The following is a 71391-nucleotide window of genomic DNA, read 5'->3' as shown; positions in this document are numbered from 1 at the left end:
AGTTAAATTATATAATTAAGTTGGTCAAACACACGATGTAGTTAAGATTCAAACCGGTTACCTTCCCCAACCTTAAATCCTTCCATTAAGCTAAGCCTCGTAACATCACTCTTCCTTCAATTCTTTTACAAGTGAATGACTTCCTCATAAATCCTGTAGCTCTAGCTAGCTTCCAATTAATAAATCAACGTTTCATCCTACGCAGCAACTGCTTCTTCTGCATTTCTCATGCGTTATGACATTTCAGCTAAACTATATATATTCTTATTCCCTTTAAATGATAATTCCTCCATTATTTCTCCGATGAAGCGGCCGTGGTATTTGAGCGTTTTCTTTTGGCTGATTCTATTATCAGAGATGGGGTTTGCGAAGAAGAGGAGTTACATATCGTGGGACGATTTGGAAGTTGAAAGCGAGAAACTTCACGGCCGAAATGCAGGCAAGAAGGGCGTCATCATCGTCGATAAAAATGGAAAAGGAGACTGTTTGACAGTTCAAGCTGCAGTTGATATGGTGCCTCATCACAATCTGGAGAGAATCAAAATACATATTCTTCCTGGACTCTATAGGTTTTAATTTCAATTTCAATACACACTCACTTATTTTTCTTATTTAATTTCCATACATGCATGGATGTGTCCGACGTGGGGAGTTGTTTGTGTAGTGGGTGGTTTTTTTCATAAGTTAGTTTTCATTCCCTCCATCTTAATTGTATACCAAAAATAGTCTTATTCTAGATTGTGTTTACCATAAACAGTGAAAAGGTTCATGTTCCTGCAACGAAGCCATATATTTCCTTCATCGGAGACCCCGAAAAGGCAGACGCAACCGTCATCGCATGGCACGACAAAGCTTCGAGCGTGGATGAGAATGGCGCTGAGATTGGAACGTTTGGATCAGCCTCTGTCACAGTAGAATCAGACTACTTTTGCGCTGCAGGGATCACTTTTCAGGTAATAACACCATTTTAACCATCCAGTTCTCAAATACTCAGCTCAGCTCAAACTCGAGGTTTTTTCTTGGCAGAACACGGTGCAGTTTCATGCCGGAGCTCGAGGAAATCAAGCTGTCGCTTTCAGAATATCCGGTGACCACTCTGTGTTGTACAAATCCAGATTTATAGGCTCACAGGATACCCTCTTGGATGAAACTGGAACACACTTTTTCTTCAAGTGTATGGTTCAAGGATCAATCGATTTCATATTCGGCAATGCAAGATCACTCTATAAGGTAAGATAAAAATGCACTTTGAGATTTCTGAATCCAGATTGTTGAAAAATGATTCCAACAGGAATGCAGCCTCTCTGTGGTGGGGCAATCATTTGCCATAGCTGCCCAGCGTAGACAATCCGGCAACGACGATGGAGTTTTTTCCTTTGTGAACTGCACAGTACATGGAGCTGGAGCTGTCTTCTTGGGCAGAGCCTGGGGAGAATATTCAAGAATAATATATGCATATAGTGAGCTCGACATAGACGTAAAACCACAGGGATGGGACGACTGGGGAAAGCCATCGAGACAAAAGTATACGTCGTTTCTCATCTACCTATTCATATTTATCAAAGCAAAACAAGAATTAAGGATGTAACATGTACATATATACCTGGTCTTACAGGACTGTGTTGTTCGGAGAATACATGTGTCGAGGCAAGGGAGCTGATAGAAGTGGAAGAGTAGCATGGTCCAAAGCCCTTACTCGCCAAGAAGCACAGCCTTATCTTGATTCAACATTCATCGCTGCCAAACAGTGGCTAAGATTGTAGCATAACTAGGCACAATTTAGAATATCAGATGTACTAAAACTTTCAACCCTCAGCTATGGCAGGAATTTGACATTGGTATAACGAGATAATGAAGTTTTCTTTTTCTCCAAACAATTTGCTATCAATACTTCATTCAGCAACTTCCATCACCGGCGGTTTGGTCAAAAACACACAAGAAACAGTCCAAGTTGGAATCGACAATTGAGCCAAAATTTTCATAATGTAGTAAAATTACATGTAAAAGTAATCAGGGAACATCTATACCTGCAAAATGATCAGACTCCTACACTATCAGACAAATACACTCAGTATACTACTTCACCAAATAAACGCAAATCTTGAGAGCAAAATTATGGTCTTTATATTTTTCTCAATAACTCGAACCTTACGCGAAACCAATCAATCATCAACCTCGGCCCTGATTTCTTTGACAAGCTCATCCTTGTAATCTTCAAATGTATCAGGGAAAGCCTCAACAGTTCCGTTTTCCACCACCCATATCTGGCTCCTTTCTTCGTCCTGACACACACGTGATATAAGCCTTGAGTCGTGGCTGACGAGAACAACACCTCCAGTGAACTCATCAAGCGCATCTGCCAATGCATCAATACTTTGCATATCTAAATGATTAGTCGGCTCATCCAGCAGTAGAATGTGCGGCTTAGACATGGATATGGAAGTGAAAACCACGCGCGCCTTCTGCCCTCCGGATAGTTTTGCAATAGGAGTTAGGTGGTTGTGGCTGGGAAGTCCAAACTTGCCCAACTTTGCCCGAACAGCTTCCTGCTTGCTCAGTCCTTCTTGTTCTGGATGTAAGCGAAGCAGATACTGAACCGGTGTTTCATCCATGGTCAGGAGATCCACGAAATGCTGCGAGTATCTACCTATCCTCAATTTCTGACTTCTCCTCACCTCACCCTCAGTTGGAACCAAATCTCCAGCAAGAAGGTTGAGCAAGGTTGATTTTCCAGCTCCATTGGGCCCGACAATTGCTACACGAGTCCCCATATCAATCCCCACATCCACATTAGAGAGTCTGAAATCCTCGCGATTTGGGTAGCTGAAGCTAACTTCGAGTAGTTGTAAAAGTGGTGGTGTTAGCTCAGTAGGCTCAGGGAAATGGAACTCCACTGTGTAATCTTTCCATTTCCGTGGTGCATCTGGTACAGGCTCATCCTCATCAACCTTTACCCTTGTTCTTTGAGGCTTCCTTGGCAGCATTAAATTTGGCTCGATCCTTAACCTTTTCCTGCTGAGTTCGACTGCCAGATCTCTTGGCATTTCTCAGCTGCTTTTCATAAGCATCGCTCTTCTTATTCGCCTCTTTGCGACGCTGCTCATATCCACCTTCAAAATCATCAAAATTTCCCCGATAAAGGTGGAGTTTCAAATCATGGAGATGGATAATCTCATTGCAGACAGTATTTAGAAAATCCCGGTCGTGTGATACAACAATAAGAGTTTTCTTCCACCTGCACAACTATTCTTCCAACCAGAGAACAGCCCTGAGGTCCAGATGATTTGTAGGCTCATCCAACAGCAACAAAGTAGGCTGGACAAAAAGTGCTCTGGCTAATGAAATTCTCATCCTCCAACCGCCACTAAAGGACCGTGTTGCACGACCCTGCATATCTTTAGTGAAACCCAACCCGGCAAGAATTTTAGAAGCCTGCGCCTCAGCAGCATCTGATCCCATCAACTGCAACTTCTCATACAATTCAGAGAGCTTCTCTCCAAGATCATTCCCTTCATCATCTTCCTCACCATCACCAGTGGCCATAGTAGATGCATCCTGCAAAGAAGCAACTTCTTGTCGAAGTTTGACGAGCTCTTCATTGGCTGAAACAACTGCTTCAAGAGCCGTTCTATCATCACCAACAACCTCTTGTTCAACCAAAAGTACATCAATATTTTTGGGCACAGGTATCTTTCTCCAAGCAAGAAGCTTTAACAGGGTAGATTTACCCATTCCGTTGGGCCCTACCAATCCATATCTCTTCCCATGAGAGATTTTCACTGAAGTATTCTTCAATAGTTCTTTCCCCCGAGCAGCAACAGAGAAGTTTTCAACTGTTATATCTTTGACATTGGCATCAGCATCATTCTCGCCATCAAGTACAGAAGCCCGGCTACCAATTACCACAGTAAAAGCATCACGATCATCCTTGAGCACCTCCTGTTTGGCTACCTCCGCAGCCTGAGCTAAAAGCACATCCTTCTTTCCACGCTTCTTTAACTCTTTGTCAGTTAGACCGGTGTCAATAGGCCTTGCAATATTTCTGCGGCTGTTTACCTCATTCAGTTGGGCCTCTTCCTCAGAGCCCAAAGCATCATCTTCTTCATCAGATGAAGGAAGATCTATACCATCAATATAAGATGAGGCTTTCGGAGCAGCTTTTGGCTTGGGTTTATTAGTGGAAGCACTTGTCTTCTTCGGTTTATCAGGTTTTGCATCCATGCTAGCCAGTAATTCAGTCACTGAGAACTTCTCCTTACCACCCTGCTTGGACTTTGAACCAGCAGCAACTTCATCTGATTTCTTCTTACCCATTTCGGTAATGGCTAATCATCCACAATTAGAAACAAAACCAATGAAGTTCAATTAGTTAAGAAGTAACCATACCAAAAAATAAGCATGAGAACCAAATACTAATTGACAGCTTATATATTTTTAATGGATTAACTTGATTTCCAACCCAATATTTTAGATAATCATTGATTTGCCCAGAAAACATACAGAAATAGAAATTGATGATGGAGAGGAAGATATGGGGAACAAAATTTGAAAGCAGAATTACAAATAAAATTAATTGGTAACTGAACTAACACCGTTCACAGCCAACGGAACAAGGCATACCATTTGCAATAGAATTCTGCGAAAACAGGAAACCTCTGGCGGTGAGTTCTTAGCTTACCTAATTGCCAATGGTGGCGCCGGCAGAGAGCTGCGACTGTAGTGACGACGGCTGCGCGAGGGTAGCAACTACGATTGCGGTGCGACTAGTGAGGGTGGCGACTGTGCGAACGAGGGATGTGAATGTGAGAGGACGCAGGATGGCAGTGCTTGATTTCCTCGTCTTCTTTGGGATGTAAGAACGAAAAGATTAGTGTAAAATGTAGGGTAGAAAATACAATTAAGTACTACTCCCTCCGTCCCACTCCAATAGGCTCGCTTTCCTTTTTGGGACGTCCCACTCCAATAGGCCCAGTCTTAATTTAGAAATATTTAGGGGTTCATTAGTTAAACTTTCACACTTAATTAAGAGGGATATACCCTCAAAATAAACCCTAATCTAAGTCACTTTATTTCACATTGCACATTCCTCTTCTTCTAATCTAAGCCCGGAACTCTTCATCTCCACCCTGGAGAACGCCATCTTCGCCATCCAAAAGGCGGACGGCGCTGCTACTGCCTTGAGCGGGGAGACGAAGCGGTGGTTCTGAAGTCTGGAAATTAAAGCCGCGCCTTGTGCGGCCGGCGGTGTGGTACATAGCGGTGCCTGGAGAAGGCGACGACGCTGTGGTGGTGCGATTTGTCAAGCGGAGAAGTTGTGAAGAGTCGCGACTTGCGCGTTCTGGAGGCAAGAGTGGCTCTGCGAACAGATGGCGAACGGAGGTGTCGGCGGTGTTGCTCAGCATCTGGAGAAGGCGGCGGTGCTATGGTGTTCTACTGTTGTCAATTTTCTTGGTTTTAATTTTCAGATTTGCTTTAAATTTCAGCCGCTCTTTTCAATATATTGGCTTCAAATTTCAGATTTGCTATGGTGTTTTACTGTTGCCAATTTTCTTGACTTTAAATTTTCAGATTTGCTTTAAATTTTCAGCCGCCCTTTTCAATTTATTGGCTTTAAATTTCAGATTTGCTATGGTGTTCTACTGCTGCCAGAGAACACCTGCTGATTTTCTTGGCTTTAATTTTCAGATTTGCTTTAAATTTCAGTTGCCCTTTAATTTGTTGCTTAATTCGTGCAATAAGATCTTGATAATGAAGCAAATATGATTAAGGAAAAATAAGGAAACACTTAAAACCTTAATTATTGGTGGACCACATCATTTACCTACAAAAAAATGAGTTTCTTAATCTCCGTGCCGAAAGGAACTGGGCCTATTGGCCTGGGACGGAGGGAGTAATATATATAGTGTTAATTAGTTTAAATATCCACTTTTATATAAAGTATTTATAAAAAATATTCACTTTTATAAGAGCACCCGCAACGCGGGTACTCGAGTGGCTCCTCGAGGAGCCACTGGGCGTCGAGGAGGGCGTTGCGGCGTGGAGCTCCTCGAGGACTCCTCGAGTTATCGAGTATGCTCGAAGGGCGGAGGAGATGGCGCGTGCAATGCACGCGCCCAATTTAAAAAAAAAAAAAAAGGAAAAATTCGAAAATTCGAATTTTGACTGCAGCTCCTCGGTTTCCGCACCTTTGACCGACCGTTTTCATTTTTTTTTTTTTTTTTCCTTCTTCTCTTCTTTAAAACACCCCACCTTCTCCCCACAATCTTCACACCTCTTCTTCTCCAATTTTCTTCTCTTCACACCTCTTCTTCTCCTACAATTTTCTCCGTCATGGATCCACACAACCCTTTCTACGATCCAAATTGGTGCCCCGATCTCTCCTCCGATTATCATCCTGATATGGGAGGAATCAACTTGGAGGAGAGCCCGCCCGAGGAGGAACCGGTCAGTGCTCAGCAGAGTGTCTCCCCACCAAAGAAAGGCGGCCGGAGGAAGGAAATGGCCACCAAAATCAAGCACGACAAGGCCGTTAGGTACCGTCATACGTATGCTCCCGAGCATACGGATCTCATAGTCCAAATTTGGGCGGAGGAGACCAACGACTCGATCCGTGGGACGGATCAGAAGGAGAGGCATATTGGGGCCGGATCTGCGAACGTGTGAACCCCATCCTCGGCGTTGACCTTAAGATCAAGCAACTTCAAGGCCACTGGTCCCGGGTGAGCGCGGATGTGCGTCTCTGGGAAGCTGTTTGGGTGGAGACGCGCAACAATTGGCCGTCCGGTCATTCGGATGATATGATTCGTGAAAAGGCCCAAACCCTCTTCAAGGCTCGAAGCCCACACAGGCCCTCCTTCAATTTCTGGAACGCGTGGAGAGTTCTCCGGAACAATCCCAAGTTCAAGTCGATGTACCTCCTTGGAGACGTGCATGCCTCCAAGAGGACAAAGACTACGGAAGAGGGCGGCTTCACCACCTCGGCGTCGGGCGAGGAGATCTCTTCTGCCCGGCCCATTGGCAACAAGGCGGCGAAGGCGGCGGCCAAGGCGGCGGCGAAAGGGAAAGGGAAGGCAGCAGCGTCACATACGAGCTCGGATCCTCCACCAGAAATAGTGGAGAGGTTGGAGAGGACCGACGAGCAGATGAGGGCATTCACCGCCCAGTACCAGCGGAGGAACGATATCCGGGAGAGGGAGCTCGATATGCAGCTCCTGAACACGGATACGACGCACATGACGGAAGCACAACGTGCATTGCACGCGTCCATGGTCGCCGACGTGCTCAGGCGTCGTGGTCTATCCTAGGCTATCAAGGAATGTGATTTTAATGATGTTTTAGGTTTTTTAAATTTTTATGTATTTTTTTTAGGTGTTTTTAAATTTTTATGTATTTTTTTTAATGTTTTAAGTAATTTTAAATTTATGTTTAATCCAGTATTTAACTATTACAAAAATATGCTATTTAAATTATGCAATAAAATTTAAATGAAAAACATAAAATCAAAACTAATATTATCAAGTAGGCTATCAAGGAACCTCAATGCAGCACTACCTACTCAATAACACAAACACTATCAAGTAGGCTATCAAGGAACCCCCAATGCGGATGCTCTAAGAAACATGCTCAATCTATTCAAATTCACGTAAACTTTCAAGAATATTCTTGGATGTTGATAGGTTTATATTAACTTTTGTAAAGTTATTACACTTTTTTATACAAAAATATTTGTGTGAGAAAAATGTATAATTATTAATTAAAAAATGTACAAAATTTAAAAATGAGATAATTATTAATAACTTACGTCACTTTCAGCTATTAATTGTGAAATAAATTTAAACAAGTAATCTACTATAGGTGTCGAATTTTAAAAAAGTAAGAATATATTTATTAAATTAAAACATCAAGGTGAAAAATTAAAACATTATATATTTTGAAATCAAATAAAAATATATAATTAACGACATGATTTGCCGTCGGTTAATGTTGTAAAACAATAGCCCACAGTCTGCCGCCCCGCCTTCCATCAGTCTGATGCGCCTCCGGCAGTTACCCCCCTCCCCCCGATCTCCGGCTGCCCCGCTACGGTCTAACTCGAAGCCTCCGTGGCAAACCAAAAGTAGGTTATGCCCCGCCACGCCTCAGTGTGCGACTGCCCGACCCATCATTCCCCATCGTCCCGCCTCGCCTCATCCGGCCTTGGCGGATCTGTTGGTCTGTCCATCCAAATCCTTTTTTTAGGGTCTGGATCTCAATTTTTTGGACCCACGGATCTGGATTTCAATTTTTAAAACGGATCTGGATATGGATCTTGAAATTTGAGATCCGGAACCGGCCCAGATCCGGCCCGTGGATCCGTTTTATTTAATATATATTATTTATTTTTATATTTATTTTATTAATAATATTAAATATATTAAAAATTAAAAATAATACACAAATTAGAATTACAAATTAAAATACTTTGTATTGTGCAATATTTTTTTATGAAGAAAATTAAATGTTGTTGATTTTGTGACTTTTTTTTAATTTAATTTAAAAACAGTAGATCCATGGATCTAGACCCGCGGATCTGGATCTGGATCCTAATTTTTAGATCCGCGGATCTGGATCTGGTAAAATGATACGGATCTGGATCTGGTATTGATGAGATCCGGTCCAGATCCGGCCCGTTGCCATCCCTAGTCCAACAACTCCAAAACACCAACAGTTGCCCACACCGCGAGGTAATGTAGCAACTCCTTTCCCTGATTTTTTTTTCTTCTTCTTCTTTTTCAAATTTTAGATCCCTAAATTCTTAGGTTTTGGGGTGACTCTTCCCCATGGATTTTGTGTATGTGATTGAGTTTTTTTTGTAGATTAAATCGAGATTGAGTTCTATATACCTTGTAGGAACTTGGGGTTGAATATAACTCTAATTAAGATGCACATGACCGGATGTTTTGATGGTTTTGGAAGGTAACTTAATAAAATTGCAAAACCTACCTATTATTATATTTTTCATTTGGCCTTCTGTAATTTCCTGATGCAGTATTTTTTTCTATATTGGTTCATAGAATCGGCATTCTGGCCCCTAGACTTCTACCTGTAATCTGCTGCCCAAAGGTACAAATGGGGTTCGTTCTTGTTCAAGTTGAGATTGGAAGGTATTCATTTCCTCTGGTAATCTGGCTCATTTAAGCTATTTTCTATGCTTCGATGATTGGTGACCAAATGTCTTACTGAATGTTTGGCTCCACTTTTTAGAGCCTAAAATTCGAATTTAAATTTTGGAGCCCAAATTTGTGTCTGGTATTCTTAAGGTAGAATTTCTATAAACAGAGCCTCATTATCTGGTAATTCCTCACCATTAACATCTGTTATTTCAAAACTGTAATATTCCACTCTCATTTTTATTCCAAAACTTTATCTGATTTTTGTTGGGATTATAGCCAAAAAATATACGAACTTTGATAAAAGTTGCAATTTTCACCTGAACTTTCAAATTAGCCAAAATATACCTGAACTTATATTTTTTGTTGTAAATTTCACCTGAACTTGCAATGATTGAACTCCGTCGAGGTGAAATTTACAACAAAAAATATAAGTTCAGGTATATTTTGGCTAATTTGAAAGTTCAGGTGAAAATTGCAACTTTTATCAAAGTTCGTGTATTTTTTTGGCTATAATCCCGATTTTTGTTTTAAAAGTTTCTTTTGTTTTCTTGCATAAGAACTGTTATTTTGTATTTCAATGCTTCTTTTGTTTCCTTCAAAATTTCTTTTTGTTTTCTTCAAAAAGTTTTACTTTATGTTGTTTTCTCTTAAATCATTGTTGGAAAAAACCTTTTCATGAAAAGAGCTATGATATTCACATGTAACAATGATGAATATTTGACTATTTGTTTCAGAGAACAATTTCTTATTGTTTTCTTCCAAAAGTCGAACTTTATGTTGTTTTCAAGTAAATCATTATTCTACATTGTTGCAGAAAGCCTTTTCATGAAAAGAGCTATTTTATTCACATGTGACAATGAGGAATATATGACTATTTGTTTCAGAATAGATTACAAATATAGCTTGAAATCAAACACTCGATTTTTTGTCTTTTGAAGTTACAACAATATGTAAATGTGATAAGAGCTATATATGCTATTGACCTGTAACAGTGACATATATCTGTCCATTTATTTTAGAGAAGAATTTCTTTTTGTTTCCTTCAAAAAGATTAACTTCATGTTATTTTTAAGTGAATTATTATTCTACATTGTTGCAGAAAGTCTTTTCATAAAAAAAGCTACACTATTCACGTGTGACAATGATGGATATATGACTATTTGTTTCACAGAAGATTGCAAATATAGCTTCAAAAGAAACTATGAAATTTTTCTCTTTTTAAGTTACAACAATATGTAAATGTGAATATTTTATATGCTAAAAGAAAGTTCATATGCTAAGAAACAATGTAAAAATGCTAAAAGAATATTTATATGCTAAAAGAAAGTTCATATATGTTAAAAGAGTACTTTCTGGTTTATTTAAATGCTAACAAATGGTTTATGTTGTTTCCTGACTTCTCTGTAGCAATTAAATGGAACAGAATTATGTACCACAGATATGATCTAAATAGCACATATAGTTTGAAAATATATGTTTCAGATTTTTTTTCCAATATATCAATCATTGTTTCTTATTTTCATGTTTTTGCATGATTTAAGGTTGCATAACGAAAGATGGCTCCGCTTTACACAAGTATTGATTTATTAGTACCAAGTAAAATAACCCAAGTTGTCAAACTGCGCTGTGTGCAAGTGTACAACAAATATGCAACAGGATTTAAAGACAGAAATTATACGCATAGAATGTGTGGTGCATGATGCTGAGGTGCTTTACCAAATTCATATATACGCATCTGTGTACATATATATATATATCCCTGATTTATATACATGTATGCATTGTTTTTGCTTATTAATTTGAACTTATATATTGAATCTGTATTTATCTTGTCGCAGCCCGATATAGCCAGTGATAGCGTATACCAAGTATCGTACGACTAATAAAAATAATCGTGAAAGAAATAGAATTTATGTCTTGCTTTAGCGGAAGCATTTGCAACTATACTCTTTTTCAAGAAAGACTTTAAGACTTAATTAAATTACTTGCTTGGTAAAACATAATTCGAGACTTCGCAAAGTTTGAGAGTATTTTCCCTTATGGGATATTACAGGCAACTGCAAATTAAATAAAGAGATTCATCAGAGTTGTGCAGCGATGCGTTACTATATGTATGAAGACATATAGCAGGGAGTTTAATAACTTATAGAGTCATAGCAATAAGATAAGCATGAGACATAGAAGGACACGGTCAACTGACAATTCCAACAGCCTTCACCCATCCTCGCGCCAAGCCAGACCTGCACATTTAGAAATACATGCAGGGCTGAGTACCAAAAAGCACTCAGTGGACTCATGCCGGAAATAATTGAAATCTTGCTCTTAGAGCTATATGTCAATCTTGCCCTTTTCAATGCATCAACAGGATTTAACTGAGATTAAAAATACCTGTTAATGTTTTTCTGTCATAAACTCATTTGCATCATCATAATAATATCATTAGTCTGCAGACATTATATACTGGGTATGTGCCAACTATGATAACTCATATAATATATATATATATATACTAGGTGAAGAGAAGGAGGCCTCCTTCAAATCACCGTGACCGGCCGACTAGAGACGGCTCACGATCACCTCTTGTGCACATAACCTTTACTGTCATCTGGATCAGTTAAAGGCCGATATCTTGCTTCATGAACTTAGTCATGTCTTTCATAAGGCAACATACCATACTTCTTTCTCATCAATAATAAATATGGCAAGATGACAATTTTCATAATATGCATCAGTAATGCTTCAACATGCTTCATTTTCATAGTACTCATCAATAATGCTTCATCATGCTTTATTTTCATAAGAATTTGCATTTGAACTCATTATCATGGTAGCTAGCCATAATAGAGTTAGAATAAAGCCCACCTGTCTCAGGAGTCGATGACACAACGCTCGGGGTCGTACTAACGCCGGCCGTCACTCGAACCTTTAGTGGCGCACGTGTTTAGTTTGCCATGTGACAAAATAAACTCTAGTTAGAAACTCATCTAACTCATATCTCATACTAAAGCTTAAACTTTCATCATGTGCTTAATCTCATCTTATAACTTCTCCACTATTTACCCAACTGGACTTCCCAATATAATCAGATATCTTATCCAATTAAAGGACTCTCAATCCTAGGCAAATAGCATTCAAAAATCACTTAATCATACATGCTTCAAAATAATCACTTATTTCACATAATATGCATATAACTTATCTTAATAATCAAATGACTTAAAAGGCATTATATGAACTTGAAATCTTTTTCTTTGTGGGGAAAATCCCAAATATTCATATAAGCCTTGAAAAATTTTTATAAAACTTTCTAGTAGCATTTTTATGCCATAATATGTTGTATAATTCCACCAAAACCCTTTAAAAATTCTTAACACAAAATCAAAGTAAAATTTTCGGACCTTCCAGTTTACCATTCTGTTCTGTCTCGACTTTAACGAATACACTGCTTTAACTCAGGAGTCTCCTGGATTCGAGACTTATACCGATGAAAACCTCTTTGAGTCTAGTTTCGTTTAAAAAAAAGTAGAGTGAAAAACTCCAAGTGGTTTAAGAGATATGGGTGTTTTCCCACAGTATACCAGATTCGGCAGTTTAGCACGACTGGAAGCTAGGATTTTTAAAAATTAGTAAACGTTGTCCAAATGCTTTGAAATTTTACATAAGTCTGTATAACACTTGTATCTTTCTCCCATAAAAATTTGGGAGGCTGAATATTTTTGAAAGTTACTGAAAAGTGTGACTCCACAGACTGCCCTTCAAAATTTCCGGTGGAAATGCGCAGTAAAAGTTTTATATTTTAAAAAGGTAGTAAACCAAGTCCAAATGACTTGAAATTTTACCCGTGCTTACAAGACTCATATATGTACACACCATAAAAGTTTGAAGATTTTTGGACGAGGGAAACCTCGTCGATTCATCAGTCCAGAACGTAAGAAAATTCCCGAAATGGTCGAATTTATAACATATACACATATCATCATAGATTCATGCTTTCACCATCATTCTCATGCATTTTCTTACTAAGAACTTATCATGCTTCACTAATCATAACATATAGCCCTTTCAAGGGTTCTCAAGAAACATATCTCTTCCTCTCATGTATCTAACATGGAGAGGTGTATGAGCACATGAAGGTAGTGGAAAGTTGAAAGAATTCATCATGCTTTCTTATATCAAAATTTTCGAGAATTACAAGAGTGGAGAGGGGACTATCATGCTTCTATATACTTCAATATACATGCTTATATATCAAGGAAAATATATATATATAACATGAGAGGAGAATTGAGGTTGCTACCAACAAGATTAATGGAGGTGGAATAGAGAATGATGCGTAGGCCTCTTGGAGCTTGATTTTGAAGATTGAAGTACACTTGATAGCTTGGTGTGAGGGTAGAACACTTTTGGCTTCCTTAATCCTTTCCAAAAATGGTGAAACAAGGAGAGAAAAAGTGTGGTGAGTGAGAAGGGGGGGCTGCCGAAGGGGAAGAAAAAGGGAGAGAGATAGCTTGCTTGTCTTGATGCTTTGATGAGAGGATGTGATGGAGGGATTGCTTCCATCAATGCATATCTTGTCTTAAATGTGTGAGGATGTCATGATGTGAGGGGAATAGAGAGTGAGAAGAGAGAAGAAGAGAAGAGAGAAGAGTGAGGGCCGAGAGGGAGTGATCGAGTAAGGGGGGGAAGAGAGAGACTTGCATGTGCATGTGTGATCTTCCATAAATACACTATCTTGTAGTAAATGATGGATTAATGGTTGAGGATGTCATGAGATGAGGTGAATAGAGAAAGAGAAGAGAGAAGGAGGGAAGAGAGAAGAGTGAGGGACGAGAGAGAGAGATATGAGAGAGAGGTGTGAGAGCTTAAAGTTTGGGATTGTGTTTGGCTAACTAGGTTAGCCTTTTAGGGCCTTACTATGCTTGCATGTGTGCTACATTTATGGGGGAGGAGAATGAAGTAATGAGGGAGAGAAGAGAGAAGAGAGAGAGCTGCGTGAGGGAGAGAAACCGAGAGGGAGTGAGAGAGATTGAGAGAGGTCGAGAGATAGAGAGAGTGAGAGAGAGTGAGAGAGATTGAGAGAGAGTCGAGAGTGAGAGAGAGTGAGAGAGATTGAGAGAGGTTGAGAGAGAGTCAAGAGTGAGAGAGAGTGAGAGAGAGAAATATAGATAGTTATATACATATATGCTTGACTACTATACATCACTAATTTAGTGTGTAGGAATATATCCCACGGAAATATTTTTATTTTCGTGTGGGAAAAACTTATCTCAATTATGATATTACAATATCATAATAAAAATGCATCAAAATCATATGTGAATATTCTACCACGTAAAATATTTAAATCACATAGACAATTCAATAAAATATAGGGCGAAGATAGGTTTCTCTATAAGAGAATTTATATGACCCGAGAAAAATAATATTGCCTTCTATAATTCTCAAAAATAATTCTTATCTCATTTATTCGCCCACGTGCATAATTCCTCTAGCTACTATTTAAACTCAATTTAAATACGAGCTAGGGCACAATTAGCTTCTCAAAATACGGGGTGTTACATATCTGTATATGTTTAAATGTATCTCTGCTTTATGCGAATCTCTATATTCATTATATGAGGATGGCGGCGCTCCTAGGGTTTCCGCCTTCAACATGATTTCTCTTCCACGGCCGTTGCATATCGCCGGTTTTGGTCTTCCCCGGCGATATGTCGTCTGCTCCCTGGACTTTTGTAGTGACCCGCTCTTTTATATATTTGAAAATCCAGTATTTTGTGTTAATTATTTTTCATCAGTGAATGGAACCGATTATTATCCGGATATGAATTCAGCTTATGATCCTGAATTTATATTATTGGTGATGTTTTTCAAAAGTTATAACTGACTTAGCGAAGTCATGTTATTTATTGAGCGAGATGAGACTATCGATTCTATTATTTATAATTACTTAAGTTGTGGATTATTTCCGATTCGTGAGTTAATTAAATCTACGGATTTAATTTAGATTTATCCTAAGAGATCTAGAAATCAGATATCAATCAAATACACAAATACGCATTTCATATTACAGATTTAGAATTTTGAAGCCAAAGGGATTTTATTTAATTGCACCACAACCAACCTAGCTATTACAGTACTAACATCTACCTAAGCATGAGGATGTTGACTACAAAGAAAGGAAAAGTGTATGTGTGTGCAAAAATCTGCAGCACCCTTCCCTATTCCTTAGCATGCTCCAGCCGCCCAAGTCCTCCAACCACCTCAGCCGCAACCTATGACTACACCTTCTCTAAAGAGGCAGACACATTTTGACTTCCTTGTAGTATCAGCCCACAACTCCATCTTTTAAATCATCAGCGAAACAACACCAAAGTTTCTATCACTTTGCTACCACCAAGAACTCTCTCCAAAGGGCATAGAAGCCTCCAGTTCGTTCAGCCAAGTTCTCAAGGTAAGACTTGGCTTCAATAACTTCATTCTCTTTGATTAGTTCACCTGCATTAAAGGAGAACCATCGTTCATTTCAGTTATTTCACACTTCACTCAACTCCAGCAACAACCAATCAGTTGAACACAAGCGAGGTATTTTACTATCTCAAATAACCATTCAGTTCGCATTCATATCAGAGGCATAATCACATTTCACCACTGTATCAAATGGGCATAATATGTATAACCATAGAAAGATTTATACTTTACAACAGGATAGAACAAATCATGGAATGCTTTAAAGAGGTAGAATATTACTAACGGACAGTTTACTTGCTCGAGAAAAACAATATGCTTAGATACTTCACTATGATCTGTGTGTGTGGTGATTCTTTGAGAACTCCCTGCACTAGTCTAACTTAGCATAAAAAAAAAGGGGGAAGTAGAGAGGTTGAACTTAGCTTTAAGAAAGGAGGAGAACGAGTCGGACTCCGGGGAAGGGCAGCTCCAACGAGCTGGCCGCTGTCGGCAGAAGCTATCTGTCGTCCCTCGTCAACTCTGGAACAACAACGACGCCGGCGGATCCAAGAGAGACCGCGGCCGCTGAGACTCCAGCTGACGACGGCGGCGGTGGCTCTGAGCGAGGCGGGCTGCTGGAGATCAGACCAGCAACCTCGATTCCGGGCAAAGCAGCTACAACTCCGGGCGGCGGCGTTACCTCAGCAGCGGCGACGTCCGGCGATAGAGCTTCCAGGCGTGTCGGCGGACGGCGGCGGTTGCACCAGATCTTCGCTGGTCTTCCAGAGGCGGCGGCGTCGAACCGTGATGAGATGAGAGAAGAAGGCAGCGATTCTTGAGAGGGGCGGGTGGCCGAGGACGGCACCCTCGGCCGGACACGGCCTCGCCGGGGCCGTTCGCGGCGGAGCTGCGGAGGCGGCGGACGTCCAGACGCAGGGAGATTTGAAGAGAAAGAGAGAGAGAAATGGCTGAGACCAATTTTGAGAAATTGGGAGAGAATCGAGTGGGTGAGGTAGGAGAAGGAATTAGGAGTTTTAAAATGTGTGGGCTTGTGTTGGGCCATCTGATTTTTTTTCCCTTGGGCCGAAATTTGGGCCTTCATTTTAATTACGTGGGCTGCAGATCTAAATTGATAGGGCTGTATTTAATTAGTTTGGGCTAGAGTTAATTTTATTTTGACTGCCATTATTATTTTGGCTTAAAATCAGGCCCAATTTAAGGGTAGTCTAGATTAATCTATTAATTAAATTGAGCTAATTCTAATTATTGATTAATTTAGAATGAGGCTATTAATTAGTAAGAGAGTTAGAATACTCTAAGATGAGCGGATTAATTATTTATCCACCCTCATGAGACGATCCTCAATTAGTTAATTTTATTTATTTAAATCCGACAATTAGGATTTATAATAGAATCTCCCAGATTATTATCTCAGAATAATAATTATCGGAATACGAGTCATGCATAGTTAAATTACGCATTCTCATTAATTGAGGATTTTATTCGAGCAAATATCTTACTTTATATCATCGCAATAAAGGTGAAGCGCGAGAGTAATAATAGCCAGTCAAGGAGCTACTTTACCAAAGCAAAAATTTGCTATCAGGTGGGCATTACTTTTACTATACGTATAGAGATCCCCTGCTTGTCGTAGGCCTCTTATACGAATGAATTCATGAGATGATTTAACTGTTAATTTCAGTTTTATATATCTATCAAACGAATTTAATGTTACATTTGAACAAGATATTTCATTACAAAATCATTGAACTGAAAATTATTTCAATTGTTGTCTTGCCATAAATGTTTCAATTTTAGTATGATATCTATCTGATGTGGCTTTGCCAGTTATGTAATCGAATTCGGGTCTTGAGCAGTTGATAGCTATCCTGCCTTGGCTAGTGTACACCAGTGACCGTGAGTCATCTAGCGGGTTGGCCGGTCAAGTGACCGTGAGAGGTGGCCACCTCTCCGGCACAAAGTTCCAGATATGATAGATTACAAGAGAACTTAGTCTGCAGACGAACTTTAAGAATCACAAATGAACTTAGTAAGCTTGGGCCTTTTTAGCGAAAAACTCCCTTGCTGTACTGTTTATGATGGCATGACAATTTACAGTTTTGAAGCATGTATTTTTATACTTAGGCATACGTGCCCACTGAGTACTTTTGTACTCAGCCCTGCATATATTTCTAAATGTGCAGGTTGAGTAGCTGCCGATGGTGATGAAGTGACGAGCGGGACTCTTTTGTCTTATTATGTATTAATGAACTCTAGGGATACATGTCTTCATACATGTAATCAGAACCTTATTCCGCTGCGTACTCAGAAGTTTTATGTTATTTTGGCTAAGTCGGAGTTATCCGAACTTACTAGTTATTTGAGTCTATACGACTAAACCTCCGTTATATTATAAATATCCCTTTTGTTAACAATGATGAAATGCGATCCTTCCTTGTTTGATTATCCCCCTTTCTACCCCGCTTCTAATCTCCCTCCATTAGTCACGGTTTTCCCGGCTTAATTATCCTTAATTAGGGCCGGTCGTGACAACTTTCTCTGTCCAATGGTCTCAAAGACGGTACTCTGGTTCATGGCTCTTCTCCGAACAACAATTTTCCCAAAATCTCTTCAAACTTTGATGTCCATCATGTCGATTTAAGCCTGTCGAAGCAACCTCACCCTGCTGGTGTTGGAGCCGCGTCTTTTCTACCGCCGGTGGATCAAAGCCGATTTATCCCGGGTATTCAGAACTCTGAAGCGCCCAGCATTAGGGTTCCTTCTAACCCTAAGTTGAAAGCACATGATATCCCTACAAAAAATTTCAAGGCTGCGGTTCAAGGGAAACGCATCCCTAAATCTCCTGAGGTCTTTATCCACGACCTCAACTTGGTTCACCCCATCATGAGTAACGGACAACGCTGTGTTGAGATGCCGGAAGCTCTTTATCAAGAACGTATGCGTGGCTATACCTACGCTCTTCACGCACGGCTGATGCTTCGTAAAGGAGATCTCCCGCGTTTTGCGGCTGATATTCACGAAGAGTTGAGCAGCATTTGGGAGTTGTCTCTTCCGTTTCGAGTTATTCCTCTGGGACGAGGTTTTTTTTCGCTTATTCTATCATCAATGGATGATTATTCTAAAGCAAGGTTGCACCCTTCTTTGAAGCTTCGTCATGGGGTTCTATCGATTAAGGATTGGTCTCCTAAATTTGATCCGTATAAACAAAATTCTTCGCTCATACAGGTATGGACTCGCATCTACTACCTTCCTCATGAATTTTGGCACCCCGAGCTTCTCACTAGTATTGCTCGAGCCATAGGAACTCCTATTAAGATGGACGGCCCGACGTTTAATGGGGAAGTAGGGCATTTTGCTAGGATTTTGATTGAGATAGATGTCTCTAAAGAGCTGACATACACTATCCCGGTAAGTCGCGGTTTTGAGTGCTTTGACGTTGAGTTAAGTTACGAAAATCTTCCGTATTTCTGTGGTATTTGTCACGCTGTTGGCCACTCTAGTACTCATTGCCGAAGAAAGCCGGAAGAGCAAGCTTTGGCGGAAGAGAGCGTTGGTGCTCTCGGGAAGGAAGACGGGAAAGGAGATGGCTTTGTTCAAAAGAAGAAGAAACCTTTCCTGCAAACTTGGAAGAACACAGGTTCTCATGGGAATCTTAACCCTCAGCAGATGGTGGGTCAGGCGTCGAAGTCTGGGCTTCCCAGCCAGACAATTTTTCAAACATCGGGGGGGCATTCTGGGTTCGGTAACCCAGCTAATGAGCACGCAAAAGATTCTAGTGAGAATGATTCTGTCCTCTCTCGCAATGCTTTTGAGGTTCTTGAGGGAGTCATTGTTGATAATGAGATGGAGGAGAATATGGATCCAGCTTCAAATTTGGCTCAGTCTTTTCCTCAAACACCTGGTGGGCAAACTTCTGGTGCTCCGGCTGTTCTACAGCAGCCTGTTTCGGAGACTCAGAATACGGCAGAGGAGTCTCGCCCTCGCTCGGCCACACCCAAAGCTGTCGGGAGGCAGGAAGACCCGTTGGTTGACACTTCCACTTCTAACACTTTGGTTCCAGAGGGGGTTGCCGAAGATATGGATAATGGGGACAATATGGAGGACCCGTTGGGGAGGAGTGTTGCTACTTCTCCACCCCGACAATCGATGGATACGACTACAGATACTCCCAGTCCTGATTTGGCTTTGGTTGTGTCGACATGAACGGCGACAATGGAGGTTCCCCCCACTCGTGGCCGGGGGCGTCCGAAGGGGGCTACTAAGAAGGGAAAGATTTTCGAGTCTTCTATCAAGCATCGGCTTCGGCGTATTATCAAGAATGGTATGTCTTCGGATTTTAAGACAACAACTAGCAGTACTGCTGGTGCGGTGATGCAGGGCGCCGTGCTGGACACCCCGCCGATGGCTTTCTTGAATAAAGTACAACAAGCTCAGTCTGGAGGCGCGATTATACAAAATTTTGTAGTTCACTCTCATTCTGATGCAGCTAGAGTTATGTCGGCAGTGGCTGTTCATTCTACTTCCCCTAAGAAAAAATGGGGAGATATGTTGGACGATGAAGTTTCTTTGGATGAGGACGACACTTTAGACTTTTGACCTTTTTGTGGGTGTTTTTGTCTGATTTTGTTTTATTTTTACACGGATTCTTTGTAATCCGGCCCCCTGTTTGCGCCCGTGCTCACATGGGTTTTTAGGTCCCGTTCTCTTTCTTTCTTCTTTTTTAATAAAATTTCCATTTCAGCAGCTCTATATTCATTATATTTAAACTCTACTTTTTGTGTTATTTTGTATATGTGTATATATATAGAGAGAGAAATTAAGCAAAAGAAAGATGAGATCATATAAGTGCATCACTACTTTACCAATATGTGAACATATATATGAACAGTTTATTCCTCCTTTAGCTATGTTCATCAAAATTAATATGTGAATATGTTTACAGGGAACAAGGATCCAAATCACTGTGCCAAACAAAATTCTAAATATGTTTGCAAGGAAACTAAATGAAGGTGGTGTTTATCAAATTATGAACTTTATGGTGATGAGGAATGTAGAGAAGTTTAGGGTAACAAGTCATAAGATTCAACTTGAACTAACAATGAAAACCATGATCTCAGAGCTTATTCACAAGACTTTTCCAAAATATATGCTCTCATTTAAGTCATTTGAGGATATATTAGCTATTCAGAACACTGATGAAGAGTCTCTATTTGGTATGTGTATTTCTTTGTATTTGTGGTTTTATTAGTACTACTTGTGATGTATAGTAATGTTCCTTTATGTTGTAGATGTCATCGAAGTTATAAATGGAAAAGGTTTTGTCAAGAATGACATGGATGTAAAAATGGTTGAGTTGAAGCTAGAAGATGAGAAGTATATAATATTTATATTGTTAGTAGTTGATGAAGTTTTATACTCCCTCCGTCCCAATAATGAAGACACACTTTCCTTATTGGGCTGTCCCAATAATGAAGACACGCTTCTAAATAAGGAAAGAATTAGGACTTAACAATCATTAATTAATCTATCATTAATTAGGATATAAAAGACCAACAAAACCCTAAATCCTTCTTATTCATCCGCCTATCTCTCTCTCTCTCGGCTCTCTTGGTGCCGCCACCGCCCTGACCACGGCGCCGCCCCACGAAGGCCGGCGGTATCAACCCTCATCTCGCCCTCTCTCTCTCTCTCTCTCGTTTGGAAGCAGGCCGGGTGGGCGCCTCCCTCTTCCTCTCTTCTCCTTCTCCGACCGCTGTTCACAACCATCTTCAAAGACCCCAAATCGATCGTCTCCCTCTTGGAATCAAACAAAATCTCAAACAATCGTTCCACCTAATTTTCCCTCCGCTCTCCATCTCCCACCGCGGCGTCGCCTCCAAACCCCAGATCTCCTATTTCCCACCAACCCTCTCCTTCAATTTCAGGCAACGACGCCACCACCACCAACGCAACGTCGCCTCCAACGCGACGTCGCCTCCAAGGGGACCTACTTTGCCGCCGATGTTGAGCCCTAGTCCAGATATGTTCTGTAAATTAAATACCTCAATTTCTCGACTCACATGTCGAATCTGAGCTCAGGGGGTATTAGGGAGGACAGAGATGCCGATTTCATTTTGGGATCTAAATTTGCAGTTGATGATTTATTTCTTGTCGATGAAGAATTGGGGGTATGGTTTTGGGTTCCAGAATTGGGTATGATTTTGGGTTTTGGGGTTCCAGAATTAGGTACGGCGGTGGGGCTAGCTGGGCGCCGGTGGCCGGCATTGGGTGGCGGTTGTTCGCCGCTCTTCCAGGCCGATAGCAGTGGAGAATTTTGATTTTTTTAATGTAATTAAAATAATTGAAATTTTAGAATTTTATAAATTTAAAAATTTAAAAATCAATTTATACTTAAAATAAAAATAAAGAAATTCTCTAAAGAGCAATCATCAAACACACTAATGATATAGATCAAATACACTTTATTCCCTAAACTACCTCACCTTAATCTCCGTGCCCAAATGAAGTGTGTCTTCATTATTGGGACAGAGGGAGTATTACATTTTTCTTACAAAATGATCACATTTAATGATTCAGCCACAACCAAATTTATTGCACATTATGGGAAGACTATATGGACATGTGTAGGAATATTAAAATTAATTAATATTCGATTTACCCGATGATTGTCTCTTAGATTATCTTAATTCACCATACATCGATTAAACCTAGCACGCATCTATTTATTTAAATATTGTACATAGGTGTTTAGAAATACCTGAAGAATTCGCAGGAATTCATCATAAATCGCTCAACTGGTCAGCCGCTTCGTTTGAAGCCTCAAATGATCTCCAATTGTATTCTGCCTAGAAATACGACTTCTTCCATTTCGAAAGAGCTTTCAATGGCTATCTGTTTCGCCTGAATCGGAGTTTTGTATACGAAGTTATGGCCGTTATACGAAGTCTGCCAGAAAGTGATTTCCTGCGAAAAACTGACTCCAGCTCTGATCTTCTGGACTATATCCTGCTCAATCTCCAACGTCGGATGGACGATGATCTTCGAAGATTCCCCGGAGAAAATCTCTCACTCAATAGGCACCGCTCAGCTCTCACAGAAAGCCTAATTCTCTGTAATTAAAATTATGTCTGGTCTAATCTGTTCTGAGAGCTGAATTATAAATACAGGATAAAATACAAGGAATAAATATGGGCCTCAAATGAATTAATTCTTATGAATCAATATTGACTTACCCATTTATTGCCGATGATGAGTCGGGGCTTGTATTTAGACTTATCGAACCTCCGTATTTAAGAGAGCCCAAAGTTTTTTTAGGTCCATAACTTTGACTGTTTTGCAAATGTAGGACAAATTTTTTCGGGCTTGCAATTGTAGGATAAATTTTTAAAAATTGAGCATAAGTAGGACAAATTGAGCCCGAAAAATCAATTTGTCCTGCAATTGCAAGCCCAAAATTTTTTGTCCTACATTTGCAAAATAACCAAAGTTACGGTCCTAAAAAAAAGAGAGAAGAAAGAATTTTTTAAAAATTTTAATCTTTAAATAAATGTAACTTTTACATTTCAAATCAAATATTTACATAAAATATATCAAATTAAAGCTCTTATTGTGATCTTTAATTTGATATGCATTGCTCGGCACAGCTCTGCCCCGGTGCGCTGCTCAGCGCAGCCCTGGCAGCTCTGTCCCTTCTTTTGGTTTCGGCCCTCGGATGTGGGGTGCTTACGGCGACGGAGTATAACCGGCCGGTTAGCTACCATCTCTGCTCCTTGGGTTTTGGTTGGTTTGTGGGTTGTGGGGATGCTTACGGTGACGGCGTATAACCGGCCGTGTAGCTTCCCTTTTTTTTATTTTGGTCTCGTTTGAGGTCGGCAGTTTTGTGGCGACGGCGTCTCACCGGCCTTTCTGCTTTCCGAGTTTTTTCGGTTTTATTTTTCGTGGGGTTAGAGCCGGGATTGTTTGGGGACGATGGTTAGGCCGGAGTCCTGGAAACTTTCTCTTCCGCTCTTTCCTTCTTTCGTTGTCGTTTGTTAGACGAGTACTCTTTTTCCTTTTTACGATTTTTCCCTTTGGGTTTTCCGTAAAAAGGTTTTAATGAGGCTCGGCCCTTAGTCTGCTTTCTTGTGCTTTCAAGGGTTTTTTTAGGTTTTCTTTTCTTTTTTAATAAAACCACATTTCAACATATTAAATATTTTGAGTGGCTATTTTGGAGTGGCAAGATATTAAATTTTTTTGTCACACAAGAAAAGAAAATATAGGGGAAGAAAAAATAAATAAAATAACCCTTAAAAAATCAAGATTTCAATTTGAGTGAGAAATTAGGAGTTATAATAAAATTCAAGGTTTATTTATAAACTATGTATTTTTTAATTTTTTTAATCTTTTAATTATTTTATTTTATTTCTTTCTAAAATTGTAAAATTCGACTAATTATAAAATATGTAATATGCATATCAAATTAAAGATCACAATAAGAGCTTTAATTTGCCATATTTTATGTAAATATTTGATTTGAATTGTAAAAGTTATATTTATTTAAAGATTAATTTTTTTAAAAAATTCTATCTTCTCTCTCGTTTTTTTAGGCCCGTAATTTTGGTCATTTTGCAAATGTAGGACAAAAATTTTCGGGCTTGCAATTGCAGTACAAATTGATTTTTTAGGCTCATTTTGTCCTATTTATGCCGAATTTTTGAAAATTTGTCCTATAATTGCAAGCTCAAAAAAATTTGTCCTATATTTGCAAAACATTCAAAGTTACGGGCCTAAAAAACTTTGGACTCTATTTAAGATATTCAACATCCATTAATTAATTAAAGATTCTGACAGCTTATATTAATTAATTTCTTATTAATCCTTAAGTAGTATCGCTCAAGCTTATTATTGCACCTGAACTTAACCAACTTGCAGGGTTTAGTGCAATAAACCTTTTGAGCTCCTTAAGGGGATATTATCATCCTATACCGGATACGGTCACCTAATACAGATGACCAAATATATATAAATTGCTATCACCCAAGATACAGAGTACTCAAGTTAATATGTAACTCTTACCCATAGTAAATCAAAGTGATACACAATATATACACCTGAAATCTTATTAGGATTTAGGTCCCGTTAAGTCACCGAGATCTTGATTCTTCACTTAGGTCAGACAGAAGAATACATCTCATTGTGATCCTATCAATACGTTTATACGTACCAATATAGACATGTAATCAAGACAATCTACTTTCATCTATACGGCAGCCTAAAACAACAACTCGTCCTAGAGTCGTCTCGGTTGTGATCAATTTTATATCTCATAAAGTTATTCCAATTATATGGTCTTCTGTGATCTACAACACACGATATAATCTACTTATATAGAGACAATTGGACATACATACGCAATTATGGACAATTTCAGATTGGAGATAAGGCAGTGAACTTAGGAATCATTGTATACAAGCATAAAAGTTCTTGCTTTCAGTATACAAATCCAACAATCTCCCACTTATACTAAAGAAAACTTTTAGTATACAATGTGTCTATTTACTAAACAACTAACACTTCTCTCACTTATACTTAAAGTTTTCTAAGTGGGTGGCATCAATCGCATTCCCATCTTTCAATTACCATTTGCGATAAGTCTTTTGTGAAATGATTAGTAAGCTTCTCCAATATGTGTTAATTCATTCTATGAGCAGTACATAACCTGGATTTACGAATTATCGAATAACTTGGTACTTACTCTCCATGTGTTTGACCCCTTGTGGTTGTTGGATTCCTTAGAGCTAGTTTGCTATTGCACTTGAGTTATCACAAAAGTGATTATCTCACGCAAACTAGGAACCACTCTTAGATCCTGGAGATAGTGGTAAAACCAAAAACGATTTTTGCCTCCCAAGGAAAACACATAGCTCGAGGTAATTTTTCTTTGTTTCGGTCAGCCTGGAAATCCGACTCCGTATAATTCAAAAGGAACTAAACTGTCTAACTGGTAAACTATCCTTATTATCTAGTCAGTGACTTGAGAATATAATTTACCACAGTCTTGTGTTCTTAACTAGGACTATATTGATATCTAATATCAGGTCTCGTACACATGCTTTGGAGCTTATGGCATTGTCTGATAATATTTCTCCTATATGCTTTGAGTTTCTTGGGCTGATTTTTCAGCACACACGCTTTAATCAAAATCTAATTATTACATATGTATTTGCTTTAAATTCTTTCTTTAGAATTTAATCTTTGGAGTTTAATTGTTGCTTCAGTTTTGATAATATATATTGTTTCGTTTGCATGGTTTAATCTTTACTTTAATATTTGTTTTGAAAGTTGTAGAATGATGAATGCAATATTTCTCGTGGCTCTGCATATATACTTCACATACTTAATATATTTATGATATGGCATGTATAATAAGCTTTTACTCCGGCATTTGAAGCTTTTACATCATTGGCTACACTTCATTTTCACAGTGCTTATTTCTTTCCAAGTTCAGAGCTTATTTTTGCAAAATAGAATTCCAACTTATGCAAGATATGTTATTTCTACATACAAATAGTTCTCCATCCCATTTATAAGGTGATTTAATCATGAATATGTTGAAAAGAGAGTTGTAGCTTTACTCATTATTAGGAACTAATTGCTTAATAAAATAAAATTTCATTGTGAGGATTAATATTTCAGTGTGTTCTTACTTCCCATCTCATATTTCTTTCTTCTCTTTAAAATAATTTGTTATTGACGAATTGTTCACTTACTGATATATATGATTAATGTGATTTTTGCAGAAGAGGTGTTCAAGAATTGAAAAGGCAAGTGAATTGTCGGAAGAACTCATTAGAGAGCAGAAAGCATACTATGATGATGTTCATAATTTTATTTTAGCTATAAGATACTTGGTACGTACTTTCAACTTTCAAAATAATTGCAATGATGATATCTACTTGGTATATTCGGATGATAATGTATGAATGTTTTTTATGATATATAATACTATATGTTATTGGTGGTTTTATCATGTTGTTATTCTAAAATTATTTATTTATTTTTTGAGATAAATAACAAAAAAAAATGAGAAAAATTGTTTATTATAATAACATCACACGATGAATAATAAAGTGGGATAACTATGAGTAGTAGAGTGAGAAAGTAGTAGGTGAGAGAAAGTAATCAACAAACTCGTAATACTGCCCTCGAGCTTGTTATCCCCAGACCTGCAGCTGGCTCAGCGACCCTATTTCCGGCGAAATGGAGCCGGAGATCTGGTTGTTGTCGACTTGAAACTGTATCAAACTGGAAGCGTTGGAAATTAAGGACTGCAGGGATTGAGCCGGAGACATTGTTGCTGCTGAGCATCAGTTCTTCAAGATTAGTGAGATTTCCTAACGATTCAAGAATAACTCCGTGTACCAGCTCCAGCGAGACAGCCAAAAAGAGGGAGTGAGAGCGAGAGAAGGGAAAGATCGAGAGAGGAGTTGCTGAAATTGGCGAGAATAGGGGTGAATGGCTTCTGAAATACACAGCCCTCTAATATTTATATACCGGGTCGGTTGAACTGGATCGGGTTGCGGGCAATCCGATTGCACCCAAGACCACCTCATCGATTTCAAATTAATTAAAACTAGATTATTATTATTATTATTATTATTATTATTATTATTATTATTATTATTATTATTATTATTATTATTATTATTATTATTATTATTATTATTATTATTATTAGGGCAAAGGTGCAGATTCCCCCTTGTAGTACACCCCCTAGAGCTTTTAGCCCCCCAAAGTCGGTCAAAGCACGTTGACCTCCCCAGAGTCCCGAAAGAAGGGTGCAATTAAGTCCGGAGGCTTGACGGGCGTTTAACGCCGTCTTCAAATTTTATTTTATTTTTTTCGCTGGGCCCCACCGCCAACAACCACAATGCGCGGGCTTTGTATGCAAATAGAGGAGACGATGAGTTTCTTCCATTCCATTCCAAAACTAAGAGTTGCAGAGGGCAAATCGACGAAGAAGAAGGGTTCTTTGGTCGCGGTTCTGTCGATTCCTATCGGTGGTTTTAATTTGCATCGAAGTAGCCTCTGGAGAAAAGGTAAGTAATGGCTAATCTATATCTCTCCAATTTTTATTTTTTTTCCAGAACATGCATGTACTCTGGGATTGAGATTCTGGTTGCTTTCGTATTGTTTTCATTTGGTGTATGAACGCGTAACATAAGTTATGTTGTTGCTTGTTCTTGTTGTTGTGCAGCATGTCGAATCCTGAAGTAGTATTTATTTTGAATTGGTGGGGTGTATGGAAAAAAAATGATGAGAATGGTGAATGGATGTATGACGGTTATAACCATAAGGAGATTAAATCCACAGTAGAAAAAATGACTTTAGATAGGATCGTATCTGAATTTGAGGACTGTTATGGTTCTAAACCTAAACTAGTGTATGCGGCAGATCAAGATTATCCCATTGATAAGGGTTTAGTTTCCCTAAGAAATCCTAAACAGTGTCATAAGGTTCTTGATTACCTAGAATTACTTGGCAATGGAGAGATAATTTTATTTGCAGATCATGAAATTGATGTGATGCCTACTTTTGTACCACTTGAGATATTTTTAGAAGAGGATGAAGTCAGTGATTTAGAAGGTAAACATGGGGTTCATATTACTAGTGATGATAAGGGGGTTGAGAATACTGATGCTGGGGTACAACTAAATGACTTGATAGGATTAGAGAAAGTGGAGGTAACTTGGGTAAATAAAGGTGAGAGGAGTGATGATCTAAATAATACTCAGGGAGAGCAGGCTGGGATAGAAGAGAGCGAGCATGGTGATGAAGATAAGGGAGATAGGGTTGGGATAGAAGAGGGTGAGCATGGTGATGTAGAAGAGGGAGAGCATGCTAGGATAGAAGAGGGTGAGCATGGTGATGAAGATGAGACTGGGGTTGTAGAGGGACATGAGGCTGAGGGTGAAGGGAGAGGGCATGGTGATGATGAGAATTCATCTGTGTACAGTGAGTGTTGGGAGAGTGATGATGAGGTTAAAAGCTTAGAGCAGTTGGTTGGGAGTGTTCAAGGGGGGGGAGGGTAGTTTTGAATTAGGAATGACCTTTGCAGGGGCAAAGGAAGCTAGGGAATCAATAAATGCATATGCTGTGAAGTTTGGGTACAAGTTAAAGTTCATAATTAAAGAATGAAAAGACTAGGATTAGAGTGGTTTGCATCAATGACCAAGCATGTCCATTTCTCATGCATGTCTCTAAAGATGGGGACATTGAAGGGCTAGCCATCAAGACTCTTGTGGCAGATCACACCTGCTGCAAACAGAGGAAAGTCCCCAGTGCTAGTCAAACATACTTGGCTAAGTACTTTAAAGAGGCAATCTACAGAAATCCTAGGTTCACTTCTAAGGACAAGCAAGGTCATGTTAAGGACCATTTGAAGCTTCATGTCAGTTTACACAAGTGTAAAAGAGCAAAAAAAGAGATCATATGCAAGCTTGAGGGTAGCTATAGAGAGGAGTTCAATAGGCTGGTTGTAACATTGTGAAAGAATGTATGCCTGGGAGTAAGATGGAACTCCAACTGTCCACTGAGCATCTTCAGAACCAAAGGAGAGTTTTTAAGAGAATCTTTATCCTCCTAGAACCTTGTAGGTTGAATTGGATAGGGGGTTGCAGGCCAATAATTTCTCTTGATGGTTGCCATTTGAAAGGCAAGACATTTGGTGTTCTGTTGACAGCAGTAGGGAAGGATGGGAATGATGGAATTGTGCCCATTGCTTGGGCAGTTGTAAACAAAGAGAACAAGAACAATTGGAGGTGGTTTCTGGGCTGGTTGAGGCAGGAGCTCAACCTTGGAACAGGTGATGAGGTGACTCTTATGTCAGATATGCAAAAGGTAAGTATTTGAAACTATTTGCAATGATTTTGTTTCTGATAATTTGAATGACAACTAACTACTCCAATTATATTTAGGGATTGATGGAGGCTGTGAAGGAAGTGACTCCTGCAGCTGAACATAGGTGGTGTGCCAGGCATATTTATGCCAACTGGAGCAAGATGTGGAGATGAGAGGAGTTAAAGAAGTGGTTTTGGACTACTGCATGGAGCTCATTCCAGCAAGAGTACAAGTTGAATTTGGCCAAGATTTCGGCTATAAACAAGAAGGCAGTCGAGGATCTACTCCAATATCCTACTGAAAATTAGTGCAGAGCCTATCAAAGCACAAGGTGTTCAACCTACATGGTAGATAATAACATCAGTGAGTCTTTCAATTCAAGTATTTTTGATGCTAGACATAAGCCAATAATTTCAATGCTAGAGGAGATTAGGATGTTGGTAATGAGTAGGATAAGGGATTGGAAAGTTCTTGTTGATCATTGGAAGAGTGAATGGTGCCCTAATGCAATTAAACTGTTTGAGGCAAATAAGGCAGCTAGTATGGATTGTAATGTTATTTGGAATGGTGACTATGGCTATGAGGTAGAGGAGGGAGAAGAAAAGCACATAGTATTTATAGATACTAAGAAGTGCACTTGTAGGATGTGGGATTTGAGTGGTATCCCATGCCCTCATGCCATATCTGCCTTTCACTCAAGTCAGTTGGACCCCATGTCTGTGATGAGTAAATGGTACCATAACTCGATGTATAGGAAAGCTTATGAGAATGCTATACAGCCAATACCTCGGAAGAAGCTTTGGGATTTTCAGTTTAAAGATTGCATTGAAGGTCCACCGGTTGAGAAGAAGATATGAAGGCCGAAGAAGAACAGGGTAAGAGCTCCAAATGAGCCCAAATTGAAACACAAGCTGTCAAGGCTTGGTAAAACACAACTTTGCAGCATTTGTGGAAGTGCAACCTACAAGAAACATAACTGCCCTAACAGGCCTACACAGGTATGAAGTCAATTTACATGCTTGTTAATTTAAATGCCCTAACAAAACCAATCACAGGCTTTAACATCCACAAACATTGGCAAGAAGAAGAAAGGTCAAGTTAGGGGAATTGGTCTATATGTCAAGATGGAGACAGGAAAGCAGATACTAAATGTAAGTTTATCTATTATTTAGTGTAAGTTTACAACTGATTTTCATGATTTCAAGAACCATTGCTGAGAGTAAATGCATTCTGATTACAGCTTGGAGGGTCACAATCAGTTGTGATCAATGAAGGCACACAAAATGAAGCAGATCCAACTACAAGGTTCCCAATACCAAACGAAGCAGAGATAAGGAAACAAAAGAGAAAGAGAGGTGAAGGCAGCTCCACTGGAGACACAGTGAAGGGAAAGAAACAACAAAGAAAACCATTCAAAGCTCCAAGAGTGCAGACAGAGGCTGTGGAGCAACAACAGGTCCTCAGAAGGAGTCCAAGAGGAAAGAATGTTATCTCAACTATTGGCTCAACAACCACTAGTTGAGCTAAGATTTAGAATTTGTGTGTTGCTAGGGCTTTGAGCCATAGTCCCATCACTACTAGAAAAACGCTCATAGATAACAGATTTTATCCGTTATCTATGAGCAAAAAAACCGTTGTGTATAGTGGTGTTATCTATGATATGTATCATAGACAACGGTTTAAAAACCGTTATGTATGTGAGAATAGATAACGGTACGAGACGATCATACATAACGGTATGAAACCGTTATCTATAATGATTATACATAACGGTTTATACCGTTATGTATGAGGATTTTTCCGTTATGTTTTGTATTTTTTTTATTTTTTTTCCTATCATAGTTAACAGTTTTTTTTCTATACATAACGGTATGAAACCGTTATCTATAATGATTATACATAACGGTTTATACCGTTATGTATGAGGATTTTTCCGTTATGTTTTGTATTTTTTTGTTTTTTTTCCTATCATAGTTAACAGTTTTTTTTCTATACATAACGGTATGAACCATTATATATAATGCTTATACATAACGATTTATTACCGTTATGTATGAGGATTTTTCCGTTATGTTTTGTATTTTTTTTGTTTTTTTTCTATCATAGTTAACAGTTTTTTTTTTACTTTTTATAACGGTTTTTACCGTTATCTTTGATAGAAATACATAACGATTTTTTTGTACTTTTTATACTGTTATGTATTTCAACTACAACTAGCATATTTAATATTTTTTCTCGATTTTTATGTTATTTATCTCAAGAAATAAATAAATAACTTTAAAACAACAAAATGATAAAATCACCAATAACAATATTATATATCATCCAAAATATTCATACATTACCATCCAAATTAACCAAGTATCAAGTACATATGATCATTGCATATTTCGATTCAAAATTGAAAGTACCAACTATCTTATAGCTAAAACAAAAATCTATCATATTATGTGTTCTAGCACCAAGTCCTCATGAACTAGTTGACCTGCTATGATGAATTTGCAGCAACTAACTTAGGAGAGAACCCGACACACAAGCTCAACCTGCCAATAGAAAAATAATCCAAATAAAATATGTGAAATAAAAGAAAACTGGACAAGAAAAAGATAACAAACAATATGTTGACTTTTGTTTCACACTACATCATGAATCACATTAGACGGCAAAGGCAAGAAAACATTTCTTTCAAAGTGTCATTCATGACTCCCCGTTCCTTGCAACTTCAAGCAGCAGCAGCAATTAGATTTCCTTTACAAGATCCAAAATTGCAACAGCAAAACCAAGGCAAAATCAGTTTCTTGCCCTGAATTTTAAAGTTTATGTTGCTAAAACAAAATGTAAAAGTTCAGGGGCTTCATAAAACTGAAAAAAACTAAGGCTCTAGTGAATTAGCAATCAAAACCTCAAGAGCCAAAATGAAATGCATATGACAAAATTACCATCTTCGGGTTTCTTCAATGTGCTTAGCTGTGTCTTTACTGCCATCCGTTTGACAGACTCAGCTGTAATTCATTCAACATTTCAGAGGAAGATCTGAAACAGAACAGGACTAATCAGTTTATGCATTAACAAGCACAAATAACATCCATAAATAGCATCAGGAAAAAATGATGAAAATGTACAAAAATTTGTACTCAATCTAAGGGTGAAAAAAAAAACCTGAATATCAACTTCTGAGAGTGCGTCATGAGCAACACGATCTGGGAGATCAATAAAGTGCTACATAAAATGATTCATGTAATAAGAGCCACAGAAACCATATAACTATCTTCATCTAAAACATAGCAGAAAGAACAGAGAAAAGGATGTAGCCAACCTTTGCAAATTGTGTATAAGTATCTCCTGGTATAATAGACATCAGTGTTGACAAGGAGTTTAAAGCTGCTTCTTGCTCCATGTGATTAGAATTCAACAATCCATTTGAACCTAATAATCCCTTCATGGACAAGACAAATTTAAAAAATAAAAAATAAAAAACATCCAAGTTGAAAAAATATGAATTAAACATCATATATGTGCGACGTGCCTTCACTTATCAAAAGCAAAAGGTTCACAAATGGGTCTCAGTTCCAGGAAATGCTTGAAGTGTTTTCAACTAGTTGATCTTAACTTGAAAACTAGGAAGTTTTTAAATCTGATAGAATCACAAAGGTAGACATTTCTGCCAATATGGACAAGGCTAAACCGATAATACACGAACAAAATAAAAGTAAATAGATAATGTAGGTCTGAGAAATCAACAGAACCCAACTACAAAAGGATATCAGACAGGAATATTTAGTGCATACAGAACTCAGAAAGTGAGTAGTAATCAACATTTCTGAAAGGAAAAGCAATTACCTTGCATAACTTAACAACATCAGCAGTAATAAGACCAATCAGATCAATTCCCAATTTCTGCAGACACTTCTGCACCCTCTGAAGAAGGAAGAATGAATATTAGCACAATATAACAGAAACAAATGATGCACGCATCATCGATGGAGAAGACTATCAATCCTGTTAACTCACAGATTCAACACATTCTAATTGTGGAATTGGAAACCAGAGAAGCCTATTTCTAGTTGAAACATAAAAATTTAAAATTTAATACCATCCATCCTGGAAGGACATCGCTTTTTAATGGACACCAAAAGCTCCATTCAAGTTGATATAAGAAGAGCAAAGTATTCCAATTTATGCAGAAGAAAATTGCAAACGAAAGCAACATAACAGGACCAACTAAAGTGAATTAAGAAGAGAAAGATACCCTCCAAACTGCATTTTTTTCCCTGTGCCAATGATGCATGGGTGATGTAAGCAAAGCAATAACTGCACACAAGCATCTGGACCTCTAGCTGAAACCACAGGTGCTATTACAACTAATGCCTTCACTAAAACTTCAACTGATGGAAGGAAAGGAACTTGAGAGTCTGTCACATTTTCTGCATCACTGAATAAAGAAAACGACTTACTCTAAGGGGGGAAAGCATCTCAGACACCAAGGAGATGAACAGGATTAGAGCAATATGTAAACCAAGAAAGGAGCAACTTGAAAGGGTAAGTCCAAGCAAATAGATTCACAATTGTCATATTGGAAGCCACCATAAGATATCAAAAATGCACCAAGATGCGTACTGTTTTAATGATAGAACTAGCAAAATGATAGCAGATATTGAGGACAGAATCAAAAACCACCGAAGACAGCAACAAAAAAATATATCTCTCAGTGTCTCAACCTTCCTTAACTAGTGGGCTAGCACCTATCATCCTAAGGCTTTTTGTACTTGCATCCGGGAAATGAAAATTTTGAGCAGGTCATTGTTTTTGTTAAGACACCACCAACACATTCGAGAAGGAAAGCTTGTATCTGTTTAGACTTTCACGGTTTCACCTATCTAAATTTCTGAAAGGTTCATCTAGTAATTCAAATAAAAGCCACACAAGGAACTAAAATGAAGCAAAAGAAGGAGTGTATGACTATTGAACTACCTCATCTTAAGAATAATAGTCTTTTCTCCAACAACAGAGAGATAATTCAAAAATTCGAGCAAAATAGCTTCAGCTAATAGATGAGATGCACCAAGAATCTTCCTGGAAGTGCCATATGCTGCTTTCCTTATCTCCCAATTCGGGTGGCACAACAAAAACAAGATAAGCTGATGCATAAGATTAAACAATTAATAACAGAAAATTATAGCAACATAAGAAAAGGAGTATCTTAATATTAATCACCTGTAGGAATGCCTTGGTAGAAAAAGTTTCCAATAGCCTGCAGCATAAGAGACAGGTCAATTTAAACAATTGGACATCAAATTTCGTAAGATCATACATCAAATATTTTTCATAGCTTCTAATTTAAAATGCCAAGAACTTTAACTAGGCAAGTGTATCTTAGTCACAACATTGAGAACTTAATGCTAAATAAAGCAAAATCACCCACAAAAGATACAAACTTTACAGAGCTACTCTTTCTAACTTAATTACGAAAGCATCCTCGACCCACCTTCTATTAGTATCACTAGATTTCCCAAAATTAATAAGTTGGACACGCAACTAAGGAGTTATCAAAGCTCTACTTTCACATTTGCTGATCTCCCACAAACCACGCGCCTAAAGACTATAAATCTCCAAAATCATTTCAAGTTAATCACAATTACTCTCTATAATCTAACAAAACATTATAATTTCCCCACATATAGTTCACAAACAAAGCTAGCAACTCACATACAGAACTAGGAAAATAACAAATAAAACAAAAAAAAAACCTAAATTTCCCCTCAAGCAATTTCACAAACACTTCATGTGCATTTCCCCCAACTGCAGAGCTTAGTCAATAAATCATAGTTCAAAAACATAATTAAACCCCACAATTAACTAACATAACACAAATATGCCTACAACATCTGATACAAGCAGCCTTCGAATCCAATATCAATCGGACATCAACTATAGACAGGTATTCTATAATGTATTAAAACCTATGCATCTTCAAATGTGGCTTTCGATAGGAACGTCGAGAACACTGTAACAACCCGCTCTTTTATATTTATTTTAGTCCAATATTGCGTGTTTATTAATCTATTTTTTGTAAATGAAACGCTTTATGAATTCCAACTATGATTCTGAATTACGTAATTTGGAAACAGATTCGCTACACTAGCAGTATGCATTTATTTTATCTTCGCGTGTTTAAAATCGCGACGTTAATCTTTGAATCAATGAATAATTATTATTCAAAGTTATAACCAACTTAGCAAAGTTGTGTTACTTATTAATCAAGATGGAGTTTATTTTATATTGTTACTTAAGTCGTGAATTATTTCAGACTTTGAAGCCAATTAAATCTACGGATTTAATTTAGGTATTAGAATGACGAACGAATTAAATCTATGGATTTAATTTAGCAATCTCGATAATAATACAAATTAGATTTTTACTACTCCACCACCTGCCACCCCCCCCCCTAAGTTCAAGAAAATGGGAATAACAATAAGGTATGGAGACATGTGCTGCACACTCCCCTATCCCCTCTTGAGCTTGCTGCACCTTTTCTTTTCCCACGCCTATGCAGCAGGCTGCCATGCCCAAGTACACCTAAATATGTCAATCAGCCACCCTAGAATGTACCTCCTCCCATGTATACAAGCTCCCAGCCAAACCACCTCGTCATTCAAAACAGCCAACATTGTTGCATTCTCTTCATTCTTCATTTGAGGACTGCACAAGGAGAAGTGAGCCTTTAATTCATCCTACCAAGTATTCTCAAGGTAAGCTTGTCTTCAATGCTCCACCTTCTTCCCTTATTCCACCTGCATTAATGCAAGAACAACTTTATTATTTCAGTTCGATCTGCTGCTTCATTTAATCCAACCACAACAGCCAACAAACACCAAAGCAAGCATCATTCAAGGTATTTATACTACCTCAGTTATCCAATCGAGTTCGCATTCATACCAACGAGCATAATCATGTTTTACCACTACATCAAACAGTCCATGTTATGTATAGCAATAGAAAGACTTATGTGTATACTGCCACTGCACTCTAGAACACAAACCATGAGGACCTCACACATAGCACATGAATGAACGAACAAGGATAGCGATAGCATGCTCACTGACAGAGTGTTAAACCCTGATTCTTTCTTACTCATAGAAGCTTAAGCTTATCGATACTCAGACATGGTAGGAAGAAGACGAGTCAAGGATATAACTTAGCTTTAGGAAGAAGGGACGCGGCCTGTTCAGGCTGATCAAGAGACGACGAGCAGCAGCGACTCGGTGCTCGGCGGTGGGTTCAGGCGAGAAGCTCGCCTTGTTGCTCCACGACCTGTTCAGTTGGGCCGAGAGACGAACGAGACGACGCGATGATGGAGCTCTCACCGGCTTCGGAACTCGGAGCCCGAGAACGACAGCAGCGGCTGCCGAGGGTCCAGCTGGCGACGGTGGCGGCAACTCCAGACGACTGGCAGAACTACGCCGGCATCAGAGGGACGCGAGGATGATGGTGCTGCGCCGGTCTCGCTGCGACGACGGCAGACTTGTGGCAGCAGCCGGCGGACTCCTCAACGAACAGCAGCAGTCGGCGGACTCCTCGGCGACAGCAGCAGTCGAAGGCGGCTGACTCGGCGACTTCAGGCGGAGCGGGACGGCGCGGCCAAAGGCCAAGCGCCGCAGGTCGCGGCCCAGAGCAGAATCAGCAGCAGGAACAACGGCGCTGTAGTGAAACGTTGAGGGAGGTGACTGACCGACAGTTCTTCGCCGGAGGAGATTCGAGAGAGATTGAGAGGTGAGTGTTTGGGTGGTTACCGATGTATGCGAGAGAGAGAGAGATGGCTTCCGGCGATGACTCGCCGGGAAGAAGGACGCCGGAATCAAGCGAGAGAGAGAGAGATATGTTGCTGCAACTCTTTTGATAATATAGAGAGAGAGATACTTCAATGTGTGTGTGCGTGTGTTTTGTTGTTAGAAGAGAGAGAGTTATATTTTAAAAAGTGTGTGTGCATGTGGTGATTGAATAAAAAGAGAGAGTGGTTCGGTCATGATAAGAGAAGGAATATTTGCTTTAATACAGATAGATAGAAAGAGACGTGAGAGATTGGTTTTGTGATAGAAAATAGAGAGAGGGACCGAGATTGTCGGTAGAGAGAACCGAGAGTGAAGACTTAAGAGAGGAGTGGGTCTTTCTCAGTTGGGCCGGGTTTGGGCCGAATTTTTGGGCCCTCTTATTGGGCCTAGTTCATTTTATTTGTTGGGCCAGAGATTAATTCATTTTGGGCTTCCCATGGGCTTCTATTAATTTTCTTATGGGCTTCAAATCCATATAATTGGGCACCTATTATTTATTTATTTAGGCCCAATAAGAATTATTATTTTAGGCCTCATTATTAATCCTAATTATATTTAATTAGTGATTAATTTTAAGACTTACTAATTATTAATTAGTAAGTGAATTAGATTATTTTTAAGATGAGTAGATTATTAAATATTAATAATCCGACCTCATAAGACGAGCTTTATTTCCTTAAATAGGATTAGCATCTCATAATATTATTAAAGGAATATGAGTCATGCATAATCATTTCACGCATCCTCATTTATTGAGATTTTTCGAGAATTAGAATCTTATTTTATTTTCTCGGTTTAAAGGTCAAGCACCAGAGTTAGAGCTAAACCGTGAGTCTACTATCCAGGTGGGCTTTCTTACGTATAAATTAAAACCATATAGTAGAATTGTTAAGACTTTATGCTTATGAAATTTTGAATAATATTGTCAATGCCTAAATGCTTTATGTTTTGTTATTAATTGCCTATCTGATGTTAATCGAATTCGGATTCTGGATGGGACCGCAAATCCCTTCGGAATTAGTGTACACCTTGTGATCGTGAGTCATCTAGCGGGTTGGCCGATCATAGTGTCCGTAGAGGGAGGCCTCCCTCTCGGCACGAGTTACTGATATGGTGATTAATGATATTAAAATGCCTGCGCGGGTTATTGATGAAATAAATGATATTATGTTTGGTAAATACGAGTCTTTAAAAGAAAACCCTCGTATCTTACTACTATTGAAAGGCTTGACAATAAAATATTATGCATGTATGTAAATTTCGGCAAGTGTCCACTAAGTACTCTCGTACTTAGCCCTGTATGTATTTATAAATGTGCAGGTTGAGCTGTGATCGAGGATGTAGTGTGCAAGCGGAGCTTTTGTCGATCTAGGATGAGTACCTCAGAGTAGAGTATATGTCTTCATACATATACTCAAAATGTTATTCCGCTGCGAACACTGATTTCGTTATGATATTATGTTATTTGTCAAACAATATGTATTATTTAACAATGTTCTCAAACTCATTGAGCACCCTTTTTCTGGATATTATTATGTACGGTCCCCTTGTGGCCTTCTTGATATCTAGATATTTCGATTGATTTCCTTATACAAGTCGAGTCATTAAGAGACTGAATATACCCCTTTCTAAATCCCGCTCCTAAATTCCCTCCCTTAGTCGCGGTTTCCCCGAATTTGCTATCCTTAGCAAGTGCGGTCGTGACAGAATGGTATCAGAGCTTTTCTTTTGCTCTGAGTACTAATCATTCCTTCTAAGTTGAGTCTAGATTAAGTAAGTCAATATACTTTTAAACTAGTTGACAAAAGCTTGGCACTACATCTCGTCACGCTCAACAGAGGTTATGGTAAGTACTTTCAAGTTTTAATTAAGTTAATTTCTTGAAATGTATGAAGCATGAATAAGTATGACTATTGTATGAATCACAAGAACTTAGAACTGTTAAGTTATATATGCTCACTCACACGACGGAACATAGAAGAGAACTTAGGGAGATGCCTTAACTTTTCTTCATGTTACGATGACATCAATAATGACGATTGAGATAGAGAAAGAGGAATCACACGAAGAGTCACATGATGAAACCACGAGCATGAAGATTGAGCAGCGTAACGAACGTTAATAGTACGTTGATAGCATGGGCATAGCTTAAATATTCGAGTATTTTTCTATGATGAGATCTCGAATTGGCTTGGCCTTTTGAACTTATTTTGTTGAAACTTTTAGTTACTAGATCTAAGAGTATATCATCATCACATAACAAGCCCTAAGTTCGGTAAACAACGACATTAGAATTATATGAAAGTCGAATTGGTAATCTGTGATTAAGTATTAAGAACCTGTATGGCTTGTGTATAAATGCTAGATTTAGATGATGAGGTGTTTTTTTTGCACGTTTTGGTTTCGAACCAAACTTGTTTTCCGATTTTAGATATTTAGAGCCTTATCGCTTAAAGTTACTTGTCGTGTGTTACTTTTTGACGATAGAACTTCCTTTGTTAGATGGCGAGGACTGTTTTCACCCGACGACGACCACTGCCCCCATGGGCTAGTCCAGAAGAGGTCAAGCGGTCCTACCGCACCTATGCTCCATGTCACGGGGATAACCTCGGACAATTTCTCGCTGGTTTTCACAGACACTGGGTCGAAGCGAGTGTACATGGAGTATCAGGGTATGACGGTATCCAGAGGTTGATCTTACTGTTACCTTCCGAATGGCAGGGATGGGCTAGGCTGATCTCTGCCCATTACATCTTTCGCCGGGAGGATTACCACGACCTCGTGGGAGACTTCCCTAGCTTCATTGCGGAGCTTCAGGCCTGTTTCACCTTGTGGGGCCGCGCCCCTCTAGGGCCCTACATCCTGCCGGGAGACTACGTACAGGTGGGGACGCCTTTGCCAGCGGAAGCACCCACTACTGCTCCCGAGCCCTCGATGGCCTTGCCCCGAGATTCTCCACCACGAGCCTCAGTTCTAGGGCGCCGTGGTAGGCACGATGACGAGGCAGGCCCTTCTCGTCCACGGGCTCGCAGGGATTTTCCATCGCCTCCTGACTCATCAGCTCGGGCTGCTACTCCTCCACCACCAATGATACCTACGATAGACGCAAGGTTTGAGGCTGCCATGGCAGAGGTCGACAGGGTCATGGCCAACATGAGGGAGTTCCTAGATAAGGGAAAATACCCTATGCAGGAGGATGATGGTACAGTACCGTATGGTACGATGAGGAGTACTCATCCCGAGCCCGTGCCACCTCCAGCTCCGATCAAGCCTCGCACCACGGTCAGGATCAGTACCAGAGATGATCCGATCCGTGAGATTGTGGACGACATCTTCCGCTCAGCCCAGATCATGCGGGAGACAGGCGAGGGCCAGGGAGAGACTCCGTTGCCCAACTCGGAGCCGGGCGAGGATGAGGAGGAGGACCCCGAGGAGGATCCAGAGGAGGATCCAGAAGAGGACCCGGAGGAGGATCCGGAGGAGGACCCCCTAGCGTCACCGAGGAGCAGCAGTACCGCGACTCAGGGTTCGCGGATTTGATAATTTTTAAGCTTGTTGATATTTTTCCAGAAACGATGATTCGTTCGGATATTTTTGTAATCTATGACTATGATTTTATTTATGTTGTCTCTAGCTAGCATTAGTACGAAAACGTTGACGTTCCATGATTAAGTACCATTTTGAGGTTGCATAGCTAGTAAGCCGGTACACCATAGGGAGTACTCGGATCGACTTTACTTACATTTTGGTTGACGATGTAAAAGCCCTCGATGAGGCAAATTGTCCAGGATATCTATATATATATATATGACCCTAGCATGGGCTTTCTACGACGATCTCGTGTATGTTTTATATTTCTCTACGGGTTTTATTCTTCACAAGTCAGTTAAGAATGTAGTAACTTTGAATAATGTGACTTGTGTATGCAACGGTTCCTGTTAATATCTTAGTTTTGGAGTTATGATAAGTTAAATTTGACCAACAATTCTTTATTAATTGCCTTAGAGACTCATGTATAGAATGTGTTAAAATGGATGTTTGTAAATTGCAGAATGCCGCCTAAACGAGGTCGCCCCCCTAGAAGAAACGTTAACAATGATGGAAATCGCAATGAAATACCTGAAGAGCGGCGAAACAACAGGGAACCTACCCCACCCCCTCCACCCCCTGCTAGAAGGACTGAAGAACTTTTTCTTCGACAGAATCCGCCCACGTTCACTGGGACAGGCGACCCAGCCGAGGCCGAAGCTTGGATACGCGCCTTGGAGCGTATCTTCACTTTCCTACACTGCACAGAAGAGGAGCGACTCTCGTGTATGTCTTTCCAACTAGCCGGATCGGCTGACTTTTGGTGGGAAGCCCGCCGAAAGACTCTGACTCCCGAACAATGGGCAGCATACACTTGGGAAGACTTTAAGACGGGATTATACGATAAGTATATTCCCAAGAGCTACAGAAAGAAGAAGGAGGCCGAGTTCTATAGCCTGAAACAAGGGAAGAAGACGGTGACGGAGTATGACAGAGAGTTCTGCGATCTGTCGCGTTATGCTCCGCAGCAGGTGGATACTGATGAGAAAATGGCGGAGAAATTTTGTGCCGGTCTGAGGCACGAGATTCGGATGACTCTAGCTAGTCATGGTGGACTCTCATACACTGAGTCTTTGAATAGGGCACTGGACATCGAAGCTGCAATGCCAGTAGAAAGATTGGCCCCGCCACAGACCTCAGCACCAGCCAATCCACCTGCACGCCCTCAGAACTTTAAAGGGAAGCGCAACTGGAACGACCATGGGAGAAATGAAAACCAGACTAACAAGAGGCCATGGCAAGGAAATGCGCCGTTGGGACAACATCAGCAACAAGGACAAGGGAAGCAACAGGGTCCTGCCCCGGCTGGAGGCAGCCAAAGACAAAATGAAGTTCCCCTTTGTCCAAAATGCCACAAACCACATCGTGGTGTCTGTAGGGCTGGAACTGACAGTTGCTACACGTGTGGCCAGAAGGGCCACTACTCCTCACAGTGCCCCAACAAACAGCAGGGCGCGGCAATCAGGGCCACTTATGCCCAGCCCCTACAAGCAGTTCAAGGGCAAACCCACCCCCGCCAACAACAGCCACACCAACAGCAATACCAATACCACCCCCGCCAACAACAGCCACACCAGCAGCAATACCAACAGCGCCAACAGCAACAGAGGCGGCCGCAACCATTGCCGCAGCAGGCGAGAGCCTTTGCTCTCACCCAAAACCAGCCCGAGAAAAATCAGGGAAACCTGGCAGGTATGGGCAAGCTTAAAGGTTTTTCCATAATGATTCTGTTCGATACTGGTGCCTCGCATTCTTTTATATCTGCCCCTTGCGTAGATACCTTAGAAATCGAATCAGAACGAGCTAAGTGTGCCTTAAGAATCACTACACCCTCAGGAGGAAGATCTACCACCACACATGTTTGCTCGAACGTAGAATTTGAAATAGGAGAACTTAAGATGGTAGCGAACAATCTTAATATTCTGCTCATGTGGGACGTAGATATGATCTTAGGAATGGACTGGCTAGCTGAGAATCACGCCACCATCCTTTGTAGTGAACGAAAAATTTCTCTTCGACCACCTGGAAAGGAACCGACGGAATTTCACGGCATAGGTATGAAGAAAAGAGTACCAGTGATATCCGCATTACAAGCCAGAAAGGAGATGATGAAGGAAGGAAGCACAGCTTATCTCGTCTACCTAAACGGGGAAGCTAGTGAAGACAAGAAGGTGGAAGATGTGGAAATAGTACGAGACTTTCCAGAAGTTTTTCCTGAAATATTGCCGGGACTACCTCCAGACAGGCAACTAGATTTCACCATTGATCTAGAACCTGGATCTGCCCCAGTATCAAAGGCACCATACAGGATGGCCCCAAAGGAACTACAAGAATTGAAGGTGCAACTACAGGAACTCTTGGACTTGGGTTTCATCAGGCCCAGTGTCTCGCCTTGGGGAGCGCCTGTACTCTTTGTCAAGAAGAAAGATGGGACCATGAGAATGTGCATTGATTATCGAGAGTTGAACAAACTGACGCTTAAAAACAAATACCCTCTTCCAAGGATAGATGATTTGTTCGATCAACTCAAGGGAGCCAGTGTATTCTCAAAAATAGATTTAAGGTCTGGGTATCACCAGCTGAAGATCAGACCAGAGGATATACCCAAGACCGCTTTCCGCACAAGATATGGTCACTATGAATTCGTTGTCATGCCTTTTGGTCTAACCAATGCACCGGCAGTATTCATGGACCTCATGAATCGAGTTTTCCATCCATACTTAGACAAATTTGTCTTAGTGTTTATAGATGATATCCTCATCTATTCTAAGAATGACCAAGAGCATGAAAATCACTTGAGAATCATCCTGGAGACATTAAGGACGGAGAAGTTGTTCGCCAAATTCAGCAAGTGCGAATTTTGGCTGAAGGAAGTAATGTTTTTAGGACACATCGTATCAGCAGATGGAATTAAGGTGGACCCCGCCAAGGTGCAAGCAGTGCGCGAGTGGAAATCACCAACCACACCTAATGAAATCCGGAGTTTCTTAGGTTTGGCGGGATACTACCGGAGATTCATCGAAGGATTCTCTAAAATAGCGAGACCAATGACGCAATTACTTCGCAAAGGAATCAAGTATAAGTGGAACGAAGAGTGTGAAGCCAGCTTCCAAGAGCTGAAGAAGAAATTGACAACTGCACCAGTGCTAGCAGTTCCAGCAGCTGATAAGGAGTACGTGATCTTCACGGACGCGTCCAAAAATGGGCTAGGTTGTGTGTTGATGCAAGAAGGAAAGGTCATCGCCTATGCCTCACGGCAACTAAGGCCACACGAATTGAACTACCCCACTCATGATCTGGAACTAGCAGCAATTGTGCATGCTTTGAAAATTTGGAGACACCATCTATACGGAGTTAGATGTGAAATCTTCACTGATCACAAAAGCCTTAAGTACTTTTTCGAGCAGAAAGACTTGAACATGAGACAGAGGAGATGGCTCGAGCTCGTGAAGGATTACGATTGCGGTATCAACTACCACCCGGGAAAAGCTAATGTAGTAGCTGATGCTTTAAGTCGTAAAACTCAATCCGAGTTAGGACTTCTTCTCACTCAAGAGGACGCGCTTGTAAGGGATTTTGACAAATTGAAGATAGAAGTGGTTCAGCCACCGGCAACGACAAGAGCAATTATTGCAACTCTGGTAGCCGCCCCAGACCTCAGAGAAAGGATCGTCAGTGCCCAGAGAGCGGATGAGGACTTGGAAAAAGTTCGTCTCAAGATCCGAACAGGCACGCCAGGAGGCTACCAAGAGGCAACGGATAACGCCGTTCTTTTTGAAGGAAGATTGTGTGTTCCCCATAACGAGGAACTCAGAAATGAGATCATGAGTGAAGCTCATGACACGCCCTATACCGCTCATCCCGGGAGTACCAAAATGTACCAAGATCTGAAACAGAAGTTTTGGTGGGACGGAATGAAACGAGATATAGCCTCGTTTGTAGAGCGCTGCCTTGCATGCCAGCAAGTGAAAGCTTTACATCAACGACCATATGGGAAATTGCAGCCATTAGGAATCCCAGAATGGAAGTGGGAGCACATAGCGATGGATTTCGTGACGGGTCTACCCAAAACAAATAGGGGCAACACAGCTATTTGGGTAATAGTAGACCGTCTCACGAAGAGCGCTCATTTTATACCGATTCCAATTACCCATGGATCGGAGAAACTAGCCCAACTGTACATCCGTGAGATTGTACGGCTACATGGAATACCAATATCCATTACTTCAGACAGAGATTCAAAATTTACTTCTAGATTTTGGATCAGTTTGCAGAAAGAGTTGGGAACAAGATTAAACTTTAGCACCGCCTTTCATCCTCAAACAGATGGACAATCAGAAAGGACAATTCAGACCCTTGAAGATATGTTGAGGACAGTGGTGCTAGACCGAGGAGGAAGTTGGGAATCAGTGCTACCGTTGATCGAATTCGCCTACAACAACAGTTACCAGGCGACCATTGATATGGCACCCTATGAGGCGCTGTATGGAAGGAAGTGTAGATCACCACTTTACTGGGATGAGGTGGGTGAAAGAAAAATCCTTGGGCCAGATGCAGTAAGCGAGATGATCGAGACCATCCGCCAGATTAGAGCAAGAATTAAAGAGGCCCAGGATAGACAGAAGTCTTATGCCGATACCCGACGAACCGAACTACAATTTCAAATTGGAGACAAGGTTTTCCTGAAAGTGTCACCCTCGAAAGGGATCGTTAGATTCGGTGTTAAGGGTAAGTTGAGACCCCGTTTTGTAGGACCTTATGAGATCCTTGAAAGAATAGGTCCCGTAGCGTATAGGTTGGCGCTGCCACCTAGCTTTGGAAACGTCCACAATGTGTTCCACGTGTCACAGCTGAGACGGTACGTGTTTGACCCCAAACACGTGATTCACCAAGAGGAAATGATTCTTAACCCAGACTTGACGTACGAGGAAAAACCTGAAGCCATTTTGGACCGAAAGGTGCAAGAGTTGAGGAATAAATCGATCGTGTCAGTCAAAATACTGTGGAGACACCATGGACCTGAAGAAGCAACGTGGGAACTTGAGGACCAGATGAAAGAAAAATACCCAGAACTTTTCACATAGGTATGCAAATTTCGGGACGAAATTTTTGTTAAGAGGGGTAGTATGTAACAACCCGCTCTTTTATATTTATTTTAGTCCAATATTGCGTGTTTATTAATCTATTTTTTGTAAATGAAACGCTTTATGAATTCCAACTATGATTCTGAATTACGTAATTTGGAAACAGATTCGCTACACTAGCAGTATGCATTTATTTTATCTTCGCGTGTTTAAAATCGCGACGTTAATCTTTGAATCAATGAATAATTATTATTCAAAGTTATAACCAACTTAGCAAAGTTGTGTTACTTATTAATCAAGATGGAGTTTATTTTATATTGTTACTTAAGTCGTGAATTATTTCAGACTTTGAAGCCAATTAAATCTACGGATTTAATTTAGGTATTAGAATGACGAACGAATTAAATCTATGGATTTAATTTAGCAATCTCGATAATAATACAAATTAGATTTTTACTACTCCACCACCTGCCACCCCCCCCCTAAGTTCAAGAAAATGGGAATAACAATAAGGTATGGAGACATGTGCTGCACACTCCCCTATCCCCTCTTGAGCTTGCTGCACCTTTTCTTTTCCCACGCCTATGCAGCAGGCTGCCATGCCCAAGTACACCTAAATATGTCAATCAGCCACCCTAGAATGTACCTCCTCCCATGTATACAAGCTCCCAGCCAAACCACCTCGTCATTCAAAACAGCCAACATTGTTGCATTCTCTTCATTCTTCATTTGAGGACTGCACAAGGAGAAGTGAGCCTTTAATTCATCCTACCAAGTATTCTCAAGGTAAGCTTGTCTTCAATGCTCCACCTTCTTCCCTTATTCCACCTGCATTAATGCAAGAACAACTTTATTATTTCAGTTCGATCTGCTGCTTCATTTAATCCAACCACAACAGCCAACAAACACCAAAGCAAGCATCATTCAAGGTATTTATACTACCTCAGTTATCCAATCGAGTTCGCATTCATACCAACGAGCATAATCATGTTTTACCACTACATCAAACAGTCCATGTTATGTATAGCAATAGAAAGACTTATGTGTATACTGCCACTGCACTCTAGAACACAAACCATGAGGACCTCACACATAGCACATGAATGAACGAACAAGGATAGCGATAGCATGCTCACTGACAGAGTGTTAAACCCTGATTCTTTCTTACTCATAGAAGCTTAAGCTTATCGATACTCAGACATGGTAGGAAGAAGACGAGTCAAGGATATAACTTAGCTTTAGGAAGAAGGGACGCGGCCTGTTCAGGCTGATCAAGAGACGACGAGCAGCAGCGACTCGGTGCTCGGCGGTGGGTTCAGGCGAGAAGCTCGCCTTGTTGCTCCACGACCTGTTCAGTTGGGCCGAGAGACGAACGAGACGACGCGATGATGGAGCTCTCACCGGCTTCGGAACTCGGAGCCCGAGAACGACAGCAGCGGCTGCCGAGGGTCCAGCTGGCGACGGTGGCGGCAACTCCAGACGACTGGCAGAACTACGCCGGCATCAGAGGGACGCGAGGATGATGGTGCTGCGCCGGTCTCGCTGCGACGACGGCAGACTTGTGGCAGCAGCCGGCGGACTCCTCAACGAACAGCAGCAGTCGGCGGACTCCTCGGCGACAGCAGCAGTCGAAGGCGGCTGACTCGGCGACTTCAGGCGGAGCGGGACGGCGCGGCCAAAGGCCAAGCGCCGCAGGTCGCGGCCCAGAGCAGAATCAGCAGCAGGAACAACGGCGCTGTAGTGAAACGTTGAGGGAGGTGACTGACCGACAGTTCTTCGCCGGAGGAGATTCGAGAGAGATTGAGAGGTGAGTGTTTGGGTGGTTACCGATGTATGCGAGAGAGAGAGAGATGGCTTCCGGCGATGACTCGCCGGGAAGAAGGACGCCGGAATCAAGCGAGAGAGAGAGAGATATGTTGCTGCAACTCTTTTGATAATATAGAGAGAGAGATACTTCAATGTGTGTGTGCGTGTGTTTTGTTGTTAGAAGAGAGAGAGTTATATTTTAAAAAGTGTGTGTGCATGTGGTGATTGAATAAAAAGAGAGAGTGGTTCGGTCATGATAAGAGAAGGAATATTTGCTTTAATACAGATAGATAGAAAGAGACGTGAGAGATTGGTTTTGTGATAGAAAATAGAGAGAGGGACCGAGATTGTCGGTAGAGAGAACCGAGAGTGAAGACTTAAGAGAGGAGTGGGTCTTTCTCAGTTGGGCCGGGTTTGGGCCGAATTTTTGGGCCCTCTTATTGGGCCTAGTTCATTTTATTTGTTGGGCCAGAGATTAATTCATTTTGGGCTTCCCATGGGCTTCTATTAATTTTCTTATGGGCTTCAAATCCATATAATTGGGCACCTATTATTTATTTATTTAGGCCCAATAAGAATTATTATTTTAGGCCTCATTATTAATCCTAATTATATTTAATTAGTGATTAATTTTAAGACTTACTAATTATTAATTAGTAAGTGAATTAGATTATTTTTAAGATGAGTAGATTATTAAATATTAATAATCCGACCTCATAAGACGAGCTTTATTTCCTTAAATAGGATTAGCATCTCATAATATTATTAAAGGAATATGAGTCATGCATAATCATTTCACGCATCCTCATTTATTGAGATTTTTCGAGAATTAGAATCTTATTTTATTTTCTCGGTTTAAAGGTCAAGCACCAGAGTTAGAGCTAAACCGTGAGTCTACTATCCAGGTGGGCTTTCTTACGTATAAATTAAAACCATATAGTAGAATTGTTAAGACTTTATGCTTATGAAATTTTGAATAATATTGTCAATGCCTAAATGCTTTATGTTTTGTTATTAATTGCCTATCTGATGTTAATCGAATTCGGATTCTGGATGGGACCGCAAATCCCTTCGGAATTAGTGTACACCTTGTGATCGTGAGTCATCTAGCGGGTTGGCCGATCATAGTGTCCGTAGAGGGAGGCCTCCCTCTCGGCACGAGTTACTGATATGGTGATTAATGATATTAAAATGCCTGCGCGGGTTATTGATGAAATAAATGATATTATGTTTGGTAAATACGAGTCTTTAAAAGAAAACCCTCGTATCTTACTACTATTGAAAGGCTTGACAATAAAATATTATGCATGTATGTAAATTTCGGCAAGTGTCCACTAAGTACTCTCGTACTTAGCCCTGTATGTATTTATAAATGTGCAGGTTGAGCTGTGATCGAGGATGTAGTGTGCAAGCGGAGCTTTTGTCGATCTAGGATGAGTACCTCAGAGTAGAGTATATGTCTTCATACATATACTCAAAATGTTATTCCGCTGCGAACACTGATTTCGTTATGATATTATGTTATTTGTCAAACAATATGTATTATTTAACAATGTTCTCAAACTCATTGAGCACCCTTTTTCTGGATATTATTATGTACGGTCCCCTTGTGGCCTTCTTGATATCTAGATATTTCGATTGATTTCCTTATACAAGTCGAGTCATTAAGAGACTGAATATACCCCTTTCTAAATCCCGCTCCTAAATTCCCTCCCTTAGTCGCGGTTTCCCCGAATTTGCTATCCTTAGCAAGTGCGGTCGTGACAAACACTAACCGTAGAAGGGCTTTGTAATTTGGGAATTCTGGTGGCAGAGCTGCACGATGACCAAAATCGATGCATAGGGTTTCGGTAGAAGGCACAATGGCGACTGAAAGCGGCGAACAAGATGTCGACGGCGTATCCCGGCGCAGCAGTGGCTAAAAGTGGCGATTAAGAGGGAGACGAGGGAAGTGCGACGAGCTTGGTGGCTGACGTTGCTGCGGCCGGGGAGGACAGAGGGGGGGCGTGCTTCTATGGCCGGAACTTGCCTCGGCAGCGGCGGCGACTATCTCTCAAAGAGGGAGAGATCGCGAAGAGAGAGAGAGATTTGGGGAGGAGATGAGACGCAGCGAGGGTGGGTGGCAGCGGCGCGACGCAGCGCGACAAGGGTGGGCGGCGACGGGCTGGCTCGGGGCAGCGGCGCCGGCGGCGGAGTCGAGAGGGGAGAGAGAAAGTCGAGAGAGACAGGGAGGACGAACAAAACTAGGGCTTCTAGTTTGGGGGGGGTTAATTTCTAAATTTCCTAAATTTTTTTCTTTTTTTCTTTTTTTCACTTTTAATATTCAATTTTTGGTATTTAGATTTCTAATTTAGATTTTTAATTTACATTTTATATAAGTGTTGATAAAATAAAAAAATGTTATGAATTTTTTATTTTTCAAAGTCTATATCTAGGAATAAATTCAAATTTTAGGATAAATAATTTATTTGTTATTTTTTAATATAATATAAGAATGTAGAAAATTATTTTAAAAAAATTAATAAAAAAATTATACATAACAGTTTTTAGAGACGCTCATACATAACGGTTCAAAAACCGTTGTAAATAACTCTTATACATAACGGTTCAAAAACCGTTGTAAATTACTGTTATAAAATATGGTCATAGATAACGGTGGCACAACGGTTTTGTAATACCGTTATGTATGCAACTTATAGATAACGCAAAAACATAACGCATTTGTTCAAACCGTTATCTATGCATTTAGACAACAGTACATAGATAACGGATTTTCGCAAAACCGTTATCTATTCCTAAAAGTGCGCTCATACATAACGGTTTTTGAAAAAAACCGTTATCTATTCACTGTTATGTATGTAAACTTTTGTAGTAGTGCATCAAATGTGCAACATATTATGTTATTTTTAAACTGACAGCTTATGACTATGGCTTGAATTTGTTGGGAATGAATTTGCAGCAACTTTGATGTTTATGTTTGTGCATTTAGTTTTATGTGTAAAGCACTATATTCCTTTAGCATGTCAAATGCTTATGGTACAAAAGCACGATACATTGAGAATTCATAATATAACAGGGGAGATTATATCATTCCATAAAGAGAATTCATTAACAACAACAAGATACATTAAGCATCATTCCATAGCATCAAAATAGATTGGAGATTTACAGATAATTTCCATAGCATTTCACAAAGTTCATGCTATATAAGAAGGTTGATTATCACACACCATGAAATAATTAGAAAAATGAAAAGAAAATGGCTTCTCCTTCTAACACCCCTTGACTCTTCTTTCCAACTTGCAATCACTGACCAAAGATGATCAATTTCAGCTTCCAAATCCATAGGGGGCTTCGAAGTTTCATGCAGCTTTACAAGCTTGGTGTTTTCCTTCTTCAATGCATTTATAACTTCCCGAGCTCTTTCACACATTGGTTCGTCATACCAATCAAAGAAACCACAATTCCGGGTCTGTGAAATCAAAAAATCAGTATTAATTCCATGTTTAGGGCAAAAACAAAATGAGTGATAAGAAATTGATTTACCTTCCAATTTCGACACCCATAGAATCTTCTACCCGGGTTTTCTTCAGTCCAAGAAGTCAGTTTCGTAGCTTCCAATCTCTTTCCTTCAAATTTACAACAGCAATACCTAACCTCATCGCCATTCATCACCTGCCGTCTACCACGCGACGAGGATGACCCGAATCCTAAGCTCGAGCTCATGATAATATCTCGATTCCTTGTATACTCAACAAACCCTAACCCAATTGACGAAAATCTTGTGGATTTCTCTCAATTTCCAGCAACCTCGCAATAAAATTAGGGTTCCTTCAAATTTGAACCCTAATTCCTAAATACAATAGCGTTGGAAGGGGTGGGGCCCAACGATTTTTTTTTGAAGACGGCGTTAAACGCCCGTCAAGCCTCCGGATTTAATTGCACCATTCTTCCGGGACTCTGGGGAGGTCAACGCGCTTTGACCGACTTTGGGGGGCTAAAAGCTCTAGGGGGTGTACTACAAGGGGGAATCTGCACCTTTGCCCTTATTATTATTATTATTATTATTATTATTATTATTATTATTATTATTATTATTATTATTACTCCCTCCGTCCCCAAAATAAGTTCCTCTTTGGGGACGGCACGAGTTTTAAGGAAAAGTGGTAAAGTGTATTGATAGTGGAGAAAAATATGTTATAATTAGTATTGAGAGTGGTGAAAAGGTGAAAAAGTGTTATAATTAGTATTGGGAGTGATGAAAAAGTGAAAAGTAAGAATAAATAAAGTATTATTAGTGGTGGGGTAGTTGTCCAAAAATGGAAAGAAAGAAAGAGGAACTTATTTGAGGGAGATCCCAAAAAGAAAAAAGAGGAACTTATTTCAGGGACGGAGGGAGTATTATTTTGATAAATTACACAATTAAATAGAGATTTTTTAAAAATCGTACCACGGTGGACTCGAACCCGAACCTCAAGTCTTAGAGATTAACCACATACCGTTAGACCAATACACGTACACAAAACTAAATTATCTTGCTATGCCTTTTTGTGGGACCAAGAGAAATCCATAAGGACCATAACCTCAAATTCTTTATATTTTCTTTAGGACAAATATCATATAACGTTCGGTCGCATGCATTTGTAATAATTAAGATCATAAAGTTTAAAACTGTTGATAAATTTACACATAATATTTAAACATTTTTGCAACCGTATACGGTCGGTCGCATGCGTGTTATAAATGATTAATGTAATATCCACACAACACTAATTAAAGAGGTGATTGTTACGATGAAATGGAAAATGTGGTGACCATTTTTTCGTCCATTCTCATTCATATGATTGGTAAAAGGGAGAATCAGACTACTACATAACATGACATAAATAAATCTCGCAAAGAGACCTACTCATCACGTGCGGTGAGCTCGACAAATATATTATTCACCAGTTTAATTCTTTTTGTTTTTGAGTTGAACACACACGTACTTAACATATTTCACACGCCAAACTGATAAAGTCTAAACCTAATTTGAGTTGGCCACATTCGATATTGAATATGAGCCCCAAATAATTTTCTTTTGAATGCTATTTGTTCTTCTTGTAAAATAAAATATGGAAAGAAACCAACTCGATAAGTATATCAAGTTTATGGTAAAATAATAATATGTACAGGGTGTGTATCCATTGGAAAATGTAGATAGCTAGAATTTATAGCTCAAATTTCCAAAAGCCCACAAATTGTCGCCTTCTACAAAACTTGAAATTCTAAAGAGAAAAAAATAATAATTCTGGATTGATGCAAACGTCTGAGATATGGATAATGTTGTATAGTGTAGTAGTGTACTGTGTAGTGTACGTGTAAATGCGTATCTTTTGACTCTTAATTAATGGCATGCAATAAGTGAAATATGGGAAAATATATTGCATGGGAAGGAAATACGAGTTTACGTAGTATTGTTTTGTTTATGCTTTAGATTCTTGTGACGTGTTTAAGATAAATCTTACCATCGAACCAAATAATGGATAATGGATACACATATCACATTCGTTTCCTTCCATTTATACATTTTATTGTACCAATATATAAACCCCATTTCATCTTTCGCAATTTCATTTTCATACATTCATCACTACTCGAAGCTAAACTACTGCATCCAATTAATAACATATGATTTCCACAAAGACTACTAAGATAATGGTGGCCCTCCTCCTAGCGGCGTGCATGGCTGCCGCGGTAAGCTCCAGCGCCGGAACCTCGGCGATCTTCAATATTTGCGCTGTCACGAACTTCAAGGAGACCTGCCAAAAGAGCCTCGCCGGAGCCACCGGCACTCAACCTAAGGACCTTATAAAGACGGCGCTCGACGCGGCCGCCGTGGAGCTTCACAGCGCCGTAGAGAGCGCGGCCACCTATAGAACAGCATCGGCGGACGAGATGGCGCAGGGGGCGTTGATGGTGTGTGAAGAGATGCTCAACACCGCCATCGATGATCTGAGAAGGTCGTCCGACAAAGTAGACAAGATCGAAATGGGACGGCTGAGCTACAACATCGCCGCCGTGAGGAACTGGCTCAGCGCAGCCGTCACGCACAAGGAGAATTGCATTGATGAGCTCGAGACCACCGCAGGTACGTACCTAAAAATGAAAACTAATGTTATACATTATCAACGTTTCTAATTATAATGCACGGACATTTCAGTCATATATATATTACGTATGAAACAAGCCCTTATATATTATATGTTTTTACTTATATTAACGTATGTTATGTTTATGTACGTAGGCGAGATCGGTGAGAAGGTGAAGGGGATGCTGGAGACTTCGAGCGAGTTGTTGAGTAACGGTCTAGCAATGATCGCCAACACCGAACCAAAGCTACTCGGGGAAGAAATTCCTCCTTCAGATGCGGATGAGGTGCCGTCACCGGCGGCTGTGGCTCAGAAACTGACGGTGGCTCAGGACGGCAGCGGGCAGTTCACGACCATCAACGACGCCCTCAAGAGCTTGCCCCAAATGAGCGACGCACCGGTTGTGGTTTTGGTGAAAGCCGGTGTTTACAAGGAGTATGTTGTGGTTCCCAAGGGCATGAACAACGTCGCTCTAATCGGAGATGGGCCGTTGGCCACCGTCATTTCCGGCAGCAGGAGTAACGCTACTGGTTATCGGACTTCTGACTCTGCAACTCTCAGTAAGTAACATCGCGTATTCAACCCTAATTTCGAAGAACCTAGCTAGGGTTATGTATAGCATAATTGTGTTGCTTCCTCTAACTTAATTGTGTCTAGTGAAGCCAAAAATTCTACCAAACTCATAACGAATAGTAACTTAATTCATTATTTTCTTAAACACATATATATAGTATGGCCGATGCTGATTATTGTATAATAGTTAATTTATACAAGTCAACATCTCATGTTAACTGCATATATTTAATAATTTGTTGTTTAGAATTACAACTCACACTTACATGCAATAGTAATGGTGGAGGTCATTGGTTCGAGTCCTCCGTCACCGTCATGCGGTCTACTTATATAATTTATCAATAAAAGAAAAAATCCTAATAATTAACCTAGCTAACATATGGATGGCCATATATTCCACTGCAGCCATCAGAGGAGAAGGGTTCTTGGCGAAGGACATCGGAATCGAGAACACCGCCCCGACGACCCAGGCCGTGGCGGTTCTAACCGCCGGCGACAAGGCCGTGTTCCACAACGTACACATCGACAGCCTCCAAGACAGCCTCTACGCCAACTCGTACCGCCAGTTCTACCGCGACTGCCGCATCAGCGGCACCATTGACTTCATCTTCGGCGACGCCATCGCTGTCCTTCAGAACTGCGAAATCGTGGTGCGCAAGCCCCTCCCCAAGCAGTACTGCACCATCACCGCCCAGGGCCGGACGGAGAAGACCGGCGACGGTGTCACCGTGATCCAAGGCGTAGGGCCGGCCCTGACATTCTGGGGGCCCTAGGCGAAAGGAAAAAAAAAGGCCCCCTGAAAAATGAAGCTTCATAATTTTATAGCAAACTTGAGATAGTTGCATATATAACTAACATTATTATAAAGTGCAATAAATCATAAATTAACGATCAAATAATTATAGAAATAAAGTAGATTTTTAATATTTTGGGAACAAAATTATCAATAACCTCTTCAAGAATACCCCATGTTTAAAGTATAAAAGTGCTAATACATTTAACCTTTTTTGAGATGTAGTAGAATGCAAATATATTGATTTTAATTTTAAAAAACTTCTTTCTACTAAAGTTACAATAACCAGTATAGTCTTTTTTTAGGGGACAATAACCACATTATAATCAACAATATTCTATATGCAATAAAAATATTAGAAAAATAATCTAAATTTTTTAATAAGATTAATATTAGTGGACTTGTATTTATTTTGGGGCCCCCTAAATTTAGGGGGCCCTAGGCCCTTGCCCCTTTGGCCCTATGCAAGGGCCGGCCCTGCCAAGGCGGCAACATCACGGCGGAGGAGGCCTTCCTGAATGCACAGCCGCCGGTGCAGGCGTATCTGGGGCGGCCGTGGAAGCAGTACTCGAGGACGATCATCATGCAGGCGGACATCGGGGGGTTCATCCAACCGCAGGGGTGGGCGCCGTGGAATGCGAGCAACTTCGCCCTCGACACGCTCTTCTACGGCGAGTGGGCCAACAAGGGAGCCGGGTCGGATCTCAGCAATCGGGTCAAGTGGAAAGGTATTCAGAATATGACGCTGGAGATTGCGGAGAGCTTCACTGCTGGGAAACTGTTTGTGGATGATGAGTGGGTCAAGAACACTGGGGTTCCCTATGTTGCTGGAATGCTGCCTACCGCTTAATTAAGTACATAGCTACACCTACTTATTAATTAATTAGTTATTCATTATTATTAGAGCTATTTAATTATATTTTGAACACCTTGACAATATTTTGTTAATATGTTAATGAAGATGGTGTTTTAATGTTACTTACATGTGGTTCATGGATGGGATCTCATATATTTTGGGTGTTCCACTATCAAATTCGTTATTTGAATAAGATTTAGTTTAATATTACTCCATCCGTCTCTCAAAAATTTACCCTAAAGAGAATGATACGCATTTTAATAAAAGTTTATAAAAATTATTTAATGATGAAATCGTATATAAAAATAATGTTTTAAGAGTTGTAATTGTAAATGTCATGGCGGAGTTATGTACAAAAATAGAAAAAAAGGGATTTGGAACAAATTTTTTGGGGACACCCAAAAAAAGAAATTGGGGCAAACTTTTTGGGGACAAAAGGAGTATAATATAATGGATATATAGTAATTAACATTTACGGAATTTAAATTTTTAAAAATTGTATAACCTACTTAATTATGAATTTCTCAGTCTTATATAATAATTAATTATTAACTAATAAAATTAAAATATAATGCTAAAAATTGATTATATACCCTAATTTGTATAATAAATTCTAGTTACTAAGTATAAAGTTAAACTAAAACACAGAAATTGAAAATTGAAAAAAAAAAATTAAAAATTGAAATTGGTGCATAATGGAATATCAAAAAGTGGAAATACATGGATTTCAAGTGCTACATTTGCACATCTTAAAATTAAGTGTTTAGATACCTACTTAAATTTACAATTATTAGCTAGGGTTTATTAATTTTATATGTTGCGTGCATGAAATGCTGCCCAAATAATTATTAATTTAATCATCATAAAAACTTGATTGCAACTGGTTGCATGGAGCAATAGTATTGCACCCGACTCAGACCGACAGACCCTAACTCGCAATGGCTTGACCCGAATCCCTTGAAATTAAAAAAAAAATGAAAAAAAAGAAATTAAAATCAGTAAACCCTAGCAGCCTCTATTTCCTTGCCCCCTCTCTCTCTCCCTGCTCTCGTCGTTTCTCCTTCTTTTCCAGCGAAGGCCACTGCCACTGCCACCATCGGCGTCTCCCTCTCTCACCTCTCGCCTCTCCAAGCTCACCATCCTCTCTATCTCTCTCCTTCACGCCCGACGCTCTCTCAATGTCTCCTCTGCTCTCCGCGCACAGTCGTCGGCAGCCGATCTCGCTGCTGCACTTCTTCATCCCGACTCACTGGCTGCAGTTTTCCATTGTCAGCCACGCTCAGAATTGAACGCTTTCTCGCACACCTTTTTCGGGTGAAGGACTCAAATTTTCTTTTCAATATCACATGCTTCGGATCCATAATTTTCCAGAATTCAAATATTCAAAGTGCCAATCGCAATGTGAAACTATGGTTTGAGTTCAATTATTCAAATATTCAAAGTGCCAACCTTAATCTGCAAGCTTTTAGCCATTTTTATCAGCAGATTGGAATCCAAAATGGGGATTGCAGCGGCGGCGATCAGAATCAATTAGGGAAGGAGAATTCGCAAGGATCGCGGCACTAGCTTTCCTCCATTCTCATTTGTTTAATTTAGATTGATTCACGACTATGATTGAATCATCGGAATGCAAGCTGCTTAAGATTTTCGATTTGTTTGAAATTAATACCATAGAGAAATGATGAAGCTGCGATCATTGATCTCATATCCATACCGCCTTCGTTTTGCTTCTTCTCTTTTCTGCTCAGCTCAATTCAATGCCCATGCAAACAGGTAATATTGTCTTCATTTTTCTAGGTTTTTTTAATGCTTTTTATTTTTTTGTGTGTGTGTTTTTTAACTTGCAGTGTACGTGGAGTAGAGTATGTATGTAGCAGGGTGGAATGAAGTTGGTTGTGATTTTAGTTTGTGGTATCCAATTTTGAGGTATGTTGTCAGATAATTAATGTTGGTTGTATTAATTAGTATAATGATAATGAGTTGCAGTGGGCTTGCTTGTTTGTTACAAGTTGGGAAAGTTTATTGTAATACAACATATGAGCTGCATCTCATTACACACACTAGTGCCGCACCTATGTTATGCACGGGTTATGAATCATAAATTTTTGCCAGATAAAATATTTAATATACTTTTGGTTCTGTAAAAAAAGTGGCGCAAATTTTAGTGAAAGTGGTTAAATATGTTAGGAGTTTAGAAAGACTCCCACTATAAAGGTAGTATTAATAATAATAATAATAATAATAATAATAATAATAATAATAATAATAATAATAATAATAATAATAATAATAATAATAATAATAATAATAATAATAATAATAATATATTGTGGGTGGAGAGAGTGCCTTATCATGTGGTAGAATAGGTCAATAAATTAAGGCCCAATTTGATAGCCTTGTTATAGCTGAATTGCTTCCTTTCATGGGCTAAAATTCCTGTTTGACAGTCAAATAAAATAATCTAGGAAGCCCATGTAAAACGCTTGGTCCGGGGCTAAATCACTGTTTCACCAAGGAAACACAACCGAGCCTCCCCCCGGGTTAGCTAAGCTAGAGTTCCAAGTTTAATTTTCTTTCACAAAATTGCCCCCAATTCATCCTCTCTCCCTGCCTCATTTCTTCTTCCTCTTTCCCTTTGCCTATTGAAACCATAATGGCATGTTCAAAGCATTTTCAAGCAAATTTCTCGACACCCACCGTTTCCTCTTCCGCTTCCAACCTGCCGGACACCCGTCCCTCCTCCGCCGTAGCCTCACAGTCATGTCAGCTGCCGCCGTTAAGCGTGTGGGTACTCACAACGGAAGCTTCCACTACGACGAAGCCCTCGACTGCTTCATGAACCCCCTCACGAAGAAGTTCTCCGAAGCTGTCGCGACCACTCGACTTAATTGAGGATAACTAAGCCGGGAAACCGTGACGAAGGGACACAGTTATCGACGGCGATAGAAAGGGAGTTTCTGTCACGACCGGACTTAATTGAGGATAATTAAGCCAGGAAATCGTAACTAAGGACACAGTTATCGACGACGATAAAAAGAGGGTGAACAAATAGTAGAGGATCGAACTAAAATTTGTTTACAGAAGGGAAAATTTATAATACACCTGATGTTTAGTCACAAGACTCGAACAGACTTGTAGGTTCAGATAAATCTGGCTTAACTGAAAGAACATAAAACCTAAGAGTACGCAGCGGAATAACATAATCTGATTACATGTATGAAGACATGTATCCAAGAGTTCATTCATTTAACTTGTGACAAAAGCTCCGCTCTTCACTTCATCTCCATCAGCCACTGCTCAACCTGCACATTTAGAAATATATGCAGGGCTGAGTACAAAAAGCACTCAGTGGGCACGTATGCCTAAGTAAACGTATAAACATGCATCGTGAAACAGTAAATTGTCATGCCAATATAAACAGTACAGCAAGGGAGTTTTCGTGAAATAGGCCCTAGCTTACTAAATTCATTTGTGATTCTTAAAGTTCGTCTGATCAGACTAAGTTCTTGTTGGAATAATAAATTATTAAACTTGATTTGTAGAAGAAAAATCTAGAATCAAATAAAGTAAAAGAAAACAAAAGAAAATAATAGAACTTAGAAGAGAATTCTAGAAGCAGCTATCTAATTAAGTAAAGAAATTAGTAGAAAATGCTAGAACTCCAAAACAAAGTCGGTGAAACCAACATTGTAAAGCTATATATATATATGTCCATTTGTAATGTGTGTAGGATAGTGATGTGAAGAAAAGTTAGTGGAGAAATAAAAAAATTAAGTTGATAGCTTTCAAATCAACTTCTTTATTTTTCTTTGAAATACACGTCCACCCCACTTTACACATTTTCAAAAAGCAAATCCTCCATCATTGTAAATCCTCCCACATATATATAACTTCTATATTTCCAACAAAGTGGTATCAGAGCCACAAGATTCTACTTGTGGTATGGCGAATTTACAATCGTTTCAAGTCCCCATGCTCAACAAGAGCAACTTTGACAATTGGAGCATCAAGATGAAGGCGCTATTGGGAGCCCACGATGTTTGGGAGATCGTGGAGAACGGCTACGAGGAGCCGCAGGACGAGGCCGCACTATCCCAACAACAAAAGGATAGATTGCGAGACGCGAGAAAGAGAGACAAGAAGGCTCTCTGTCTCATTTATCAAGCGCTAGGGGACGATGATTTCGAGAAAATCTCGAACGCAAGCACCGCCAAGGAAGCGTGGGAGAAGCTCCAGAACGCGTGCAAAGGAGCGGAGCAAGTAAAAAAGGTACGACTTCAAACTTTAAGAGGAGAGTTTGAGTCTTTACATATGAAAGAGTCCGAATCAATTTCGGATTATTTTTCAAGAGTCTTGGCGGTGTCTAATCAAATGAAAAGAAATGGTGAAAAATTGGAGGATGTTATAATTATGGAGAAAATATTGCGCTCACTAACCCCAAAGTTTGAGCACATTGTGGTGACGATTGAAGAAACTAAAAATTTGGAGGAGATGACGATCGATCTCTTGTTGGGGTCGCTGCAAGCATATGAGGAGAAGCAAAAGAAAAAGCAAGAAATTTCAGAGCAACTTTTAAAGTTGCACGTAAGCCCGAAAGAGAAAGGAGAAGGTCCGAGCAATGGCCATGGACAATCCGGGAGAGGACGTGGCCAAGGACAAGATCGAGGCAGAGGCCGAGCACGTGGACGTGGTCGAGGACGAGGAGGCTTCGTCAACAATGGTGAAAGAAATGAGTTTACAAGTGGTCGGGGGAGGAGCAACCCGCAGTCGAGGTACGATAAATCTTCGATAAAGTGTTATAATTGCCATAAATTTGGGCACTATGCTTCCGAGTGCAGAAGTGAAAAAGTAAGGATTGAAGAGAAGGCCAATTACGCCGAAAGTGCAAATCAAGATATTGGTAGTGTGCTTCTGGCATATAAAGGAGAAGCCGGAAGACAAGATGACACGTGGTACCTCGACACTGGTGCTAGCAATCACATGTGCGGGAAAAGAAATATGTTTGTGGAGCTCGATGAGTCGGTAAGTGGCAACGTCTCCTTTGGTGATGAATCTAAAATTCCAGTTAAAGGAAAAGGGAAAATTTTAATTCGCTTGAAGAATGGAAATCATGAATTTATTTCCAACGTTTATTATGTGCCCAATATGAAAAATAATATCTTGAGTTTGGGACAACTCTTAGAGAAAGGTTATGATATTCACATGAGAGATTATAACCTTTCAATAAGAGATGGCAAAAATAATCTTATTGCCAAGGTGTCAATGTCTGAAAATAGAATGTTCTTATTGAATATTCGAAATGACATGGCAAAATGCCTGAAAGCGTGTTACCAAGATAAGTCTTGGTTGTGGCATCTTCGGTTTGGGCACTTAAATTTTGGCGGTTTGGAGTTGCTGTCAAAGAAGGAGATGGTGAGAGGTTTACCATCCATCAAGCATCCCGATCAACTCTGCGAAGGTTGTCTACTCGGGAAGCAGTTCAGAAAGCCATTCCCAAAGGAGTCAAGCTCAAGAGCTCAAAAGCCACTGGAGTTGATTCATGCTGACGTGTGTGGGCCAATAAATCCAAGCTCCCTGGGTAAAAATAATTATTTTCTGCTATTCATTGATGATTTTTCTAGAAAAACGTGGGTATATTTCTTGAAGCAGAAGTCGGAAGTATTTGATGCATTCAAGAAATTCAAAGCTGCCGTCGAGAAGGAGAGCGGACGACAAATCAAGGCCCTGAGGTCCGATCGAGGCGGAGAATTCACGTCAAGGGAGTTTCTAGAATTTTGCGAAGCAAATGGAATTCGACGGCCCCTGACAGTTCCGAGATCCCCCCAACAAAATGGAGTGGCGGAAAGAAAAAATAGGACAATCATGGAGATGGCGAGGAGCATGCTAAAGACGAAGAATCTGCCTAAAGAGTTTTGGGCCGAAGCAGTGGCGTGCGCGGTGTACCTATCCAACCGATCGCCGACAAGGAGCGTGTGGGGAATGACTCCACAAGAAGCCTGGTGCGGGAGAAAGCCAGGAATTTCCCACCTAAAGGTATTTGGAAGCAAAGCCTACGTGCATGTACCAGATGAGAGAAGGAAGAAACTCGATGATAAAAGTGAAGCATTCATCTTTATCGGGTACGACTCTAACTCTAAAGGCTATAAGTTATATAATCCAAATACCAAGAAAACAGTGATAAGTCGAGATGTGGAGTTCGACGAAGAAGGAGTATGGGATTTCAGCTCCAGCGGTGACTTCACCTACATCCCACAGTTAGAAGAACAAAGAGCAGAAGAGCAAGTTGGAGAAGTCCAACAAGAGCCAGTGACTCCACCAGCTTCACCAGTGCCAGTCACTGAAGACTCGCCACCATCTTTCTTAAATGAAAGAGCTACACCACGAGCAAGGAGTTTGGGCGAGATATATGAGGATACTGAAAGGTTAGAAGATCTTACCTTATTTTGCCTATTTGCTGACTGTGAACCTGTTAGCTTTGAAGAAGCAGCAGATAGTGAAAATTGGCGAGTCGCGATGGATGAAGAGATCAAAGCCATAAAGAAGAATGATACATGGGAGCTCGTGACACTACCAAAAGGGCACAAGGCCATCGGAGTCAAGTGGGTGTATAAAATTAAGAAGAATTTCAAGGGTGAAGTGGAAAGATATAAAGCGAGGCTCGTCGTGAAAGGATATAGTCAAAGAGCTGGAATTGATTATGATGAGGTATTTGCTCCTGTCGCTCGCTTAGAAACTATCAGACTAATACTCTCTCTTGCAGCCCAAAATAGATGGAAGATTTATCAAATGGATGTCAAGTCAGCCTTCTTGAATGGGTATATAGACAAAGAAGTCTATATCAAGCAGCCAATGGGCTACGAGGTGAAAGGACACGAAGATAAAGTCCTGAAGTTGAAAAAGGCCCTATACGGACTAAAGCAAGCACCAAGGGCATGGAATAGCAGGATCGATAAGTACTTGGAGGAGAATGGCTTCACCAAATGCCCTCACGAGCATGCTCTCTACGTTAAAGTCAATGGAGAGGATATATTAATTGTGTGCTTGTATGTAGATGATTTGATCTTCACAGGAAATAATCCAAAGATGATTGAGGAGTTCAAGAAGGCCATGTCAAAGGAGTTTGAGATGACCGACATTGGGCTGATGGCGTACTATCTCGGCGTGGAAGTCAAGCAACTCGAAGATGGGATCTTCATCACACAAGAAGGATATGCCAAGGAAATTCTCAAGAAGTTCAAGATGGAGGACTGCAAAGCAATCAACACGCCAGTGGAATGCGGGATCAAATTATCCAAGAACGATGGAGGAGAAAAGGTGGACCCGACATTGTTCAAGAGCTTGGTTGGAAGTTTACGGTACTTAACTTGCACAAGGCCGGACATTCTTTATGCGACAGGACTCGTGAGTCGCTATATGGAGAATCCAACCACTACGCATTTTAAGGCGGCAAAGAGAATTCTTCGCTACCTCAAAGGTACGCTCAACTACGGCCTATTCTACTCAAGTACTAATCAATATAATCTTGTCGGGTATAGTGATAGTGACTGGGCCGGAGACAATGACGATCGGAAAAGTACAAGCGGATTCGTATTTTTCATGGGAGATACTGCTTTCACCTGGATGTCAAAAAAGCAACCCATAGTCACGCTATCAACGTGTGAAGCTGAATATGTGGCTGCTACATCCAGTGTTTGCCATGCAGTTTGGCTACGGAGTTTACTGGAAGAACTCGGATGGCCACAAAAGGAGCCAACAACGATTTGCGTGGATAATAAGTCAGCAATCGCGCTCTCAAAGAATCCAGTGTTTCATAATCGAAGCAAGCATATTGACACCCGCTTCCACTACATCAGAGAATGCATTGAGAAAAAGGAAGTTCAAGTGGAGTATGTAAAATCACAGGATCAAGTTGCCGATATTTTTACCAAGCCACTCAAATTTGAAGATTTCGTCAAGATCAGAGTTTTGCTCGGAATGACAAATCAAGTTTAAGGGGGAGTGTTGGAATAATAAATTATTAAACTTGATTTGTAGAAGAAAAATCTAGAATCAAATAAAGTAAAAGAAAACAAAAGAAAATAATAGAACTTAGAAGAGAATTCTAGAAGCAGCTATCTAATTAAGTAAAGAAATTAGTAGAAAATGCTAGAACTCCAAAACAAAGTCGGTGAAACCAACATTGTAAAGCTATATATATATATGTCCATTTGTAATGTGTGTAGGATAGTGATGTGAAGAAAAGTTAGTGGAGAAATAAAAAAATTAAGTTGATAGCTTTCAAATCAACTTCTTTATTTTTCTTTGAAATACACGTCACCCCACTTTACACATTTTCAAAAAGCAAATCCTCCATCATTGTAAATCCTCCCACATATATATAACTTCTATATTTCCAACAGTTCTCTTGTATTCTATCATATCTGAAACTGTGTGTCGGAGAGGTGGCCACCTCTCACGAACACTTGACCGGCCAACCCGCTAGATGACTCACGGTCATTGGTGTACACTAGTTAAGGCAGGATAGCTATCAACTACTCAAGACCCGAATTCGATTACATCATTGGCAAAGCCAAAGCAGATAGATATCATACTAAAATTGAAACATTTTATGGCAAGACAACACTTGAAATAACTTTAATTCAAAGTTTTTGTAACGAAATAACTTGTTCAAACGGTAGCATTAAACTTGTTTGATAGATATATATAAAACTGAAATTAACAGTTAAATCATCTCATGCATTGATTCGTATAAGGGGCCTACGATACGCAAGGGATCTCCATATACGTATAGTAAAGTAATGCCTACCTGATAGCAATGCTTTGCTTCAGTTCAATAACTCCTTGACTAGCTCTTACTCTTGTGCTTAACCTAATGCGAGAACATAAGGTCAAACCTTAGCTCGATGAAAATTCTCAAATAAATGAGAATGCGTATAATGAGTATGCATGACTCATATTCCTTTTTATTACTGAGATAATACTTAGGGAAACTTTATCACTAGTCCTTGTTATTTAAAACAATTTAAACCAACTAGGTTTCGTCTCATGAAGTCAAGTAATTAACTATATTGATTCGTTCTCATTAGGGTGTTCTAAACTGCCACTTAAACATAATTCCCCCTCCGTGTAGGCAAAGGGAAAAAGAATAAAACTCAAACACCCTAAGTTCTTATCTCTCTCTTTCTCTCGTGATCTGCTCTGTCTCTTCGCTCTCTGCTCTGGAAATCAGCTCTGGCTTCTAAGTCAGCTCTGGCTGAGTTAGCTCTGAAAAGTCAGCTCTGGCCTCCGTAAGTCAGCTCTGGCGACTTAGCTCTGGAAAGTCAGCTCTGGCCTCCGAAGTCAGCTCTGGCCTCCGAAGTCAGCTCTGGCGACTTAGCTCTGGAAAGTCAGCTCTGGCCTCCGAAGTCAGCTCTGGCCTCCGAAGTCAGCTCTGGCGACTTAGCTCTGGAAAGTCAGCTCTGGCCTCCGAAAGTCAGCTCTGGATGTTCGGCTCTGCTCTGGTCTTCCAGCTCTGCTCTGGAATTCCAGCTCTGCTCTGGAATTGCCCAGCTCTGCTCTGGTATTTCCAGCTCTGCTCTGCAATTTCCAGCTCTGGTCTGGTATTCCCAGCTCTGCTCTGGTATTCCCAGCTCTGCTCTGGTATTCCAGCTCTGCTCTGGAATTCCAGCTCTGGTCTGGTATTCCCAGCTCTGCTCTGGTATTCCAGCTCTGCTCTGGTATTTCCAGCTCTGCTCTGGTATTTCTGGGCAGAACGACGAGGACTTCCAGTATCCAAAACCAGAGTTCTTCGCCCTTTCTTGCCTCGATTCACACTCGTACACCAGCCTAAATCTATACCTATGTGAGCATGCTGTGCTTATTCAATTTCATCTACGTTTAAAGCTAAAGTTCTCGTCGTTTAATCCAGGTTTCAAGTCGTGGGTTCTACCGGAAAAGTGGCTTAACATGCTTCTTGTGTTCGTGCGTATCTAGAGCCTAAAACATGCTTTCTACGAGCGTGCGATTCATGCTGAAAGGAGTAGCAATAGAGGTCGAGAGTTACCTTGATGTCGCGTGCTTTGGTCGGGTAAAAACGATGGTTTCTCCTTCGCGTTTTAGATCGTCAAGGTGCAAGGCGTCGAGAGAGAGATGGAGCTCTTGCTGTTGCTGCTGGATTTTCAGAGTGCCGAACAAGAGGAAAGGAGTGGCACAAGGGGGTTGAATGGGAGTTTATATAGGAGCTTGGTAGGTGCACTTGAGTGCCTAAGGGGGAGAGCTTCGGCTGTAGCTCTGCACAGCGTGGAAGAGGGGTGCAGCAGGCGGCCCTTCGGCTGCCCAGCCAATGGGAGGGCTGCTGCTGCTCTGCCGACGTTGAGGCTCTGCTGTGGTGTTGCGTGGGGAGGGCTGCTGCTGCTCTGCCGGCGTGGAGATGGAGTGTGGCCTTTCGGCTGCTCGCCCAATGGAGGCTGCTGCCGTGGCTGCTCTGCTCTGGCGTGGAGTGCGGCGTGGCGTGGAAGAGGGGTGCAGCAGGCGGCCCTTCGGCTGCCCAGCCAATGGGGGCTGCTGCCGCTCCTTTTCCACTTTTCCTTTTCTCCATTTTTCCTTCTTTTCTTTACTTGTAGCGTTGGCAAGTGTTGGGATTGGGTGGCGTGAGTGGTGAAGTGATCTAAGAGAAGATCTAAATAAAATCCTTCAGTGTCGGTCATTCTCAGTATTAAAATACTGGTTCCGCGTTTGCTAACATCGATAAATGCTAAATTAAATTCGTAGATTCAATTCGTTCGTCATTCTAATACTTAAATCAAATCCGTAGATTTAATTAGCTTCAAAGTCGGAAATAATTCACGACTTAAGTAACAATGTGAAATAAACTCCATCTTGATAAGTAACCCATCTTAGCTAAGTTGGTTATAACTTCGAATAATAATAATTCATCGACTCAAGGATTCTCATCGCGGTCTTAAACACGCGAAGATAAATGCATACTTGCAAGTGTAGTGACTCTGTCTCCAAAATACGGAATTCATAAACATAGATGAAAACATAAAACGCTTCAATTACTGGCAGATAGAAAATTAAACACACAATACTGTAATTAAAATACTGATAAAAGAGCGGGTCACTACAGAAGCTCACATCATCCGCACCCGCGACCCCAAGGTGATAATACAGCCTTTTATTCCGGAATAATTACTTGGCTTTTGTTGTTCGTGTGATTTCGGCCGGTCTCCCTCCATTTCTTACCGTCGGAAAGAAAGCACCTAAGGTTCGATATTGAGAATTTCTGATATGGGCGTTTTGAGCAACGATTTTTAGAAAAGAATGAACAGTAATTTAGCTGAAATTGAATAAAGTGAAAACCCTTTGTCCCTTTCTTCTTCTACTGAATTTTCTAGTTAAGGTGGGAAATGACATCCGAAGTTGCAGTCTTGCAGATAGAGAGAAAGAGAGTGAGAGAAGAGAAAATGGTGAATAACGGTAGGGGGGACCTCTGAAGTTGCAATCATGCAGATAGAGAGAATGAGAGAGAGAGAGAGAGAGAGAGAGAGAGAGAGAGAGAGAGAGAGACGAGAAAATGGTGAATGCGCGCGGTGGGGAGTGGTGGGTGAAAGGGATTTTACATTTTTTTAATTATAGAAGGTTAATAAAATAGGATTAATTCAGTAATATTTATAAGGATATTTGGACCTTTTGTTATTATTTCATGAAAATAGTGTGTGTTATCAAACAGCTTCAATACCTTATCGCACTTATAGCACAGTTCTATCAAACACTGAGCCTATTTAGCTTTGCTGGCCAAACCCAGCAACCTTTCCTTGGGTTTAGGAAAATGTCATTAACTCAACCAGGTTTTCAAACGCACCCTAATAGATAAAGGCTAATGAACTAAACTCAACCAAACACTCTTAAATATTAACAACTTATGAGTTAATAAAGAGCTTATAAGGTCTTTTAAAGTGTGTGGCAAAATAAGATTTTAAAAGAGAATTAACTTCCTCTATGCTACTCAACCAACATTGTATAAAATTACACAAGTTATAAGCTCTAAAAAAATTAACTTCCTCTACAGTACTTTTTTGTTTTTTTTTTTCTTATTAGAAAAGAAATTTAACTTCCATTAATTTTTATATATTTTCATTGCATTTCATTCTCACTTCACACAGATAACTTTCTGTTTAATATTTCAGCTGCATTCTAAATGCTAAATCCAAAACTCGAGCCCATATATATATATTATATTTATGTCACATTAATATTTGTACAAAGCTAAAATATCTAAAGTACGCATTATTTTGCTATAGGTTTCAGAAATAAAACATACATTTTAGAAACAAAATTAATTGCTTAATACAAAGTGTAGAAAACTTAGCAACTTATTATTTATCTATATCTATTTATATCTACGAAAAAAAATACACAGCAAAAAAGATATGGAGTCCCTCTTTTTTAATATCTCTTTCATTTTTTACAACTGTTTCACAACTTTGATTTAAATCACATTTACTCCCATTTTCTCTTTCCCTTACACTATGTTTTCATGTTATCTTATCTTATATCTTATATCTTCTTTTTTATATATATTTACTAAGACTATTATATTAAAATATGCAAGTATTTAACTTATTTAACTAATTTCAAGTACTTTTACATTATCAATATTTATTACAATAAAATTTCTTGTATAATATTTATTTTGAGAGATTTATGAATGACTACTGACCAATAAAAAAAACCACTAATATTTTGTTTCAGACATTTTTAAACAATCTTAAAAAAAAATTACTATCAAACACATCATTAATTATTATCGAAATTCTTTTACAATATTTGGAATTTTTAAAATTTCTATCAAAGGTGAATAAAAAAATCACTAATACATCTACACTTAATAAATGCTCAACGCCCTAAACTAAAACTCAAATAAATGATCCCTTCTACCTTTCACGCCGATCGTGCTCATTCTGAATTCCACCGGCCGCGATAAACATCAAAGGCACCGCACTGACGGCGACAACCACTGCTCCCTCGAAAACACACTATCTGTAAGCGTTCTGCTATACTACTTTTGCATTGCATTTGAAAAAACTTCCTCTGATTTACAGTTGTTGACTTATTAATACTCATCTAAATTTCATCTTCTTTATTCAAGCTATCGCTCCTCAACCACTATTCTCGTCAAGGTACATTGATATACATTATTACTGAACAATTCCACACCCTCTACAAATGCACTCTGGAAAAACCCATCTATCCTAAAATTTATTGCATGTTAAGAAACTTCCTCTAACTGGCAGTTTCTGAACTAATTGTTTTCTCAAATTGACCCTCGTTGTTCTTGTGCACGCCTCTTCAATTGTTAAATACATAATCTGAAATTTTGTGTTAACCATTATAGGTTTAAAATGCCTTCATAAATAAGTCTGTTCAACCTAGAAATTAAGTTATTAAATCGCAAATACTTTAAATGATAACAACCATTGCAACCTTTATTTTCTATGGTATAATGATTTTGATGATGAAAGAGATATTGCAAACTTATGCATATATATGCTTACATTGTCTATCTAAATTCATTAGTTTACTTTGAAAATATAGATTGAGTTAGATTTTGACATTATGAGTTTTAGCCTACTCTTAAAATATAGATTGACATTATGATCTTGAGATTATTCGTTTTAGCTTACTCTGAAAATATAGATTGAGTTTGCTTTTCCAGAATAAAAATGGATTTTTCTTCCTGCCTAATAAAGTTGGATTTTTCATGTCCAAATCATGAAGAAAGAGGCCTACTGGTGAGCCATTTAAATATAGTATTAGTTCATGTAGAAAAAACTATCATAAGACTATGCATTACCATATCTTAAGCCTACGCATTACCATATTGCTACAAATACTGCCACCACAATTTACCGATGCATTCGAGCACCACATCCACCCAAAAATGAAACTCAAACTGGATTACAGCAAAGAATGGGTGGTGGATGTCAAAGAAATTCTAGATATCAACACTGGAAGAAGATATCAATATCTAGCGAACGATGAAGACTTCAGAGATTATGTTAACCTCCAAAACAATGATCAAGTCTTGTTGTACATCAACCCTGGAAAAAAGACATTTACACCATGTGTTTACGGAAAATCTGGCTGTGTTTACTTCGTTCATGGTAAAATTCAGAAATAACCATTCTCCATATTCCATTATACTTATTTATAGCACACATCATGTTAACATAAGTTTTACTTATTTTCAGCACACATCCTGTTAACATATCACATATAAAATAAATACATCTATCAATGAATGAACACATTTGCTGCAGAATCTAATACGGATGATCGCTACGATGATGACACTATGGATGAAAGTGATGACGCCATTGTGATCGACATTAGCTCGGACGATGAGACTTCTGAGGAAATGGATGGTGATGTTGAAGTAGAAGCAAATGATATTGGAACTGGGCCACAACACATCTTCAAATATACCGACTCTAGAGTTTCCAGATTGGTAAATATTACGCACATACTAATGTCGCAGCCCGATATAGCCAGTGATAGCATATACCAAGTATCGTACGACTAATAAAAGAAATAGTGAAAGAAATAGAAATACATCTTGTTTTAGCGGAAGCAATTTCAAACTTTACCCATTTTAAAGAAGGATTTCAAGACTAAAATATTTTCTTACTTGCGTAAAACATAAATAAGCAAATGTAGACTTAGCAAGGGTTTGAACAGTGTTTTCCCTTATGGGATATTACAGGCATAAGCAAATTAAATAAAGAGTTTCATCAGAGTTATGCAGCGAGATACGTTACTATATGTGTGAAGACATATAGCAGGGAGTTCAATTTCTTATGGAGTCAAAGCGTATAAAGATAAATATGCATGAGACATAGGAAAGACACAGCCAACTGACAATTCCAACAGCCGCCACCCATCCTCGCGCCCAGCTAGACCTGCACATTTAGAAATACATGCAGGGCTGAGTACCAAAAAGCACTCAGTGGACTCATGTCGAAAATAATTGAAATGTTGCTCTTAGAGCTATATGTCAATCTTGTCCCTTTTCAATGCATCAACAAGATTTAGTGAGATTAAAAATACCTGTTCATGTTTTTCTGTCGTAAACTCATTTGCATCATCATAATAATATCATTAGTCTGCAGACATTATATTCAGGGTATGTGCCAACTATGAGAACTCATATAACATATATATACTAGGTGAAGAGAATGAGGCCTCCTTCAAAT

General features: G+C 39.8%; 5 protein-coding genes and 3 long non-coding RNA genes across 8 annotated transcripts; 3 read left to right on the top strand and 5 right to left on the bottom strand.

Moving 5' to 3' along the window:
- Positions 1-60: 60 nt before the first annotated feature.
- LOC131003201 (pectinesterase QRT1-like) lies at positions 61-2410 on the top strand. The gene is made up of 5 exons (XM_057929677.1): positions 61-569; positions 758-953; positions 1027-1230; positions 1292-1524; positions 1616-2410. Exons 1-5 carry the CDS (start codon positions 229-231, stop codon positions 1761-1763), a joined length of 1122 nt encoding a protein of 373 aa, XP_057785660.1. The 5' UTR covers positions 61-228; the 3' UTR covers positions 1764-2410.
- On the bottom strand, positions 714-1734 carry LOC131003202 (uncharacterized). Its single transcript, XR_009094578.1, has 2 exons — positions 1604-1734; positions 714-1425 (listed from the first exon to the last, which is right to left on the bottom strand). It is a non-coding gene; the product is annotated as an uncharacterized LOC131003202 (long non-coding RNA).
- On the bottom strand, positions 1950-4875 carry LOC131003200 (ABC transporter F family member 4-like). Its single transcript, XM_057929676.1, is given in 3 exon segments — positions 1950-2946; positions 2948-4325; positions 4679-4875. Coding segments are annotated over 2 exon segments (2151 nt in total). The 5' UTR covers positions 4315-4325; positions 4679-4875; the 3' UTR covers positions 1950-2162.
- A 13290-nt stretch (positions 4876-18165) lies between these two features.
- Positions 18166-19823, top strand: LOC131003182 (uncharacterized). Its single transcript, XM_057929663.1, has 2 exons — positions 18166-18188; positions 18263-19823. The coding sequence occupies exons 1-2, from the start codon at positions 18166-18168 to the stop codon at positions 19821-19823; spliced, it is 1584 nt and encodes a 527-aa protein (XP_057785646.1).
- Positions 19824-31862: 12039 nt separating this feature from the next.
- Positions 31863-34751, bottom strand: LOC131003193 (protein ILITYHIA-like). Its single transcript, XM_057929673.1, has 8 exons — positions 34713-34751; positions 34470-34636; positions 33748-33930; positions 33339-33416; positions 32815-32934; positions 32658-32717; positions 32438-32531; positions 31863-32041 (listed from the first exon to the last, which is right to left on the bottom strand). Exons 3-7 carry the CDS (start codon positions 33784-33786, stop codon positions 32520-32522), a joined length of 309 nt encoding a protein of 102 aa, XP_057785656.1. The 5' UTR covers positions 33787-33930; positions 34470-34636; positions 34713-34751; the 3' UTR covers positions 31863-32041; positions 32438-32519.
- A 1099-nt stretch (positions 34752-35850) lies between these two features.
- LOC131003188 (uncharacterized) lies at positions 35851-36692 on the bottom strand. The gene is made up of 2 exons (XR_009094573.1): positions 36404-36692; positions 35851-36289 (listed from the first exon to the last, which is right to left on the bottom strand). It is a non-coding gene; the product is annotated as an uncharacterized LOC131003188 (long non-coding RNA).
- Positions 36693-46389: 9697 nt separating this feature from the next.
- LOC131003206 (uncharacterized) lies at positions 46390-47926 on the bottom strand. The gene is made up of 2 exons (XR_009094583.1): positions 46942-47926; positions 46390-46827 (listed from the first exon to the last, which is right to left on the bottom strand). It is a non-coding gene; the product is annotated as an uncharacterized LOC131003206 (long non-coding RNA).
- Positions 47927-53502: 5576 nt separating this feature from the next.
- Positions 53503-56152, top strand: LOC131003180 (pectinesterase-like). The gene is made up of 4 exons (XM_057929662.1): positions 53503-53935; positions 54092-54496; positions 54915-55247; positions 55788-56152. The coding sequence occupies exons 1-4, from the start codon at positions 53503-53505 to the stop codon at positions 56150-56152; spliced, it is 1536 nt and encodes a 511-aa protein (XP_057785645.1).
- Positions 56153-71391: the final 15239 nt, after the last annotated feature.

The sequence above is a fragment of the Salvia miltiorrhiza genome, unplaced genomic scaffold, assembly GCF_028751815.1.
Source record: "Salvia miltiorrhiza cultivar Shanhuang (shh) unplaced genomic scaffold, IMPLAD_Smil_shh fragScaff_scaffold_8_1, whole genome shotgun sequence".
Taxonomy (NCBI): domain Eukaryota; kingdom Viridiplantae; phylum Streptophyta; class Magnoliopsida; order Lamiales; family Lamiaceae; genus Salvia; species Salvia miltiorrhiza.
This window is presented reverse-complemented; position numbering and strand designations above follow the sequence as displayed.

What these genes read in the sequence shown, in the direction of transcription:
- LOC131003201 (XM_057929677.1), top strand. Translation starts at nt 229, where the DNA reads ATGCGTTATGACATTTCAGCTAAACTATATATATTCTTATTCCCTTTA. An exon ending in ATTCTTCCTGGACTCTATAG is followed by an intron (nt 570 to 757) that starts GTTTTAATTTCA and finishes TACCATAAACAG; the next exon opens with TGAAAAGGTTCATGTTCCTG. An exon ending in ATGCAAGATCACTCTATAAG is followed by an intron (nt 1,231 to 1,291) that starts GTAAGATAAAAA and finishes TGATTCCAACAG; the next exon opens with GAATGCAGCCTCTCTGTGGT.
- LOC131003182 (XM_057929663.1), top strand. Translation starts at nt 18,166, where the DNA reads ATGGTCTCAAAGACGGTACTCTG. An exon ending in GTCTCAAAGACGGTACTCTG is followed by an intron (nt 18,189 to 18,262) that starts GTTCATGGCTCT and finishes TGTCGATTTAAG; the next exon opens with CCTGTCGAAGCAACCTCACC.
- LOC131003193 (XM_057929673.1), bottom strand. Translation starts at nt 33,786, where the DNA reads ATGCATCATTGGCACAGGGAAAAAAATGCAGTTTGGAGG. An exon ending in AAAAAAATGCAGTTTGGAGG is followed by an intron (nt 33,417 to 33,747) that starts GTATCTTTCTCT and finishes TTCCTTCTTCAG; the next exon opens with AGGGTGCAGAAGTGTCTGCA. An exon ending in CTTATACACAATTTGCAAAG is followed by an intron (nt 32,718 to 32,814) that starts GTTGGCTACATC and finishes CATTTTATGTAG; the next exon opens with CACTTTATTGATCTCCCAGA.
- LOC131003180 (XM_057929662.1), top strand. Translation starts at nt 53,503, where the DNA reads ATGGTGGCCCTCCTCCTAGCGGCGTGCATGGCTGCCGCGGTAAGCTCC. An exon ending in TGAGCTCGAGACCACCGCAG is followed by an intron (nt 53,936 to 54,091) that starts GTACGTACCTAA and finishes TTATGTACGTAG; the next exon opens with GCGAGATCGGTGAGAAGGTG. An exon ending in CGGTGTCACCGTGATCCAAG is followed by an intron (nt 55,248 to 55,787) that starts GCGTAGGGCCGG and finishes GGCCCTGCCAAG; the next exon opens with GCGGCAACATCACGGCGGAG.